Source organism: Corylus avellana, chromosome 7 (genome assembly GCF_965113065.1).
Source record: "Corylus avellana chromosome 7, dhCorAvel1.hap1.2, whole genome shotgun sequence".
In the NCBI taxonomy this organism is placed as follows: Eukaryota; Viridiplantae; Streptophyta; class Magnoliopsida; order Fagales; family Betulaceae; genus Corylus; species Corylus avellana.
Window position 1 is genome coordinate 14,531,265 of NC_142496.1, and position 72,089 is coordinate 14,603,353.

At 36.9% G+C, this 72,089-nt stretch overlaps 2 protein-coding genes and 1 pseudogene across 5 annotated transcripts; 1 reads left to right on the plus strand and 2 right to left on the minus strand.

Moving 5' to 3' along the window:
* The first annotated feature begins 13,136 nt into the window (after window positions 1–13,136).
* EMB1135 (RING/FYVE/PHD zinc finger superfamily protein) lies at window positions 13,137–41,294 on the plus strand. Of its 4 annotated transcripts, XM_059597822.2 has the most exons (32): window positions 13,137–13,758; window positions 19,649–19,714; window positions 19,856–20,029; window positions 20,111–20,241; window positions 20,442–20,518; window positions 21,395–21,576; window positions 21,732–21,809; window positions 22,276–22,408; window positions 24,506–24,566; window positions 24,637–24,718; window positions 25,829–25,957; window positions 26,088–26,231; window positions 26,342–26,441; window positions 26,521–26,652; window positions 27,158–27,222; window positions 27,294–27,466; window positions 27,571–27,664; window positions 29,071–29,168; window positions 29,250–29,385; window positions 29,567–29,673; window positions 34,827–34,922; window positions 35,028–35,121; window positions 35,240–35,360; window positions 35,563–35,674; window positions 35,760–35,883; window positions 35,953–36,030; window positions 36,116–36,234; window positions 37,456–37,509; window positions 37,593–37,695; window positions 38,210–38,338; window positions 40,419–40,530; window positions 40,854–41,294. In XM_059597822.2, exons 1-32 carry the CDS (start codon window positions 13,345–13,347, stop codon window positions 40,883–40,885), a joined length of 3,750 nt encoding a protein of 1,249 aa, XP_059453805.1. In that variant the 5' UTR covers window positions 13,137–13,344; the 3' UTR covers window positions 40,886–41,294. The 4 variants fall into 4 exon arrangements, 3 of the variants coding, with proteins under 3 accessions (XP_059453805.1, XP_059453806.1, XP_059453807.1); XM_059597823.2 differs by lacking the exon at window positions 38,210–38,338; XR_009440547.2 differs by lacking the exons at window positions 37,456–37,509; window positions 37,593–37,695; window positions 40,854–41,294 and having other exon boundaries at window positions 40,419–40,508.
* A 46-nt stretch (window positions 41,295–41,340) lies between these two features.
* On the minus strand, window positions 41,341–43,455 carry LOC132184263 (metacaspase-5). Its single transcript, XM_059597826.2, has 2 exons — window positions 42,896–43,455; window positions 41,341–42,322 (listed from the first exon to the last, which is right to left on the minus strand). Exons 1-2 carry the CDS (start codon window positions 43,239–43,241, stop codon window positions 41,412–41,414), a joined length of 1,257 nt encoding a protein of 418 aa, XP_059453809.1. The 5' UTR covers window positions 43,242–43,455; the 3' UTR covers window positions 41,341–41,411.
* Window positions 43,456–52,135: 8,680 nt separating this feature from the next.
* On the minus strand, window positions 52,136–53,634 carry LOC132183732 (peroxidase 7-like; annotated as a pseudogene).
* Window positions 53,635–72,089: the final 18,455 nt, after the last annotated feature.

Genomic DNA, 72,089 nt, shown 5'->3' on the forward strand with positions numbered 1-72,089 from the left:
CGGCGACTCAAAATACACTATATAAAAACATGAGACAACACAAAAAGGAATTTATTTAAGAGATAAAGATTCATGCAGAGGATAATTTTTTTTTTCGTTGTTTGTTTAATGAAAGCTCACTTTTGTGAGATAACTTCTTCACATGCTAGCTTGGAAAACAATTTGAAATGATTGCACTCACATGCTAGTTAGAACTTGGAACACTTTGAAATGCTCTGACTTGATGGCCTGCAAACATTTGTGAGAAGTCTTCTTTTTTGCTCCTTTATACTAAATGAAGCGTGAGTGTGCTGTGAGTGAGACAAAAATAAACAAAGGAAAAAAAAAAGAAAAAAAAAAGTGAAAGTGATTGGAGGGAAGGAAAAAATAAAGTGGGAGGAGCATGCACTAACTATGAACAGTGGGAGGAGCTACATTGTTTGTTAAACTACACCACATTCCCCCACAATATTTACATCTTTTTTTTTTTTTTTTCAAAAGAATCAACATCAAAACATTTTCACTTTTATATCACATCATTCACTTTTTATATCACATAATTTACTTTTTATTACTATTAAAATAAAACAAAATTACTATAAAACAAAATTTTTTCACTTTTCAATACCACTTTTTCATTTTCCTATATCAATCATTATTTTCTGTTTTAGTATTTTTAACTATGAACAGTATCGTGGGGGTTGATGTTGTTTGCCAAACACCCTCTAAAAGTCAAGTGGAAAGGAACTAAAAGGAAAGAAAAGAGAGGAGAAAAATGTTCAATAGTTAAAAAAAATTTCTAAAAGTTAAGTGAGACTTTTATGATGGTGTATGATTGAGTGTGTGACTAATGAAGGATGAGATTAAGTATCTTTAATTTCTTATTAAATAAACTCATCCCTCTTTCAATGACCATAGTATACCAATTTCGTTGTTATACTTTTATTGGATGGGGATGAATGTTTAACAGTAATGTAGTATTGACAATTGCGTACTTAGACTTGACTTTTGTGTTGAGAATTCCCTTTATAATGGATGTATGCTATGTATGTTTGATATGAGCTAGAACCAAAAGAAATCCAAGAGCTTATCTTTTATTTTCAATAACATGGCTCTACTCGTAGGAGGAGGTAAGGCTAGAGGTGTAGAAGTCTCTGCCTTAAAGACCGCCATATTTGCTAATGCTCGAGCCATAAAGATGTCTGGGAAAGAAAGTCGTAAAGCAGGGAGGGTGCTCGATGTAATGACCTAGATTTTAAAACTCTTATTTAAATAATATTAAATAGATTAAAAATATAATCGATAAATTAGAACAATGATATGTGGATTAATGATATTAAATAACTATTTAGTGTTAAAGGTATATTACATTGATTTTTGACCTCTTATGTATATTACTTCAATTCTAAAAGTTTAGCTTCACTAATATGTTTATGGGCATAATCAAACCCAATCTAGTGAATAAATTATTTATATTGGTGTTTAGCAAAGTCATAAATTAATTTGAAGCTTTTCAGTTTTTTAGCCTAAAAAGCAGTGTCTTAATTTTCATACTGTCTAAATGAGATTAAAACTGCTAAAGAAAGATACCAAGGCTAGCCACCTTTGTTGAAAGCTTAAAGTCTTCTAATAATGATGGTTATAGTAAATATCATGATTATAATGATTTAATAAGACAAGTGGCCAAGTGGGAATGCAAATAGTTAAAGCCTAAGTTGAATTGGAAACTTTGTATAGGCCAAAAATAGACTCAAACGAACTCAGATGAAGTCGAACCAAAAATATAAAATGTTTGTCTCGGAGTCCTCTATCTACTCTCAAAATTTCATGTCAATCGGAGTATGTTTGGACATTGAAAAATGGATAGGGATACACTGCCCTCATTTTGGACGAAAATTCTAATTGGTATAGAGCATGAAATATGGACTAGGTTCATTCTTTTGGTTAAATACATCTCAACCCTTAGATCAAGTGTGTAAAAATAAATCCTAACCATTCATTCTCTTATAAATAGAGCCTTAGCTAAATTCACTTTTACTTAAGTTTTTACAATCTTAGAACAAGTAAAATTGTTTGCTCCTCCTTTCATTTTATTTTTTAGTTCTAGTCAAATACCATATAGCCTAGATCTTTCTTGTAGTGTTCAAGCGTTTTTTTAAAAACTAGCTACCTAGAGAAGATTTGGTGGAGTTTTACTTCTAAAGGATTATTGGGTAAGTGTTTCTTGTATAAATATCATGATTTATTGCTTTTATTACTTGTCCTCATTTAATTGTTTAAAGACCCAATAAGCGTATAATGTAAAATAAAGTAATGGATACAAGTGAATTAATAATAAAGAGTTAGTGGACAAAATCAATTAAGGACTTATAATATTATCTATATATTATTTACTTTACAGTATTTACATTAAGTCATTTCTTTTATATCATTTAAATTTATGTTCATATTTCTGGCGGTAAGGACCATTTGATGTCATCCCCGAAATATGCATTATTTACATTCAGTTATTTCTTTTATGTCATTTAAATTTCTGTTCATATTTCTGGCAGTAAGGACCATTTGATCTCATCCCCGAAATATGCATTATTTACATTCAGTTATTTCTTTTATGTCATTTAAATTTCTGTTCGTATTTCTGGCGGTAAGGACCATTTGATCTCATCCCCGAAATAATGCATTATTTACATTCAGTTATTTCTTTTATGTCATTTAAATTTTAATTCATATTTTTGGCGGTCATCCCCAAAATATGAATTCAGTATTTACATTCAGTCATTTCTTTTATTGTCATTTAAATTTTGATTCATACTTTGGTAGGTACGGACCATTGGTCTCATCTCCAAAATATGAGTCATGTTTTATATATATTATTTATAATACTTGTTTGTATTTAGTGATACTGGCCATTAGCCTCGTCACCAAAAATGAATTCAGGCATAAAGCTAGTTATAAGTAACTATCTTAGATTAATATAATAAAATGAGTAAGTAAAGATGAAGTGACGGATAATAAATAAATATAAAAAGATGAGGGTCTTTAAACAATGATATTATTGGAGAATGAACTAAGTATTGTTTGTATGTATATATTATATGCAGAAGTGGAGCAGAATACTACACTAAGGAGAGTAAGTATGGATATACTTACTGAGTACTAGCTTTGTTTTATTGTTATAGGAATTCTTATTTTGTCTTATTGATATAATTTTGCAATACAACTGCTGCATAATGTGTCTAATAAAATGGGCTGATAAGATAGCCACCTTAAGAACAAGCTGGGTGGATTGCCACGAGGAACTGTCGGTATCTCAGTGGATGGGGGTATATAACCGTCCAACAGGCCTAATATATAACTAAGCTGGGACGGTGTAGTTGCCAGCACCAAACAGGTAAACCTCTTAAAGTGTGAGGGACATAACGGACGTAAGCGGGCTGAGAGCTCATGAGAAGAGGTCTGAAGAAAGATTATCATAAAACACAAACTAATCTGTCATTACGCTGCATTCACAACTCATTCATTATTATATATTTTAGTCTTTAATCTTATTTGTTCAAACTAGTCTTTTAGTCTTTATATCTAGGAAAATAGATTACTCACTTGTTTGCCTATGTAAATATGATAACGTCATCTTTACATAGATCTTGATGCAGGGATAGAAAGTGAGGACGATGGTCCTTTTACTGGTTTTGATGGTTGATAGACCATCTGCTGCAGGATTTATGCTTACTCTATGGAGCAAGTCTCATTTATGTTAATCGCTTTTATTATGTATGGTGATGTGTGTAAACTTAATAGATATTACTATGTTAATTTAGGTGCCGTCTGTGGCATATATTTGGTACACCTAGTGTGTACATATATTGTAATGAAAACCATGTTTCTATTTTATTTAATAATATATCACCTTGAGGTATTTCAGTCAGCTCAACTGTGTTGTGTAAGTTATTCCTAGGTCATAGAAAAAGAAAAAAATATACATACTCCGCTGTAAGATTGTATTTTCTAAAGTTGCAGCGTCACGACTTCGATATTTGCTAGTTCAAATATTGGGGCGTTACACTTGAGAATTGCAAAGGCCATCATTCATTATTATTGTCAGACGACGTTTTAAGCAACCTTCTTTGTTTTTTTTCCCTGCAATTAAGTAAGCATCCTTTGATGAAGCTTTCTCAAATATGTGTTTAGCTTCTTTTTTCTGCACACTTTTATTTCTTTTTTTCTCTCCTTCTCTCATGCTTCAAAGTGTTTCTATGGAATACTGCCAAGTGTATCCTAGTGTCTTCATATAATTCTGATAAGTGTCTCCAAGTGTTCTTTTTTTTCCCTTCACTCCCCATCATATTTAACTCATCACGTGGGATGCAAAGCTGGTGCTCAAATCCAAAGCATTCAGAAATACAAATCATTCCAAAGCATTTAGAAATAAGTCAAGTTCTGAAAGAAAAATCTCTTAACTTCAGTAAATTACTTTTTAAAACTTTTTTTAAGAAAAATGTTGTAGGAAATGGAACTCTGTAAAAATTAATGTGCATAGGCCTGTTAGCTGGATTTCCGCACAGAAATCCGGTTTGTCCCTCATCTTTTATCTCTTTCAATTTCTTCCTTTCATTTTATCTACAAACTCTATCAACCTATTACCAAGATTGCTGGCGAAAAATGTGGTTTGTCCCTTATCTATCTTATCTCTTTCAATTTTTTTCTTCGATTTTGTCTACCAACTCTATTAGCCTATTAGCTGGATTTCCGGCTAAAAATCCGGTTTATCCCTCATCTCTTATCTCTTTCAATCTCTTTTCCACAAATTTCCCTTAATCAAACATATTGTGGATTCTATCTATGAAATCTAGTGATTGTAGTAGTGATATGGGGAAGTGGGGTGTTAGTATTTTTGTTGGCTTAATTCGGTTCCAAAATGCAGAGCCTACTGTCCATGGGCTCAAACACTAATATAGAATACTCATAATCCAATCTCCACCATTCATGCTGAGGATTCATGTGTCATGAACATTCCTGCAAAGTTTTAGCTCAATCGGACCACAAACGCTCATCAATCGGAGCTGTTGATCAAGGCCCTATAGAAGTTCCATAATACTGTTTTCACCCTTTGCAGACCCTGTCCGGACATGCCTTCCCCCCTGTCTGGACAATGGTTCCAAAAACTCTGTTTCTGCTCCGCAAGGCTCTGTACGAATAGCTCATTAACCTGTCCGGACACCCCGTAAGTTTTACACCCAAAAACGTGATTTTAAGTGTGTCAGGTCTAGGGTTTTGTTGTGGGTATATATACATCTTTATATAGAGAGAGAGATGTACGAAATTTGACCCCAGGTTTCGTCAAAGGCTGTACTGAGAGAGAATATTTGTCGAGAGCCAAAATGTTCCTCGTAGAGGATTTTAGTAGTTTGATTGTGAGCTTCATTGAGAAGTCTATCGGAAGGATCCGGTAAAGAAGAATCACGTTGAAGAAGATTGTGAGCGAGGAGACAAGTTCAAGGCTTGTCGATCTTATAGGATCAAGGTTTTGCATCGGTTTGTAAGTGTTCTTAGTGTCTGTAATCTCTGAACATCTTTTGATAGTGATTTCCTGGGTTTGGCTGCCCTGAAGAGGTTTTACTTTTATATTATTTTCTAAAAGGTTTCTTCTTCGTCACCAAAATCTTTGTGTCTGATTGAATATTTGTTTTGATTATTTTGGTGATTGATTGGTTTTAGATTGATATTTGTTAATTCCGTATAAACTGTGATAAATAAGTTTTTGAAGTCGGCATAGCATTTTTCATGGGGGAAAAGTATGAAAGAAAAGTAAGAAGGTGGAGAATTTGGAGATGGGTATGTTGTACATTGGAGGTGAGTTGAATTTTATAATAAAAAGAAAAGTCATTAGTCATGTGAAAGTGGGTACGTCGGAGATAAGGATCTGCACACTATCTGTATATATACAATTATTAATAATTGCCTATTATCTATCTAAATAATGTGCATAAACCACTAACTAATTTATATATATATATATATATATATATATATATATATATATATATATATATATTACAAACTATTAATTTTAACAGTAACATCGTGTAACGATTCATTCCAAATACAAAACTCTTTATATTGTCTTATCTCAAATCTCTATGTTAATACTGCAATCTCAATGGAAATCTTTTTGTACTACAACATGTCTACTTGATACATCATAAATGGTAAAAGAAACTCGTAATATATTTCAACTTAATCATTAAACATCTTATTACAGAAATGTAAGATCCTCATCCATTCTTGACTAATACATACTGTGCATTGATGTATTCTAAAGATGAAAGCAAAGCAGGATATGGGTAAGTTTCCAAGCTGGAATTTCCAAGATACCCATGCATGTTACAAGTTTACTCTCTTAGGTCTTGCAAGGTCAAGAAAAAGAAACAGAGAGACAAATAGTCGTGTTGTGCTGCAAATATAAGGGCTTGAAAAGCATTTCAGGACATGATATGTATGCAACTTCTTTCAAAGACATTTGGAGCATACATATCGAGTGCTCTCTATCTTTTGTCATGTAAGATCACTAAGGAAAAAGAGATACATTTAGCCTAAAAAGTATGATTAAGGATAATCTTGCTTCTACAGGACATGATTGAAGATAATCTTCCTTCAATGGTTTACTATGAGAGTATAGATAGTTGAGTTTCATGAATCAATTCATGATGTTGCATCTTTCTTTTGATAAGTGCAAAGAAACTCAAACTTGAAGAAAATTTGAATTTCAGTACATGAGAAAATATTATAGGAAGATCATAGGTAAAAACTTTGATAAAAAAACTTGTGTTTCAACTCAGAAGGGACATGAATTTATAGGAAGGATTTCAAAGTCGTTGATTGAACAATAGATTTGAAAAACGAGCGTCGAAAGATGTCGGTCAAATTTATAATGGGGAACAAATCTAAAATCAACGGGATTTTTTTGACAAAAAACTTTCGCTGACCGAGGTCTTTCGTCGTATGATATTTTAATGTAAAATTACCTCAGGTGAAAATTGTTCTTTAAAACAACAATCTTGTTTCTTCCTGAAGCACTGCCATACCTTGCGATTTCTGAGCTTTCTAACATTTATCCTCTTTGCACAATTCTCCCAAACTCTTCGTATTCTGAAATTATTTCCTTACTCTCATGAAAATGGCAGCATCAACCTCTTCTATAAACAATATCGACTTGAATATTGTGACTGATGCGCAACATGAAGTTTGGCATCCAACTTTTATCACAGAAAATCGTCCCCTTACAATTGATGACTCCGTCATGCTTCATGACCCAACTGTTGTGGCAATAGCGAAAGGTATGCTAACTCCTTGCGATAAAGGATTATTGGCACGTCGATCTAATGCCAAAGCCATAAATGATTCTTTAGCTTTTAGCATCCAATGTGCTTCTTCCATCTCAGATATGTCTCGACGTTTGTGGGTTAAAGATGCCGAAATTCAACATTTAAATAACCATATAAAAATTCATCAAGGCTTACTTAGAGATTCTTGGCAGAAAGGTATGAATCTCAACCAGGAGAATATACAAGGCTGAAAAATATGTTGGAGTCATACGCAAATAATCTGGAGATATGATTGATAGACATAGAGAAGACTACTAAACGTCTTTAGGAACAAACTAACAGCCTTCAGATTGATCTCCAAAAATATCGTGCAACTTCTAGTTCTAACCTTCGATAAGGTATTTCATATAAAGTTCTATATCTTGATGGTTATTCAGACTTGAGTTTCGTAAAAAGACAACTCAATGTTTAATTTTAATGTATATTTTACTTTAGGTTTTTTAAGTTTGGAAGAAAGAGTAAAAGAAGGAAAAAGAAAGGAAAGAAAAGAAAAAGAATGAGGGCAGGTGCATCATTGTAGGCAGTTAAAAAGAAAGGGAAAAGAAAAGAAAAGTGGTGGATATATGTATAATTTGGGTTCAGATTTTCCTAATTGGACTTCAGATAGAGGAAGTTACATGATCCTACTCAAGTAATATTACACGATGATGATCCACTGGCTTGTCATGCTCTCTCTGAGAAGTTATTAGCCATCTGAGGCTTGTACTTCGAACATTTTTCATTTTTTTTTTATAATCATTCTGTAATTATTCTATACTCATTATAACTTATAAAAAACAATATGTTTATCAAAAATAGATAATAAGTCTGATAATTGATTGCGTGAGTAGTGATTGATTAATTAATTAATTTTTTTTATATAAGTCAGTGGGTAATCATTTGGCTCCTTTAATTATTTTATTATTATTTATCTGTTTTGAGCTTCTTTTGTGCATAAATCATTTTCTTGGAGCAGCCTAATGTTCCGCTTCCGCTCTTTATTACTACAATTTCTTTTTATGTATAATTTTATTTTTATTTTTATTGTTGGACATCGTTCCCCTTTTCTTTTCCCCCACCTTCCACCACGCCACCCATTCTCTATTCTATATTATTTTCTTTCTTTTATCTTTCTTTTTCCCCACATGGACAGTAGACTCCACTCACTCCCTCTCACATGAGACGAGACCAAACGAAATCCAACTTGTCTTTCACATGCTTCTCTTTCAATTATGTAAATATGTAAATGATTGAGAAATTGATACTATAGACACCTTCAATGGTTCTCTTGCAAAATCTGAATAGCATTCATCACCATCAAAATTTCATACTATAACAAACACATGAAAATCTTTTAAAACTAAAACAAACGACTCTGTCACTATGACTAAATCATGTGCGTGCGAGGAATGAGAACTGCTATCTTGCGGAGATTGAGAACACCTTCACAAAAAATCTGAATAATACCCATTAGAAGCCAACAAAAATATATGGCAAATTCTTGCAAAATCTGAATAAAATTTACCAATCACTATGAAAATCTTCCAAAACTGAAGAACACAAAAGCAAACTAAAAAAAAAAAATACATACCATGGCAGTAACTCCCTTTCTTGATCTCTTTGATTCAGCCCTTCGGTCTCATCTCTCTCTTACATCTCTATTTCTCACTTTCGATTTATCCTTTAACCGTGGGTGTGTGTGAAAAATATCACCATGAAAACTTCAAACTACAACCAAACAGGAAAAATCCATTTGCTAAAACCCAAAAGAAAAGGAAACTAAAAAAAAAAAAAAAAAAAAAAATTCCATACCGTGGCAATAATTCTACAACAAATAACAAAAACCACCCCCTAAAAAATTAAAGAAAGCCCATCATTCTTTGCTGTTTTGAGGGAAAGCTCATGCCTTTCAGAGCAACCCCATCTATAAAATCCAAGAACCGCACCAAATCTCTGCTAAACATATCTTCCAAAACTGAAGAACACAAGCAAACTAACAAAGAAAAAAAAAATCAATACAAAACCCACAAAAAATAATAATAATGAAGCACATAAATAAACACTACCAAAAAAAAAGAAATCAATTTTTTTTTTTTGATGAATCCTTACCGCTTTCATACACCTGTTTCAAACAAAACCTACCAAAAAAATTGTCAAAATCCATACAAAACCCATGGGAGAAAAAAAAAAATCATGAAGCTCATAAATAAACACAAAAAAAAAAAAAAAAAAAAAAATCAATTTTTTTGATGAATGATTACCTCTTTTGATACACTTGTTTCAAACAAAACCTACCAAAAAAATTGTCAAAAATCCATACAAACCCCACCAAGAAAATCATCAAGCACATAAATAAACATTATAAAAAAATAATCAATTTTTTTTTTTTTTTAATATATGAATCCTTACACAGAGTGCCACTTCTCCTCTTTCTCTTTCTTTCACCGTGGGTGTGCAACAAAACCCACCAAAACAATTGTCAAAAACTCATACAAAACCCACCAAGAAAATCATCTAGCACTGATACCCTTCGATCGATGAGCGTTTGTGGTCCGATTGAGCTGAAAATTGGCAGGGATGTTAATAACACGTGAATCTCCATTGTCAACGGTTGAGATTGGATTCTGAGCATTCTGTATCGGAGAGGAGGAGAGGAAGAAAAGGAAGAAGAAAAACGAAGGAAAGATGAGAAGAAAAGGACGAAGAAAAGAGAAGGGGGAAAGAAAAATGAGGAGAGAGAGGAGATGATTCGATATTTTATGGATTTGATGGTCATAGACCAAATAGTAGAATAGAAATAGGGGTGAAATACCCAAAAGCCCTGTCAAACAAATTCGACTCTTTACAAATGTAATGGGCAAAAAAGTAATCATAGTAAAAAGACAACAATGCCCATCAAATTTCTTAGCAAGTGAAGAGTAGACAAGGGTAAAATAGTAATATAAAAATCTTAAAGACATAAATAACCTCTCATAATTTAACTATGATGAACAAAGATAAAGGCAAAAATTGTAATTTAACATTGTCAAACAAAAATCACTGCTCCTGACCAACTCGCTCTTTTTATATATCTACTAAGTAAAGATAAGGCTAACATAACATCTAAGAAAACGCTTAGAGATAGGATGGTTACCTCAACACAGCAAGAGTCTCAACAAGTTCCTTCTCTTCTTCAAGAACACCAATGAAATCTCTGTCAAGGTCACAACAACTCTCAAGCAAGGTTTCTCTAGGACTAAAAGGGCAGAGTGGATTGGTATGGGCATGGGAGGGCGTATTTATAGGGTGGAAAAAACTGTGAGTTCTGCAGGAAAGGGCCTGCAGGGCAGCGAATGTTCGGTATCATTGTGCCAAATGTTCGCATATTGTTTACCCAACGATTTTAGGGCTGCAGTTGTATGCTCGAACAATATCTAATGGTCAAACAAAAGTCAATGTATGTTCAGGTTGGTCCCTACACGAGCGCACGTGTACTATTTACAAGTGTACGTTCGTGTGGTCCCCACACGAGCATTCGCCAGTAGGTCCAAAATCCCAAAACTGACCCTACAGCTACTCCTAGTGACCCAAATGTCCAATTAACTCTCTAACCAAGCTATCTTAGCTTAGTTAATTATTTGAGTCATTACACCTCTTACTCTCAAACTCACCAATCACTCAAGCAGAGTTTCTCTATGGTTCAAAAGACAGAATGATGTTTAGAAGGGCGCGGGATAGGGTATTTATAGGTTTAGAAAAGTTGATGGTGCTATTGTGACAGTCTACAGTGCATTGAATGTTCAGTGGTCCATGGCCAAACATTCAGTATACTATGTGTACAGTGTTTCAAAGTTGTAGGTGTATGTTCGGTCATTACTCAACGGGTCAAAGTTTGGTCAATGAACATTCGGTGTGGTCCCCTCGCGAACGTTCGATGTACTATTTACCTAGCAGTTTCTTGGTTTTGGTCCCGAATGTTTGGTGGTGTTTCTGCCGAACGTTCAGTCAGTGCTAAAAACCCCAAAACTTCTCCAAACGGCTCTTAATGAACCACGAACCCTTGCTAGCTAATCATAGCCTAGTAATTACCCGGGGCACTACAACATGGTCCATAGATTATTTCCCTTGCCTCATGCGTCTCCCCTAGGGAGTTGGGCCCGCCCAATCCCTTTAGCTTCCAATGCATAGGGTTCCTGGCCTTATGGATTCCCATAAGTTATCCATTGGGCTTCTAGGTTTTATCCTAAGCTCAATTTCTCCATACATGCATCTCTAAACTATATATCTCTAGCCCATGTTTTAAATACATAAAACAACCAGCCCAATAAATAAGAAAACCTAACTTTTGTTAAATTACATCAGCTTGGTGAGAGACCTAAAGGGAAAAATAATCAGTGGCTTAAATATTTCTGTAATTATATCTCCCTGACATTTGTTGTGCAAAAATATTTTAATCTGAATTAGTTTCACTAAATAATTGTGACTATACTCCAATAAATATTTTTTATTAAACAATTAATCCCTTTGATTTACTTAATGTTGACTTATGATCCTTTCATGAAATTTTTCGTAGCAGAATTAAGGCTAAGAATACTGCCACTTAATTATCTACGTCTTCATCCTTGAGTCACTGATTTTACACTATTCTCATACTTGTGAAAACACATGTATATATTTTCATATGCCAACTAAAATGCCCCGGCTGGAGACTGTGAGAATAATATATATAAAATCTAGCTCAAGGAAAAATTTTTTGTATCTTTGTTCTCCGACAAAGAATTTAGATTTTTTCTAGGAAAAAGATTTATAATGATGCTACATGTGATTACCCAACGTATCAAGGTTATTTCGACCAATGATACATCTCACTCTTTTGATACATCAAAGTAAACTGCATGCAATATTTGAGTCCACAATTCTCTCTGGATTTTGAATCAAAGTTGTAAGTAGTCTTTAAAGAGTTATTATCTTTCTTAATAGACAATTTTTTTGTTCAGTGCCTTAGGGTCTTAATACCTACACATCAATTTGAAGTTAGCACTTCATTTGATCAAAGTAGATCACCAAGATTCAATGTGTAATAGTCTTTTTCAAAATAGAATGCGTCAGTTCCATTTACTGACTCGAACTTTATATGTTTAAGGAACATAGATATAAAATTATTAGGATTTATGGCACAATCTCCAACAAAGTTTGCTCTGAACAATATATAGCTTATCTCCTTTATGCTCCCTACCTCCCCAAACAGAGGCAACCTGCCGCACCACAACTGGGCAGGCAACATTGACCATCAAGCTTACTTCAAATTTAAGATTTTGATTCATCCTTCTGTCTTCTTCCAAACTACACATAGTTTATGAGCGATCAGAGCTCCTAGTTGCCAATACAAAAACATCAATCTCACCGAAAAATTCACACCAATTGGAGTTAGCCACTACACGATCAAGCCTTTCCTTCATAAAATATTCATCCTCCCTATTATTATACCAAGTAAATTTTGTATAACATATTAGTGTGTAACACATAAGTGTCGCACATGTGGAGTGTATTATATATTTATTGTACTAGTATCAAGTTAAGGATTAAGTATATGTATTTTCACATAAATTGAGCAACAAATCATGTCTATGTTTGGTTATCTAATTTTGAGTATTAAAGGAACCACTCTTTAAACATGATTGCATATAAATAGAACTAAACAGTTATTATCACGTGCCAATTGCACGTGCGCCCATTCTGAGCATTTAGTGTTGAGCTTGGTACTCTCTCCCCGTTACGCCTTATACATGATTCATTTCAAACGTATCATGCCTTATTTCTCGCCCTCATCAAAAATTAATCCAAGGAAAATCTAAAAGCGAGAGAGCGAGAGAGAGAGAGAGAGAGAGAAAGCGAGGGAGACGAAGCGCCAAGGAAGAAACCCCTCAAACCCTCTTCGCGCCCTAACCTATACATACACTCCCACACATATATCTATTTGTCTGTCTAGCGAGCATTAGTGAGCGAGCAAGTGATCGAGAAAGTAATGAGTCAGCCATCGGTGCCTCCGCCGACGCAGGCCGCGAGCGGTGGTGGAGGGGTTCAGGTGCGGTGCGCCGGTTGCAAACTGATCTTGACAGTGGCGGGGGGTTTGACGGAGTTCGTGTGCCCCACCTGCCAATTGCCCCAGATGCTGCCGCCGGAGCTTATGAGAGTGCAATTGAAGGTGGCTACCCCTCCGCCACCGCCTTCGCTAGCGTCGTCGCAGCAGAACGTGCCTGCCCACGGAATCGATCCCACGAAGATCCAGGTCCCCTGCGCGCACTGCAAGGCCATCCTCAATGTGCCCCATGGTCTGGCAAGGTTCGCCTGTCCTCAGTGCGGCGTTGACCTTGCCGTCGATTTATCCAAGCTAAAGCAGTTGTTCCCTCCCCGCCCGCCTCCCGAGGAAGAAAACGAGGTTTGCTTTTCGATCCATTTCCCAACCGTGCCTTTTCTTTCTCATTCGTTTTAATGTAATTTAATTTGATTTTATTGCTTGGGAATTGGGTTTTTTATTTGGAGACTGACTTTAGTTACTAACAAACCACAAGTATAATTGTGGAGCCACTGCGCCTAGTGCCATCAATGGTATTGCTAAATGATTGGTATTACATTCATGGTTGTCGGGCACTTCCTTGGAGTGTTGATAATGCTGAGTCATATTGATGGATATGAGGCAGCTGCAGCGTGGAATCGTTTAGATTTTTATTTGATATGCAAATGAATTGTAATTGATATGTTATATATATGCTTTGCAATTTATTCATCTATGGTCACCACTTGAAAAAAAATGAGCGGCAATACAAATTCGACTGAGGGAATGTTTGGTATGCGGAATAGACTCTTGAAATAGAATGACTATTCCTATCTTTGTTTGGATGCACACTGTTTCTGATAATAGCCATTTCCATGGGAATGTCTAATCTCCTAAATAGAGGAATATGTATTCATCTAAAAAATTAAAGGAGTAGCTATTCCTAGAGCAACATAATGTGTTTTTCGAAAAACCCACATTTTTTTTTTTTTTTTCAAACCCAAAATTTATATAATATTCTATGGAACACTATGGGTGGCCAAGAGAACCCCTGATGCTCGGGGGTGGTTGCGGCCACCTCCAAAGCATTGTCAGGGGTGGACCCATTCCTAGTAATATCCATTCCTATTCCTAAAGGAGTAACCATTCCGTGTACCAAACTTGCTCTTAGTATATGAATGGCTTTCAAGGCACTCTTCCAATCATGACCGCTGTTCATATACGTCTTCGTTGATAAGCTGGATACCCTTACGAGTAAATACAAGTAATCTCCCCAAAAATAGAAAGCTATTAGCAGTTTGGTGGCTCTCTTAACAATTTATTTTTTTCTCGAATAGTAATCAAGAAATTATTAAAAGCGTAAGGTGCCCCTTGGTACACATGAAGTAGACATGAGAAAACACCTAGATAGAAGAAGAAAATCATGATAACTAATCCCTACAGGAGAAAAAAAAGAAACTATCCAAAGATACAAAGTATAGAAAAATGAAGCTTTAATCTCCTTCAAAGGCCTGTCATAGTCCTCAAAACTTCGGTCATTTCTTTCCCTCTATAGATATCACAACAGACATGAAGGTACCATCTTCCGCACATAAGCACTCCGAGCCCTACCGGAAGTTCAGCAACATGCGTATAAGTTGACTACTCGTCTAGGTATAACCTAAGACAGCCCGAATCGACTGAAGAAAACATCCCATAAAGCCCCGATAACCTCACAATGGAGAAGAAGATGGTTCACAAACTCTCCATTCATTTTACACATACAATACCTATCAACCACGATGGCATGCCGTTTCCTCAAGTTGTCTATGGTAAGGATCTTACCTAGGGTCGCTGATCAAGCAAAAAAAGCCACCTTCAAAGGAACTTTCGTCCGCCAAACACTATTCCAAGGGAAATGAGAGCCATCTATGCAAATCAAGACATTGTAAAAGGATCTAACAACAAATGAACCTCTTTTGGAGGGAACCCACCAAAACTTGTCTTCACATTCCCGTCTCACTTTAGCTGAATACCCCACCCTGAAGAAATTACTCTTTGAACAATTGATCCTCTCTTTTGTTTAGAAATTTTAAAACTCCTTCCCATGCACTTCTCTTAATATGTTTTTCTATTTATACCATTTTTTTATACTAATCTTCACCGCCCCAGGCTTGCTTATGGGACATTACAAAATTAAAGAAATTGATTATCAATGAAGTCCCACTCTCCTTAGGGTACTTTTGGTTGCTTTATGGTACAAAATAGGGTGTTGTTACCAATTGTGAAATGTAGGAAGTAAAAGTTGCTCGGGCGTAGTATAAAGGCACTAGGGAGCTGCTCAACTTGAAGAGCTCAGTTAACTATGGCGATGATATTACTTCCAATCGGCGAGGGAAAGGCAAAGCGCAAGGGCGGCAACGCTGAGCCTCCTTTTGGGTATCGGGTGGGAGGCCTATTGTCTCAGTGTTTATGGTGTCGTGAGGGATTTTTTGTTGGGCTTTCTTTCTCTGTTGGGTCTCGGGTGGGAGGGCTTTCTTTCTTCTTTAGTTTTTTTGACTTTCTTATTTTCTTCTCTTCTCCCTCTTTTCTTCACCTTTTAAGGCGTTCTCTTGTATACTTCCTGTGTACTAGGGTTGCACCCCTCTGCACTTTTGATATATGAAACATTACTTATCAAAAAAGGAAAGGGGATGTCTATCAAAGGATGTTATTTGCTAGGATAGGGCACTCATGCTATTTATATATTTGGGGAAACTTCGCTTAATTCCCTTGAACTTCCATCACTTTTACAATGTCTCTTCCGAAGTTCAAAAAATCTCAATGTCAAGAGGGCTAGGGGGAAACTTCGCTTAATTCCCTTGAACTTCCATCACTTTTACAATGTCTCTTCCGAAGTTCAAAAAATCTCAATGTCAAGAGGGCTAGGGGGAAACTTCGCTTAATTCCCTTGAACTTCCATCACTTTTACAATGTCTCTTCCGAAGTTCAAAAAATCTCAATGTCAAGAGGGCTAGGGGTTTTGGTTCTAGCCGGGGCAAAGGCAAGAGGGCTTGTGTTGTGATGTAGTATAGCCTAGGGTTTTGAGGGCTGGTTTTTGTTGGGGCATCGGGGGTTCCTTCTGTTTTTGGGTTTTTCCTCCTTTCTTTTGTTTTTTCCTATTTTGGTGTCCTTGTTGTATACTTTCTGTATGCTTAGGGACGCCTTACATTTTAAAAAGACTAGTTATTACTCGTCAATTTTTGTTTTTTGTTTTTGCAATGTCACCCATCTATTAGGGTCTGGTGTTAAATCAAATGGAAAAAGGGGTGAAATGACCTTTTATACCCTAAAAAAATTTTATAAAATTTCAAATTTACCCTTAATTAAATTTTTAAAAAAGTGATTCGTGTTGGGTCACCTTGTGATCCATGGGTCACAAGACCATTCTTTTTATTTTATTTTTTTAATTTAATTTAATTTTTTTTAAATGAGAGTATTTTGGAAATTTTACACCTCCCATGTTAGGATTTTGTGTAAAATCGTGATAGAGGGTGACATTGCAAAAAATTAAAAGTTCAATACATTAAATTGAGAGTTTTTGAACCTTGAGGGACATTGCAAAAGTGATAAAAGTTTAAGGGGGTTAAGTAAAGTTTTTTCTATATATTTTCTTGTTTATTTATTCGTATTCAAAACTCAACATAGTGTGAGGCAAAGAGAAGAACCAAGATTAATAATTGAGGTGATATTGCAAAAAATTAAAAGTTTGATACACTAAATTGAGAGTTTTTGAATTTTGGGGGGACATTGCAAAAGTGATAAAAGTTCAGAGGGGTTAAGTGAAATTTTTTCTATATATTTTATTGTTTATTTATTCGTATTCAAAACTCAACATTGTGTGAGGCAAAGAGAAGAACCAAGATTAATAATAAAGGGCGAAGGAAAAATAATAGGTTTGATACCTTGTGAATTTTTGTCTCTCTCCAAACCACTAGCATCTAATCGAGAGGTGCAGAAGAATAAATGTGGGTTCAGAAACCTAGCTCTGGATGCAAACATCCCAAATCTTGAGGTGTTCGTGAATAAAATTCTTCTTTATTGAGGAAATCATTAGCAAATCGTTTTTGGGATTTGGTTAAGTTAGAAGTCATGACTAAAGTTTGGGGAGCACTTTGTAGATCACCATAATGGTGTATCCATAAACTTGTTCTTATATGCGGGTTATAGTTAAGTGATTTATGTATCCTACAAAGTTAACAATGTGATCATGCACCTTAAGTGATTTATGTGTCCTACAAAGTTAACAATATGCACCTTAATATTTTAGTAATAAATTCCACATACCAGCCTAACCCATATGTTATTGGATATGTCCTCAATGTACAGATTAACACTATGAGTGGACATTCTTGCCAGAAATACAAGTGCAAGATGTATTAGGACATTGAGATATGGCTGAAAACTTTTCTTTTGAACTGTACCTTTACTTCTTGTTCTGTGCTTTCGGCAGGCTAGAATGTAAAGTAAAATACATATATGATGGATGCTTTACTCCTTTGAAATACTTCTCAATAAGGGAATGTATCAAGAAAGTATTCTAAGGAACATCATCTTTTGAGAATATGTTCCTCTCTTTCCTTTATGAACTAATGTATCTGACGGTAGGCTTGCCCTTCTTGTGGAATATCTTTTGGCATCAAAATAAAGAATATATTAAATTTCATTTTTACAAATTGCATCTTTCATGGCTTCGGGCTATTTATTTGGGGCCCTTGTCTTTGCTGACCTCTAAACCCGTGCAGCGCTACAATTGTAAGATTTTTGAAAATGAATGACAGCATGATCACCGAATAGTGTCATTGTTCCGTGCCCCACCTGGCTTCTGGTGCGATGACAGGTTTGGTTAGTTCCTTCGGAGTTGGGGGATAGCGAAGAGGAGGACGGAGACTTTTGGGGTGGGGAAGACAGAGATTGTTGGGGTGGGGAAGACAAAGATTGTTGGGGCGAGGAAGATGGAGTTTTTCCTTACTCTTTGGGTGATTTTCCCCTGCCACCTGTTTGGATTGGGCTTTGATGGGGAATCCGTGTGAGGGGATCGATACCTTTTTAGAGATTACTCCTAGGAAGGTGAAGGGTAGAAGGGAGTTTCTAAATCTAGAATGCTCCATCAACTATGATGCTAAGGGAGCATCCTCTAAGCAGGGGAAAAGGCAAGACACCTTTCTAGTGTTGAGTGCCTTGGGGGGTTTTGTTGTTTTGTGGGTTTTGGGTATGGGTTTGAGGGCTCCGAGTTAAGGGTTTGGGTTTCTTGCTCGTTTGGAGCCTCTTGTGTATACTGCCTGTGTACTTATGGGTGCCTTACGCTTTTTAATAAAATGCATTACTTATCAAAAAAAAAAAAAAAAAAAAATTGTGTCTTCTTTGAAAAGTGTGCATGGGAACTTTTTGGGGAAGATTTTTTTTGGTGGATTTTAGTGTTGGTTATTATTTGTTGCCTAGATTAACAAATGGATAGGAATGATGTGGCTTTAAGTTTGTCTGATAAATAGCATTGATCATTTTCAGGATATATATATATATAATTTTTCTTTTTTTTTTTGGTCTGTCTTTGATCTGCGACAGGGGATGGAGAGAATGGTGAGGTGGGGGTTGAGGGTTTTTCAGAGTTTGTGCTTAGTGCGATGGGAGCCGTTCCCGTTAGGGGGTTGTCTTTTGGGGGCGACGAGAAAAGACGTGCGGATCTTTTTTCTGTCATTGAAGAGGGTTGGTTTCTTGAAGATGGGGTCTCTGCTTCTAAACCTAAGGGCAAGAGGGAGCTTAAAAATTTGGAATGCTCCCTTACTTTTGATGCTAGAGGCAGTGGCTCTAGTCGGTGTAAAGGGGGGACTGCTTTGCGGGTTTAGGACTTCTTTGGGGTGTAGGGGTTTGTTTTGTGGGTTTAGGGCTTCGTTGGGTTTAAGGGTTCTTTATTGGGGGTCTTTTTTCTCTTTCTTTTTTCCTACGTTCTCTTCTATACTTCCTGTGTACTATGGTTGCGCCCCTTTGCGCTTTTGATATGCAACTTTACTTGTTAGAAAAAGAGAAATAGAGTCCATCTGATAGGTGCTTTCATCACTTGCCTTTTCTGTTGTTCATGAGGAGTCTTTAAAGTTTCATGTTTGCAGTGGACACTTCTGCTGATTTCTGTTTTTTTTGTGAAACTCAAGTACATTGCTTGGCTGACATATTTTTTCTGATTGTATTTTAGTCTAAATTCCTATTAGTTTCCTCACATCTATACTTCTGTGCTCCAAAAAACATTGTATTTTTTCAGGTAGCTATTGAAGTAGAGCGAGAAGAAGATGAAGGTGGCATGGTGGGAGAGACATTTACAGACTATGTGAGTGTTTTGCTTTTCTAGACTTCATAATTTGAAGTGCTATTTTGGGATTTTCTCTCTTTTCTCGTGGTGCCTTATGAATTTTTATTTTAAGCTTTGGAACCAGGATTTCAGATGATTTTTTTGTGGTTCTTTTTGCAGCGCCCTCCAAAACTATCTATTGGACCTCTCCATCCAGATCCCATTGTGGAGACATCCTCCTTATCTGCAGTGCAGCCACCTGAACCAACTTATGATCTAAAAATTAAGGATGACTTGGAAAGTTCCAATGCTTTGTCATGTTTGCAAATTGAGACATTGGTTTATGCCTGTCAGGTTGCTTTTATGACCAAACTTGTGGTTGATAATTCTTCCTCTGCTCCTTTTCTTGTAAGATAATGTGAATTTCCATGACAGAGACACCTCCATCACCTTCCCAGTGGTGCTAGGGCAGGATTCTTTGTTGGAGATGGAGCCGGTGTGGGTAAAGGTCGAACAATTGCAGGATTGATATGGGAGAATTGGCACCATGGTAGGAGGAAAGCCTTGTAAGTTTTCAGTTACAATCTCTGTGTGCATGTATTTTTGCTTATCAACTTTTATTTTGATTGTTTTGGGGGAATGTCTACTTGATTTTAATTGTTCCTTTTAAACTATGATAACTGCATATACTGCTGGCAGTACTTGTTATGTATTTTAACTCGTGTTTTGTAATTCTTTTTCTTCCATTTTTAATGATCTTACACAGGTGGATTTCTGTTGGTTCAGACTTAAAGTTTGATGCAAGAAGAGACTTGGATGATGTGGGAGCAACTTGTATTGAAGGTTAAAAAGCCTTAAATTATAGTTATCTTAGAAAATAAATTATATGAAAATAATTTGGTTATTTTCGACGGTAAAATATTCTCGCTGGAGTATTATAATTCTGAAAAATGCTTTACTCTAGACTTGCGTTACACTATGTAATTTTGGAGGATGGAGGGTGGGGATTGAAAGGATTAGAAAAGATAGAGATGTGATGTGACGTTCGCAAATCAGTTGTAACAATCATCAGTTATCTCAAAAGCTTAAACTGATAAGAATGAGTAAATTTAATCATATAATCAATATTTTTCACTTCTCCTCATGTGTGGGCTCAAACTTTCCCTGTAATAAGTGAGACATAACATGTAAAATATTTAATTGAAATGAGAGGTAAACTGTGGAGTCAGGGTTCGAACTCAAGACCCTTGGCTTTGATACCATGTTAAATCACTACTTATCCCAATAGTTTAAGTTGATAAGAATGGGTAAATCTAATCATTTAATCAATATTTTAACAGTTAGAATATTTATCTATTTGTTTTACAAAAAAAAAAAAAAGAAAAGAAAAAAAAAGAGAGCCCCTTGCTTGCATGATTTCTTGGTATTTTTCAGGATTTTAAGTTTTTCCCTTATTTACTTTGTATATGGTTACCTCCTTATTTGTAGATGTGACGTTGCATGGTTTAACTCTTCATGTGTATGTATGGTTCAATTTGTTAAAACAACACGAAGAAGAATATTAGAGAAGCACTTGTAGGGCACAATGCCATGCTAGCTGCTTAAATATAGCTTTGGGTTGCCAGTTGTGTGGATTTTAGAAATGTCAATGGGATTGTTGCCGTTATTCCTTGCCTGGTGTGCTATATGTTTCTAAAATGTATATATTATTGTGTACAGTGCATGCTTTGAACAAGCTGCCTTATTCTAAGCTTGATTCAAAGTCCGTTGGGGTCAGGGAGGGAGTTGTGTTCTTAACATACAGCAGCCTAATAGCATCTTCTGAGAAAGGTCGGTCTCGTCTGCAGCAGCTTGTGCAGTGGTGTGGATCAGGATTTGATGCTCTTGTCATATTTGATGAGGTACTAGTCTTCAATTCAGAAGGGTTTTCTAATGGGACTCGATACTTCTAGCGTAATTTTTTTTTTTTTTTTGTATAACTGATGCAATTAATTGTTCCAAGGTTTCAATATTTTCTTCTATCTTTCATTGCTAAGGGTCAATGGCTTCATTGTAGTGCCACAAAGCCAAGAATTTGGTACCTGAAGCTGGAAGTCAGCCAACACGAACGGGTGAAGCTGTTCTTGAGATACAGGTTTGTCCTTAAAAACTGGACATAGTAAACACTTGTTTGCCTAGAAGGTTCCTCTCTCTCTCTCTCTCTCTGAGTCATCTTTCTGAGATTGTCAACTTTTATTTTAGAGCCTTTGGTATTCTTATACTTATCTCGTATGGTATTTGCCATGGGTGTTGCAGTGGAGTGATTTTAAAGATATATACACACACATAGACGTGTATATATATATATATATATTTTAAGTTTGGGGAGTTTCTTCTCTTTTCTTAAGTTAGCTATTATCTTTCGTTGGCTCAAGCTACTGGCACACAGAAAAAGTAACAATTAAAAAAATTAAAAAACCTTAGCTTGTGTTAGATGATGCTCCATAGAAAAGATATTAACCGAAGATGATAGAATATGCTACTATTGTTGTAGAAGGGAAGATAATTGTTTAATTAGGTTTTCCCTAACTCTTAATGTTCAAACTTTTTGAAAATCACAGGCTCGACTTCCTGAAGCTCGTGTTGTTTATTGCTCAGCAACTGGTGCATCTGAACCACGCAATATGGGTTATATGGTCCGCCTTGGTCTTTGGGGAGCTGGTACCTGTTTCCTAGATTTTCGTGATTTTCTAGGTGAGTTTTTTTTTTGGGGGGGTTTCACTAAATGCTATTTTTTCCTTGTTACAGTTGTGCAATTTATTTTTATTTTATTTTTTTCTCTAATATATCTTATGTCAATGAAACAAGTTTTTTTTGATAAGTATTTGACAAATATCATTAAAAGCGTAAGGCGCCCCTGAATACATAGGAAGTATACAAAAGGAAAAACCTAACTAGAAGTAGCAAAAACAACAAGGAAATCACTATAACTATTCGTCAAAGGAGAATTTAGTTGATTACTTATATTAAAAGTGAACAGGAAAAATAAAGAGTTTACTAGATTATGATGCTGCTTTAGTTCAGTTATCTTACATCCATAGTTAATTGTTGACATATTGCATCTCTTATCTTGTTTTGAATGATTGAGCCTGTTGCCACTCACAGTTTGGTCCTCTTTGCATATTCCCTCGCCATTTTAAAAAATTCAGGAAAATCTGCATTGAGGCTTTTATTCCCTCACCATTTTATGCCTCTCCGGGCATAAAATTAAATTGATTCCTTTTATAATATGTAATGATGATTTGTATAGAGATTAGTGCATGTACTTTAATCCACAATGCAGACATGGACTCCGTTTGTTAAAAAATTCTTGTCTTCTATCTTTTGCTTTCTATTCTCAAAACAAAAACATTAACAAACTACCAAAACATAAAACACTTCTAAAAACTCAAAAACGGTTCACCTTTATGTCACATTAAAACACTTTTTCAAATCAAAAACAAAAAATACCCCTCCCAAAACACATTCACAATAAGAGCCATGGTGCCCTGTCCTTCTTAAGTTGTCTTTTCCATAGGCCTCCTTGATTTTGCATCAATGCTATTTGAGTCTTGAACTCTCTTTTATTGTTTTCCTCTTCACAATGCCCATTGATGTTTGCCAAGGAGAAAGGCTATAAATTTCAGGCATCAATTTGAGCTTCCACAAATCAACCACTACTTGTGTGGCCTACTGATTGCTTCACCAGTTTACCTTATGAAGCATTTGATAGGTTATCACCATTATCAGAGCTACTTGTAAGGATATGTGCCTAAAGTGCTATGTGTAATTGCCCTTCCTATTTGTCCTATCATTTCTCTTTATACTGCCCCCCCCCCCCCCTCCCCCAACTCTCTCTCTCCCCTTTTATTTTCTTTTGTTTCCCTATGCACCTTCTTTCTTTAGGTTTCTCGACCAAATTGAATTCTCAACTTGTTCCAAGCTCCTAGGCATGCTTTGAGCTTGAAGCTTAGTGAGGCTCAGATATAGAATTTAATGGTGTCAGCGACGGACCTTCACATGGCCAACTCTTAAAGCGTGAATAAGGATAAAGCATATGGCTAGAATATGATGGTGATATGACATATTTGGAATACTAAAAGATGATCTGAAATATGCTTACTTCATGCTTGTGGGTTAAATTATCAAATATGCTGTAGTTTTTGCTAATGCTATATATATATTTTTTTGATAAGTAATGTTAATTCTATTTAATCATGCAATCTTCTTGAATTTCCACTTTGTCTCATCTCTTGTGCTAACTGCAGCGACACTCTTTCCTTTTCTATAGTTTCATATTTTTAATTGCCAGAAAATTAACTGCTCAAGTGAAAATTGTGATTGCAGTGTAATTTTCAAATTCGTGGCTTTAGTTGAAAGAGCTGTTCATTGCATGTAGATAAATGTATGCATGCATGCAGAACCATAAACTCACAAACACTCATGCATTAATTCATTTAATTTTTTTTAATGTTGAAGGTAAATCATATTTCATTCTTGGTAAATGGTTGCTATTCATACAATTTGCTTACTCACTTATCAAAAAATTTGCTTACTCTCTTTGCCCCATTCCCCCCTCATGTTATTTTTACATCACTTTGTTAATTTTACTTACTCTCTTTGCCCCATTCCCCCCTCATGTTATTTTTACATCACTTTGTTAATTTTACTTACTCTTTTTGCCCCATTCCCCCCTCATGTTATTTTTACATCACTTTGTTAATTTCCTTTTTAAATTGCTTATCAAAAAACTTTCCTTCCTAAATTATTAAAATTTTAGCTGAGCAATTTCTAACAAAAAATTATTTGCAGGTGCTCTTGAAAAAGGGGGTGTTGGAGCGCTGGAACTTGTTGCCATGGACATGAAAGCAAGGTTAATATTTGTGTAAAATTGATTTAAGTAAAATATTTTATTTTTCTAAATCATATTCTCCACATGCCAGGGGAATGTATGTATGTCGTACACTTAGCTACAAAGGTGCAGAATTTGAAGTTGTTGAAGCACCATTAGAAGCTGAAATGATGGTATGAGGCACTTGCTTTGCTATATTGACACTGCATTAAAACCAAATCCTTTCTAGTTATTATAGTTGGTATGTATGTATTGCCACTACAAGCAATGGTAATAATTTGACGCACGCATGCTTCATAATCTCTGTTTTCTGCTTTTTCTTAATGAAAATTAAGTTGGTCATTCTCAGTAAAATTGCTTAGATCGTTCTGTTGCTCCTGGGTGGGGTTTAATTTGGTGATTGTCCATGACGTTGTTCCCCGCACCCCCACACACTCCCCCCCTCCCCCTCCTCTCTTCAAATAATTGAGGACATTGTTTATTGGTTAGACCATACCTGGAAGTTGCACTCTATTTAAATAAATGCTGGAGGATCAGAGAGTTCACCAGCCGAACTTATGAGGCAAAATTCATGCAGATACAAGTTTATATAACACATGCTCACACTATTTGTATGTGTGTGTGTGTATATATATATATATATATATTTGTTAGCAATCAATATATATATATATATATATATATATATATATATATATATATATTTTGGACATTGTTTATTGGTTAGACCATACCTGGAAGTTGCACTCTATTTAAATAAATGCTGGAGGATCAGAAAGTTGGCCAGCCGAACTTATGAGGCAGAATTCATGCAGATACAAGTTTATATAACACATGCTCACACTGTTTGTGTGTGTGTGTGTATATATATATGTATATCTGTTAGCAATCAATATATATATAGAGAGAGAGAGAGAGAGATTATTACTGTGTAACAGAGATTGTGCTAATTGTCCTGTTTTAGCTTAAGGGCTGAGAACTACTGGCTCCTATTTGGATGTGCCTGTGTTATATGAATGCTTTTTTGCGGCTTAGCGGCTGGCTTTGCTTCATCTTTAGTGAATGATCATTGTTAACGACTACATTCAATATCTCCTAGAAATGTACTTTAAACTCCATAAAGCATCATCTCTCATTTTTTTTTTTTTTTTTTTTTTCAAATTTGCAGTTATTATTATTATTATTATTTTTTCTTTTCAAATTTGCAGTTAATTTTTTTTTTTTTACTATTGATTTTTCTGAAGATCTCTTGTGGTATCTTATCCTAAATTATTTTTCCTTAGGAAATGTACAAAAAAGCTGCAGAGTTTTGGGCAGAGTTACGTGTGGAGTTGCTGTCAGCAAGTGCATTTCTATCAAATGAGAAACCTAATAGCAGTCAGCTGTGGCGATTATATTGGGCAAGCCATCAGGTATATGGGCCTCTATGTCATTGGTACCGGTTTAACATGGTTAACATTTTTGGCATTCATTTTTTTTTTTTTTAAGTTTTCTTTCTTCAATCATTTAGTTGCTATTTCTTTTCTCCATGTGCTGTTGTAGCGTTTCTTTAGACATATGTGTATGTCAGCTAAGGTGCCTGCTACTGTAAGACTAGCTAAGCAAGCATTGATGAAAGATAAGTGTGTGGTGATTGGCCTTCAGAGTACTGGAGAGGCCAGGACTGAGGAAGCTGTGACAAAATATGTGCGTTTCTATGGTTTTGTATTTGGTCTATGCATATACTATATTTTCTATGGTGTTTGGATGGTTTAATATTCATTTTTGAATTCTTTTTAATTCCTTATCTTGAATAGGGTCTTGAACTTGATGATTTTATTTCTGGGCCTCGAGAACTCTTGCTAAAGTTTGTGGAGGAAAATTATCCTCTGCCAGAAAAGCCTGAACCACTGCCAGGCATGTAGTCTGTTTATATACTGGATTGTTTGTTCCTTTATCATACACCTATAACTGAGGTTCACTTCTGATTTTAAAGGAGAGGAAAGTGTTAAGGAGCTTCAACGGAAAAGGCACTCAGCAACTCCTGGTGTCTCTTTAAAAGGGAGGGTTAGGAAAGTTGCAAAATGGAAACCTGCAAGTGATGGTGAAAGTGATGAAGAATCTGAAAGTGAGTTTCTTCAAACTGGACACTGAAGGATCTGGTGCATTTATCTTTTTCAACTACCTTCTCTTCTGTGGTATAAGGGCTTTGCATAATCAGATTTTATTTACTTCTATTTTATATGAAAATTCAGTGCATCATTACCTTATCTTCACCTTAATAAATGTCTGATGTCTTTTTTTTTTTTTTTTTTTTGCCTTGTTATGAGTGCAGCTTCCTCTATAGTCTTCATAGCCTCATAGGGTGCATCACTTTTAGACTATTTACTAGCAATTGTTGGCTTTATCAATATTATCGTTCATAATATGTTTACATGACTTTTTGATATTTTTTCCATTTTTGGTTAAGTATTTCTTTTGTATTCTTTTTGTTAGTTATATATATAAAAAAAAAAAAAGTTTTCTTTAGGCGTTTCTGCTTTTGATGATGCATATTATCCAATGAGACAAAAGTTCTGAGCTTGTTAAACTACCTGCTTTCTTATCACTAAGTTTCTGTTTTATTAATGCAGCTGATTCTGCTCATACTGAATCTGATGATGAGTTTCAGATCTGCGAGATTTGCAATACTGAAGAGGTAATTTTGTTTGGAGTGTGCAGCTGGTTTGTCTGCAATATGTGACTAAATGATCATATTCTTCTGTGCAGGAAAGTAAGAAATTGCTCCGATGTTCCTGTTGTGGCCAACTGTTCCATCCTGCTTGTTTAGTCCCACCTGTCATAGACATAGTAACCGGAGATTGGTCATGTCATTCTTGCAAGGAAAAAACAGATGAATATCTTCAAGCAAGAGATGCCTATCTAGCTGAGCTTCTGAAGAGGTTTTCCTATTCCAACAGTTCATCTTTGGGGGATTTAGGGGGGTCTGGGGTGGTGGTGGTAGTTTTTTAAGTTACTACTTACTAAAAGCAATTGTACGTGTTAGGTATGAAGCGGCTCTGGAGCGTAAGACCAAAATTTTGGAGATAATTCGTTCTTTGGATCTTCCAAACAATCCTTTAGATGACATTATCGATCAGGTGGTGTTCATTTGCTATGTTATCATTTTCATGACTTGTTTATAGTGTATGGTATGTATTTACATACCTCGGGGCTTTTCAAGAGTTTCCCAATATTTTGCTGGAGGGTAGATCCAAGAACTTTTTGCATTTGAGTTGAACACATGGTGATGAATAGTTGTAGGCTTAACATAAAGACCTATTGGCTCATGACCTCTGCAGTGAACCTTAATGTTTGCGGTTTGGAAACCTGTGAAAACTGAAGATAGTTACTTGCTTCTGTCTGTCAGATGTAGTTAGTTATTTGACTTCCATCAGTAGCACTAGAACTGTTATCAGCTGGAGTTACTGAATATGCAGAATGACCTACTGTTTAGAAATCAAAATAAGACTTTGCTAACAAGAGTATTGTGTCTCTTAAGTTGATGGCCTATGAAGTGGGATTTGAATCGGCAAACCTAGTAACAATAAATAAGTGAATGCAGCAACATTAGGGGTGAACATCTTCCAATTTTATGCTCTTGAGCATCATATTTGTCATGGGAGAGATTAATAGAATTAATAGTGTATGTCCTTTACAGACATGTGCTATAGCTTGTAGTTGGCTGATGGGATTTAGCTTTTCTAGGTGATGACGTTGTGTAACTAGCCCCTCTTTTTTTTTTTTCTCAATACCAACACTAGAATAGTTTAAGCCTATTATTTAATATAGATTATCACATTTGCTATATAGTGTTAGAATATAAATTAAATGATTAAATTCATCTCTTCTTATAAGCTTAAGCTTTTGAGATAAGTTGTGATTTAGCATATAGGTCCTTAAATTCCCTATAACTTCAACATCATGGCAACACAATAGCAGGTCCACAATCCAAGCATGACCATGAGCACCAGCTGGGTGACAATAACTGCCTAGAAATCCCCACCTATGCTCTTGAAGTGGTGGAAAGTAAAGCTATGTTTTCCTACATGTGGTTGCTGACTAGGACAGAACTCAGAATACTGTGGCTCTGAGCAAATGAGAGCATGCATGCTGAGTGAAAGTGTTTCTGATCACTTTCTAGGATCTTTTTTTTTTTTGGTTGACTGGATTCAGTTCAGAAAGACTAAGAAGCCTTGAACTTTCTATGTGGGTTTTCTGAATCTAATTCACAAATTGAGTGACGATGCTGTCACAACTCATATCTGAGTCTTTTTTTTCATGACAGACGCCAGTCTTTTAAAAGCTCAAATTTAGTTTTTATGTTACTGCAATTTGTTGCCTCTCATTGTTTTTGTCGCCTCTCATTCTTATATGCACTGTTCAACTTATCTGGTTTTTATTCTGGTACATTGGGTATCTGGTTAGTTTACAGTCAAAAGATGGCTGCCTCCTACTGCATCTGATGTTATTGTCCTTGTTGACCACGCATGTAATTTTAATGCAGCTTGGAGGGCCTGATAAAGTGGCAGAAATGACAGGGAGGCGAGGGATGCTTGTAAGGGCCTCTAGTGGAAAAGGTGTTACTTATCAGGCACGGAACACGTGAGTTTGGGTATCTTTCATGCTGTCATGGTTGATTTCTTTTTTATGCTTGCTAAATTGCTATTTTGAATATTGCTTTAGAAAAGATGTTACCATGGAGATGGTCAACATGCATGAGAAACAGCTCTTTATGGATGGTAAGAAGTTTGTTGCCATCATCTCTGAAGCAGGGTCAGCTGGCGTTTCTTTGCAGGCAGATAGAAGAGCTGTAAATCAGGTATGTTTAGTTTTGTGAAACTTTTCTCATATGCAGGTCGTGGTTCTTTTCATGGCATACTGTCTTCTTTCTGAGAACTGAATATATTATCCCAGTAGGCTTTCAGATATGTAATTTTATTTACTGTTTTCTTTTCAAGTTCCCTTTTCTCATTGTTTTCATTTGACATATTTTGTGACAGAAAAGAAGGGTTCATTTAACACTAGAGCTTCCATGGAGTGCTGACCGAGCAATTCAACAGTTTGGAAGAACTCATCGGTCAAATCAAGCTTCTGCACCTGAATACAGGTTGAAAAGTATTATATGTTTAACGGGCTCTAATATAAGTTTTGTAGTTGCATTGTTTTAATTGTTGTTTGATAAATGGGTCAACTGATAGCTACGATAGCTTGGTCCAGGAAAGGGGAGAGAAAGGGGGGGTGGGTTGTATAACAACAGCAACAGAGCCTTGTTTGGGCAAAGGACTAGCAGCAACACCTTACACAGCTACTACTACCACCTGCTATAGCAGCTGCTCTAGAGAATATATACATCATAGCACCATAGCACCATATCTATACAATCAAACTAGCATAGTCTAGCAGTACATGGACATCAACCTAGTCAACCCTGATTTCAGTAGAGAAGCCAGGCTCTTTGCAACGAAATGTTCTGTTGAGTCTTCTTCACTCTTCTTCATAGGTTCAATCTGCTTCTGGCACAAAGGCTCACTCATGCAGAAGTATACTAGCATCTTTGCTCGTCTTTTGGAAGGCTTGATCTTCAGTAAACCAACTACCTGTTCCTTTACGTAGATGACATTGGAATGGACCTGTAGCTTGATTCTGGGGCTTACATGGTTGTTACTGTTTTTTAGTACACCATCATGTATGATAGAGGTTGGAGTTATTGGAACAACTGGGGGCAATTTAGAACGTAGGGCTAAGATTAAAAAATGAAGTTTGTGCATCGATGCAATGTATGGCTGCTGATAGAATGAGGAAATAAGATTATACACCTTGTATTATCAAAAAAATAATAATATAGTTTGTAGAATGCTTTGTTGACTTTGAGTTGATTGTAAATTGAACATGGTACCCCAAATCATTATTTTTCCCATGGAAATCAAGGAAATTTTATGCTTATGTTGGAAACTCTTTGGATTGCTCTCTAGTTTCTTATTCTTTGAGCTAGATGATTTTTTTTTTTTGACAAATAATTTCATATCATTAATAAGCGTAGAGGGTCACAACCCTAGTACACATGGAGTATATAAAGATGAACCCTTAATAGGAAGAAGAAAACAAATTCATGAAATCTGCTAAAGTAGGAACATCCAAGCTATGATGAGCTGGTATTGAAATATGCAACCTGTTAAGCATAGACTTCCGCAACTCTACCGTCGAAATCTCGACATCCTCAAAAAGCCATGCATTTTCTTTTTTGGATAAGTAATGTTTTATATATTAAAAAGTGTAAGGCGCCCCTAAGTACATAAGAAAACCAACGTTGCCCACAAAAAGACCCCATTAAGAGAGCCCTAATCCCCAAAAAAACCATAGGCTTGCAAAACAGACTCCTGAAACCCAAAAAAAGCCCTAAACTCGCAAGGCAACCCTAAACCCTCAAGCTACCTTGCCTTTGCGACTTTGCCCCGACTAGAGCCACTACCTCGAGCCTCAAAATTAATGGAGCATTTCAAATTTTTGATTTCCCTCTCTCCCTTAGTATTTGAGGTAGAAACCCTATCTTCACGATACCAATCCTCTTCAATGTCTGAAAAAAGATCCTTAAATCTTTTCTTGTCATCCCCAAAAGACAACCTCATTGTGGGAGCAACTCCCATCACATTGAGCACCACCTCGGAATAGTCCTCCACCCCCACCAACGAAGAGGCCACCATAGCCTTGGTCAGCAACTTCTTATTCATCTTCTTATTAAGCTTCACACCTATATTGTTCTTCACTCTTCGAGAATACCCATGCTATGACTTGGAAACAGAAATATAAATAGGTGCCCAACCCTCCGACAATACAAGACGAGAGAGACTAAGTCTCATACCTAGTTCAGCCACCCCTGAGGAAGAACCACCAGAGAACTCTAGAGAAATTGTCGTTGAGATGAGATGAGAGTCTTGTAACTCTGTTATCGGAGGACCCAACTTCTGAGAAGAAGAGCAGTAGAGTCTTCCTTAGTTGCCAATGTCGATAGGGACGTCTCCTTCACTTCAGGTAGAGATGAAGAAACGGTTCTCGACCCAAAAAACCCCCGTCGGAGCAAGCCTTTGAGAAGGTATCCGATCAGCCTTGTTGGGAGCTTCCTCCACCATCGGAGATACAGAAACCACTGCAGCCTCGATTTTCTCTGGATACATACTCATCAAAGTCTAAAGACTAGTTGGACACTCCACTGCAACGGCGAGACCTTCACTGGGTTTGTCGGAAAAGCCATTTGAAACCATTGAAAACAGCGCAGCTAACACCAATGACTCGGGGACAAGCTCCACACCTGAGAAGATCACCCTATACCACTGCCGTCACCCTCTCCATAGATGCGTCCCCATGACCCGCTACAAAACCCGGATCCAACTCCTCACCCGAAAGAGAACTAAGGCCCGACAAGGACCTAGATAAGGGCTCCCGGCTTTGGATCCAAACCCAAATAAGGGCTCTAGATACGGACTCAGAATAAGAGGCCTAACCTTCTTCAGTGAGACCTTAAGCCCAACCCTCATCTTTAAGCCGCGAGATGATTTGGGCTTTAGGCCCAGCCCGGTAGAAAGAAGCCGGTCCACATTAGCTCTAATATTTTCGAGAACCCTTTTCAACGAACGCGACAGCCTCATCGTCTTTAACACTGGAGCGCCGCCTCCTTGTAAAAATCTCCTACCCAGCATTGAGCCAACCTTCTCCTTCTGAGAGGGCGCACCACACTCAAGCTCAAAGCAATTTACCGATGATCTCGCCTCCTCACCACCATTCACTAACCTAGAACAACCCGCCACCGGAACTAGATCTAAGTGATTCACGGACAACGGCTTCAACTCACCAGGTGTTGTTGAGAGCATTGCCACATAGGAATGAGTAGACGAAAAACCACCACCGCCGGAGATAACTCCAGAGACCAGCGGCCGATCCTTTGCGACGGTGAGCACTAGCAAGTGCCGTAGCTCGCCAACAAAACGACGCCAACCCCATCCTCCATGGCCCTCAGGGAGCCAGATAACCCCTTTCCGTCCTCCCTGAGCAAAAACAGCCGCCTTTAAGAAACGATTGGCCTTATTGCTACCCTTATGAACCATCAGAACCTCCACCTCCTCACGAAAAGATTTAACAAAATCTTCCTTCCCCTGATACAACTGCCCCTCCTCCACTGTGTCTGCCAACCAATCAAAGCACCGAATCCCCAGAGAAATCGATCCACCTAACCTTTTTCTCCTTTCCTCCAAACAAATCCTTGACTTGCTTGTTTTCGCCGAGAGATAAAAGGATGTAGCTTCCACCGTAAAACAACGTTCCATCTCAACCTCACTGATCGCATCTCAAGGACCAGAAACTGAAACTCTAGCGGGTCGCGTCTGCACGCGCCGCTGCTAGAGGAGAGGGAGGGAGATAGAGAGTTTTATCGCCGAGAGAGAGAGAGAGAGTTGTAGGGTTTAGTTTTATCGCCGAGAGAGACAGTGTGTTGTAGGGTTCACAAAAATCAAAACAATGGTCAAGCTGTGCATTTCTCTACGCCAAATGCACCACATTACACACAACGAAACTAGCCTCCATATTTCCTTAACTAGACCGCACCCAATCGAACCACCCCAGCTTGTCAATGAATCCGCTACTTGTCTCAGCATAACCCGCTCTACCCTAAACAATGTATGAATGTAACTCCATAGTTCACTTGCAACTTTGCAATGAAGCAAAAGGTGATCAATGGACTCCCCATTCTTCTTACACATACAACATTACTCAACCACCACAATATTCCTCTTTCAGAGATTATCATGCATCAATATTTTCCCTAAGGCTGCTGTCCGCCCAAAAAAGGCCACCCTCGAAGGAGCTTTTACTCGCCAAATGCTCTTCCATGGAAATACAAGACGAGCCTGACCAGATAACACCTTATAGAACGACTTCACCTCGAACTTACCCCTCTTGGATGGGCTCCATCCTAATTGGTCCCCCTCTCCATGAGGTAACTTGAAAGAATACATGTGCCCAAAGAATGATAGTACCAACTCCATCTCCCAATCTTGGACTCGTTACATGAAAAAGGACATTCCACTCAATAACCCCATCATGACATTGAAAGTTTTCCACAAAGTCGGAAAAACATGCCTCAACGGTCTATCACTACACCAAATATCATGCCAAAAACTTACTTTAGACCCAACCTCCACTTCAAAACGAACGAAGTTGGAAAAATTGTCCCACCCCCTTCTAATATGTCCACCCCAATAACCTCCTTCGAACACCAACCACCCCTCATACTCTCATATTTAGCTGCGATCACCATTCACCACAAGGCCTCGCTCTCCATAGCATACCGACACAACCACTTCCACAATAAGGCTCTTTTAAATTGAAGCAGATTCCGAACACCTAGCATTCCCGCTTTTATCAGCGTGCAGATCTTCTCTCAATTTACCAAGTGGAATTTTACCTCATCCCCAATGCCACCCCAAAGGAAATCCCTTTGGAGCCTCTTGAGCCTATTAGCCACTCCCACTGGAATAGGAAATAATGATAAGTAATACTTAGGAAGATTAGAAAGGGTAGTTTTAAGTAGAGTCAACCGACCACCCTTAGACAAATATAATTTCTTTCAACCGGCCAACCGACGTTCCATTTGCTCAATAATGCCATTCCAAATAGACGTGGCCCTTATAAGAAGCACCCAGCGGCAAACCCAAATACTTCATAGGCAAAGAGGCAACTTGACACCCAAGAATATTAGCCAAGTCTTCGACATCTTAAACCGCTCCCTATAGAAACAAGTTCGGATTTACCCAAATTGATTCTCAAACCTGACACTGCTTCAAAACACAAGAAAATAAACCGCAAATGTTGAATTTGCTCAAACTGTGCACACAGAAAATCAGTGTGTTATCAGCAAATAGTAAATGAGACACTACCAAAGCTTCATTGTCCCTTGACTCCACTGAAATCCCTGTCAATAGGCCCTGCTCTATTATCGCAGTCAACATTCGGCTCGAAGCCTCCCTCACCACCACAAACAAAAGTGGCGAAAGTGGATCCCCCTGCCATATCCCACTAGAGCTATTAAAAACCTGAAGGAGTTCCATTCACAAGAATGGAAAATCTCACCGTAGAAAGACAACAATATCCAAGCGCCATTTCTCCCCAAAACTGAGGCCTGGATGCTACATTTAAAGTTGACATCTTTGATGCTTTATAAAGTTGTTGGATTTGTTTGACAAAATTAATTTCTAATCCTATGTTTTGCAGGCTACTCTTCACTAATCTTGGTGGAGAACGCCGATTTGCATCAATTGTTGCCAAGAGATTAGAATCTCTTGGTGCCTTAACACAGGGAGACCGCAGGCAAGTTGGACTTTGTTTTTGGTTATAAGATCTGGGAGAAATGGATTGCAACCTTATGCTTGAATGAATCCTGTGTCTTAGTGTATGTGGTTGAATGCATTGCAGGGCAGGGCCAGGGCCGTCTTTCAGTGCTTATAATTACGATAGTGCTTATGGAAAGAGGGCCCTTGTGGTGATGTATAAAGGGATCATGGAGCAGGTTCTTTTTATCTTAATTTATAAGATTTACTGGAAAATAATATATTCTCTTCTATTGATGTGTAGTGGAAAAAGATAAACTGAATATTGTTGGAAATAACTAAGTTTCATTTTTTCAGGATTCTCTGCCAGTTGTACCTCCTGGATGTTCATCAGAAAAACCAGATACCGTCCAAGATTTTATTGTGAAGGCAAAAGCTGCACTTGTGTCAGTAGGAATAGTTAGGGACACAGTTATTGGTAATTTTTACTAAAATTATCTTCTCACATTGAGTGGAATAGAATTGTCACAATTTAATAGTTATAAAAAAAAAAAAAAAAAAACAATTTTGTTCTTGCTATATAATTAGTTTTGGATTATACTATAGGCACAGTGCACAATCTTGTAACATCACTTTTTACTTGGTTTGTTTGTAATTTTTGAGTTTTATTCTTGATGTAGCTAATGGAAAAGATTCTGGAAAGTTGTCTGGCCGTATTGTTGATTCGGACATGCATGACGTTGGACGTTTCCTCAATCGGATTTTAGGACTGCCGCCTGATATTCAGAATAGGTCTGTGGTTTCTTGATTAAAAAAGTGATATGTTCATCGCAGTTAGATTTGGGCTTGTTATCTGAACACGTCCATCAAAACACAGGCTGTTTGAGTTATTTATCAGCATCTTGGATCTCCTTATTCAGAATGCACGCATTGAAGGAAATCTTGACTCAGGCATTGTTGATATGAAAGCTAATGTCATTGAATTACAAGGAACTCCGAAGGTTGATACTTCTGCTGGATCTCTTGCTGGCTTTACAAATTTGATTGTACTAATTTCTTTTTTCTTGCAGACTGTTCATATGGATCAAATGTCTGGGGCATCAACAGTGCTGTTTACTTTCACTCTTGATCGTGGAATCACATGGGAGGTAAGTTTTCCATTTCAAATTACTAGCTGAATGGTATATTGGCTTTGGGCAAAAACAACAATTGTGCAATTCATTTGCCTGTCAGTCTGCAAGTACCATGCTTGATGAGAAGCGAAAGGATGGGCTTAGTTCAGCGTATGATGGATTCTATGAATCTAAAAGGGAGTGGTTGGGTAGACGTCACTTCACTTTAGCATTTGAAAGGTATCATACTTGGATCTTCCATCCATGTTTTTCTTGCTTGTATATCTGTGCAATCACACACTTATCAAAAAAAAAAAAAAAAAAAAAATCTGTGCAATCACAATTTTACATGCATAAATCAAAGAAGAAAGCTATAGCAAACTATTAATGTCCTGACTTCCTTAATTGCATATGTATATATTTATTTTTATATTTTTTGGGTTCAACTTGCTAACTTGTTGGCTCGTCTTCATAAGTATTATACTATTTCTTAAAATCCTAAGTTGATCAATAATAACATTAATTTCTTATCTTGAAAACAATCAAGGAATATTGCATGTAGTTTTTTTTTGTTGCAAATTCCATGTATATTGCTTGTATGTTGGTTTGTCTTCGTAAGTATTATACTATTTCTTAAATTTTAAGTTGATCAATAATAACATTAATTTCATATCTTGAAAACAATCAAGGAATATTGCATGTAGTTTTTTTATGCGAATTCCATGTGTATTGCTTTTATGTATAGCTTTCCTCTGGTTCTATAAAATTTTAATTACTTATCAGAAAGAAAAAGCAAGGCATGTTCCACCACCTTGATTATATACTGGGTTATGATTCTAAAGTTATCCTAAGTTATACATATTGTATTTTAGAGTAGAGGTCCCAGATGTTTGGCAGTGTTAGGATGAAGAGGAACTGATCTTGAATATTATAATATCTTAATTGAGCATATTATTTAATTCAGTTCAATAAATATTATTTCATTACAACAAAACTGGACTGTGTTTTGATCATTTTAAGTGATTACCTGATTTTCTCATTCATTTGGTCTATTTTTGTTTTGTTTTCCGTTGCTTATCTTGCCATTGTACTAACAAGTAGTTACCTACTTTGGTTGCTCATCACTAGAGTGAAAGTATTCGGCATCTTCCTTTTAAAGGGATAAAATATCAAGTTAGTTACAGAATAAGAATATGTAGTTTGATGTTCAGGTTTTTCAAATGCATCTAAATCAAACCCTTACCTTCTTATCTCTGTTGCTTATAGTCTGGAATAAGATGCAAATGGACTAGTATTATCGCATTTTTTGAATGTTGCATTTAGAGATTCTGTGATATGTACTTTCACCGACACGCATTCATGTATGCATATTTACTTATATATAATTCAAATCAGTAAAACCATGTGCCTGATTTTTTTTTTCTTTCTTTCTTTATTGTTTTGCTTTGAGTTGTGATTCAGTTCTGCATCTGGAATGTTTAAGATAGTCCGTCCAGCTGTTGGGGAGTCACTAAGGTATAAAAAATGACAGTTAAAAGATTCATTTAACTTTGCACTTAATGTCTAATGTTTGACCACCTCATTTTTACCTTCTCCAGGGAAATGGCTCTGGCAGAGCTTAAAAACAAGTACCGTAAAATGTCATCTTTAGAGAAGGCTCGTAGTGGTTGGGAAGATGAATATGAAGTATCATCTAAACAGGTTGTGATTGTTGATGAAGCTATTCTTTTGTGGTTGTAGCGATTTCTGTTTAGAATAAAATCTGATATTCTTAAATCACCACTTCTCCTAAAAACTTAAGCTCATAGGAAATAGTGATTTTTATCATTTAATTAATGCAATGGTAAAAGTTTCTCATTGTCATCCTTTAAGTGCTTGGTTCAATTCTTTGGAACAGCCACTTAACGGAAAAATGCTTAAGGTGGCGGTGTATTTGTGTATTTATGTGTATGAGAATACTGGAGTAAGATGTGTCATTTTTGTTAGTTGTTTTATTCGTTGTATTCATTGTATTACCTGCTTGACTTCTTGAATCTTTTTCACAAAATTTAAGATGTTTGTAGCATCAATTAAACTCAGTCCATCTATCCTGTGCTAACCCTAGTAGATTCTAATCTTCTTCTTCTTCTTCTTCTTCTTCTTCTTCTTCTTCTTCTTATTATTATTATTATTATCATTATTATTCAGCATAGCTTATTATTATCTTTACCTGCAGTGCATGCATGGCCCCAATTGTAAGCTTGGCAACTTCTGTACAGTTGGCAGAAGAATACAGGAAGTAAATGTATTGGGTGGGCTTATCCTTCCTGTTTGGGGCACCATTGAGAAGGCCCTTTCTAAGCAGGTAACCTGGCCTCACCTGTTGCTTAATTGATAGAGTAGAGCCATGTGATTTTGTAATTTACAAAAACACATAGGTATAAGATGGAAGCCTTGTTTTCCAATTTGGGATTTTCTTTGATTTTTTATTTTGGAATGTGAAATAAGTATTCAAGATTCTTGTTAGTGTTGTATTTATTTACTGGCACCTTCGGTGTGCCAGTAGATGTACAAACCAAAGGGGAAAAAAGGAAGACGAGACATTTTTATGTCGGGCAAAGCGGAGCAACATCTAGAGTTGGATTATGAACATGCAACAAGTGTTGTGCAGCTGACATTAGAATGTAAACTATCTCCTTGCTTTAGGGGGTCCTCTGTTTCAGTTAGTTAGTCAATCTTCATTTTTTTTTGAAAAAAAAAAACAATTCAATGGATATTTTTAATTCCCTTGTACTTCCTCTTTCCAAGGATCACCCTTTGGAACTGCTTCCTTGGGCCTTTCATTTCTCCTAATCACTCCTATGGTTTCAAGTGAAGTAGCAGTAACTGAATGCTAGCTATTTTCATTTTATGATTACTATATTTTTTGGACAGAAATTAGCTACAATTCATACAAATTAGTCTTAAAGTGACATGTGTTCTTCTCACATGCTTTCTTATTAATGCTATTAAAAAAATATGTGAGAAGCACAAACTATTAAAAAAAACATGTGCTTCTTACATACTAAGGGACACATGTTACTTTTTTACACTGCTTTGTAAATTTTTTATTATTCTTGCCTTGTCAAAGCTACAGCTTCCAACTGATCCTATCCAGAAAGGGTAGTTGAAAATAAGGTGATGATTTACCCCAATTGCTGAGTCATTAACCAAGTTTTTGAAGGTGATCGAGTTTATGGTGGACTAATGGACTAGTAAATCTTTTAGGATAAAATTTGGTACGAAGTAAAATTATCAAAGTTCAATTCTCAGCCTCCAAGCCATTTCTGACCATTGAAGAGGGCACCAGTTGGGGGCCTCCAAGAGTAGTGTTTGATAAGTAGGATATTAATATTGGATTGCTTTTTGTTCCAACTATATGTGATATAAGTTTGAGGTGGGATAGGCTAGGTTCCTATCTTTTAGTGCAAGGAAGGAGGGGATATTTTTGTTTACGGGTTCCTTGACTGCCAAGTATTCTTTTTTAAAAATAAAAATAAAAAATCCCACTGGCTAAGTTTTCTTATTCCTACCATAGGGAATTTGGGGAGCTTGAGTTTCATAAAAGATTGCTTTATGGCAATTTGTCCTGTTATAGAATAATATGGGTCTTTTCAAGGTCAATGAAGAGGCGTATTGAACTTTTGCTACATGAATTCCATTCTGCCCTGTTTAAAGCCATACTCTCTATTAACTTCTTGGCCCTTCTTTGTCCGTTCACCTCCTCATCTTTAATCTTCTGCACTCTTGCATCTCTAGGTCTCCAAAGTGGGCCTACCATCCTTTACACGACTTTCTGCATCCTTTTTTAAAGATTTCATATTTCTTATGTACATGCACCCATCTTACCATAATCATATAGGTGGCACACTTTCTTAACTTGCTATATTGGTGATTTGTGATACTACAATATAGCCTTATATACTGCTTGGGGATCATGCGAATTTTGGATGAGTTCTAGTGCTCTTAGTATTTGCACCTTTTTGCAATATCTGGTGTCTTCCTTCTGTTCCTCTCTCTCTCTCTCTCTCTCTCTCACACACACACACACACACACACTTCGTTTATTGTTAGGCATTTTTGTTCCATTAGTTAATTTTTGTCAACAATAAGAATTGATCCCTAATGACACCCTAGTTCTTAAAGTCTGTAGCCCTCTCTCCATTCCAGGACATCAATAGCTTTCTCAGGTGTCTTTGGAAGGAAGAAATAGCAGAACTTTTGAGGAGAAGTTGTGCATGCTTTCGGATGATCCACATACTTAATTATTGTCATGTAGTGATGTATATTTTGGCTTGCTAAAGACTGATAACTTTTTTGCTTTGGTCCTCCAAGTGGGGGCCACTCATGTATATCTTGTTCTATATAAGTAATTACTGATCAATGACAACTGAAATGTTATGTAGGCCCGCCATAGCCACAAGCGGCTCCGTGTGGTGCGTATAGAAACTACTACAGACAATCGGCGAATAGTTGGGCTTCTTGTCCCTAATGCAGCAGTTGAATCTGTGCTTCAAGGTTGCCCCCTCTTTCATGGGTGCTTGCATGCACACAAACACGCACACAAACTCTATGTTTGGTTATTTTTTCTTTCTTCTTGTTGCATTACTTGCACAGATAGTTTTATTTGCACACAGCATTCATTTGTGTAATCTGGTAATTGAGGGGTCGCAAAAATTTCTGGCACTATTGTTAATGCAATTACAATCCCCAAACTCAAAACTTCAGAGAGCTCATGAATGATATTCTTCGATTACATGTTTATTGGTTCTGATCTCAAATCATTTCGTGGAAGTTATGCATATGGAAACTAATATAGTTGACTTTTACACTGGTTGCAGATCTAGCATGGGTACAAGATATCGACGATTGAGATGTGCCGGTCTTTCTGCTCAAACAGATAGCTGTTTGTATCTGTTAGCTCTCCTGCCAAGATGCAACAGTTTTGAAGCGAGGAACATAGTTTACGTTTCAAGGAGCCCGTCCGGGCCGCACACTGGAGAAGAGAAGAGGGAGAGAGAGAGAGAGGAAGAAATAGAAAAGAGGATATCTCTGCACCATCTAACAGCATTGTGCAGTCTCATTCATTTTGATTTTTTTGATTCAGGCTTCAATTTTTTTCGTCATAATTTTGTATATTATCAACATTGTCACGAAAGGTGAAAGGCACAGTTCAGTAGGCTGTAATGATAATAGTTCTGCTTGAACTAATTTGTATCAGTGAACATGCTGTTTTATTCAAAGAACAGATCAAATGGAAATTCCTCTTGTTAAAGATTTTATTTACCAAATCCCAAAAGCAAAGCAGTACAAGGAAACACTCTCACCTCATCAAAAATCCCACACAGTTATTTATTCCCATTATAATAGATAAATATTTGTATCAAAGGGCTTGTAGATCAGCACACAAAAGGAGCATCAACATGATGGTCACTGCAATAGAGGCCAGGTCGCTGAGTAAAACCCTGGCTCTTCAGCAACTCTCTGGCCTTCAAAACAAGCTCCTGATTAGTTATTTGACCATCTGTCTCGGCGATGATGGTCTGAATTGCATTGCTGAGAGCTCCATAAGCTTCATGAGAACCGCCACCCGGAGGACTCGCATCAGCCGACGTTTGGTCGGTCTGGCAGCCACTGATGAGGATTCCACTGTCAGGAAGGGCACGCTTGGCTGATCCTGCGTAGACCTCTTCCTTGCTCCCTACTTGTGTATCCATGGCTGGTTTTGCATACCCCTCATCATTCTCCTCCAGCTTATGTTTGAGAAACTCTTGAGCCAGATTTCCAACCATCCCCAACAACCCACTGCCTCCTCCTTCACCTTCACCTTCCCCATGTTGAAGCTTGTTGAACACAACCTTCATGAACTTCTTCACCTTGGGGCTCGCATCTTCCCCAAAGACGTCGAAAAGCGTCGGCCTCAGCTTCCCGACATCAATATCGTCCTTGCCGGTTTTCTGCTTGAGTATTTCGATGAGGGTCGAGAGAGGCAAGGACCTACTCTTAACATACCCTCGCTCGCCATATGCAATTTCAACATCTCTGTTAGCATCCTCATCATCTTCTCCCCGGTGACGACGGTGATGTGGGATTTGAATTCCACGAGACTCCAAAGCATCTCCCACCGTCTGTTTCAAAAAGCTTTTAAATCCAAAGCCGGAGGAGCCTGAGCTGTCTTCTTCACGCTTTGTACTCTCCCCAATCTGCTCCTTGCTCTCATCAATGAGGCCGCCGCTGTGACACGAATCGGATACAATGGTGATCCGGCAACCTTCTGGGACACGGTCGACAAACTCCCTGAAATCATCATCTGTTTACAACAACATTATGTCCCCACTCACTGTTAGCATGATGACATCCCTTTTTTTCTTTTACGATCAGGAAACATGAGATTCACCCATTCAAATAGCTATGATCTATTTATAATAAATCCTCTGAAATTCCAAAATGCAATGCATGAATTTGGGTAAAACAACTTTTTTGGGAAAATTTCACCCAAGAAACAAAGGGAATGTTCAGGAGATCCATCTATCCATTTTCATGTTGGGCTTTGGAAAAATAAAAAATAAAAAAAATCAGATATTCGATAAAAATGAAAAAGTAAGGATCAGATCCAGATATTCGAGAAAATCAAGAAAGATTCTTTCCACGGAGAAGCTATGGATCGCTCAAGAATATACCCAATAAAGAAATGCTTTTTTTGCTTTTTTCTAGAATTCCACAAACAGGCACGCGAAGATCTGAAATCACAGTCATGACAATGATAAAAAAAAAAAAAAAAACCCATCAAGAATAACAACAAACAGGAAATGAAAAATAGAAAAAGAAGAAAAAAGAAAATCCCATTGGAGTAAAGGAATAAAAAAGGGGAAGAAAGAACAACCAGTGATGAGATTCATATCAGCGGGAACAATGCACTCATCATATCCAGTGTCATCATCTTCACCGGTCTCGGCGGGGAGACGAGTGCCGTGGCCGCTGTAGTGCACAAAGAGAAAGTCCCCCGGCTCAGCGGATCGCAGCAGATCCACAAGAGCCCTGCGGATGTTCTTGCCCGTGGGCTGGGTGTAAGAATCATCGGTGTCGATCAGCACCGTGATGTCGTCTTCGGAGAATCCGTAACGGTCTACGAGGCACTGGTAAGCCTTCTTGACATCGTTAATGCAACCCTTGAGCTCCGCCTTCGTTCCTGGGTAGTTGCATCCTATCAGCACCGCCTTCTTTGCCATGATTTGATCGAAAACACAAATGACTTTTTCTTCTTCCTTTTGTTTTTGATGGCCTTTAACGACAAAGCACAAACTGATCACACGGTGGCAGGCGAATACTCTCTCTTATTTATCCCTTCGCTGAGGTGCACCGATCAGTTTTTTAGTTATTTATTTATTATTTTTTTTTAAAAAATAAGAGTTTTTGATATTGGGTCTCAAGCAATGATTATTGATTCACGTTACCACGTTAACAAAATAAAATAAAAGGAAGAAAAATGATAAAAATACTTTGGAATTTAAGGCCTCGGGATCCAACTGCTATTCAAACCATTTTATGAAATTATGATGGATTCGGTTTGAGATATCGCTTTACTTTTTCGGTGAGTGGTGGTGGGGTGCAAAGTAATTTGTCATTGCCTCCCCTCCCTACGTGTCGGCAAAAGGAGTTTTTTTTGTTTTTATTGGAGAAAAAAGAGTACTTTATTTTTTGTGTTTTTTTTTTTTTTTTAATAAAAAAAAATCGCCTACAAAAAGGACCTAATATTAAACATCTACCCAACCAAGTAATTTAAACGATAGTAATAATACTTTCTTTTTTTTTCTTTTTCTTTTTCTTTTTTTAACAAAGATTGATGTGCAGTGTCACGTTAGCTTAGTATAATATGATTAAGAATTAAGATAGGGTGTAGTATGTATAATTTCAAATGAGTAATGCTATACTAATATTCCACTACTATCCTACTATCTTCACTTGGCATTCGATTCATCATTGGAATTCTTTTTTCTTTTAATAAGGATTGATTTAACGGTGAATTATGAAAAAAAAAAAAAAAAAAAAAATCAAATGAAAAATAAATACAATAATGGAAATAAAATAAACAAGATGACTTTCTTTTTTGTTTTCTTTTTCCCCTTTTTTTTAAAAAAAATTAATAAAATATGGCCTACAAAATACATTTTTAAAATGACCTTACTATATCGTGGGTAAACATCTACCCAATCAAGTAATTTGATGGAAGCAATAATACATACTACATTCTCTTTGTTAATGCTAGAGCATCTATTAATTTTTGAAATTTTTTTTAACAAGGATTTGCTTAGTAGAATGATTACGATAGAGTGTAGTATATATATAGAATTTCGAATGACTAATGCTACACTAATATTCGGCTACTATCCCACTGTGTTCACTTGGCCTTCAATTCACCATTAGAAGAAAAAAAAAAAAAAAAAAAAAGACAATAAAGACAATAATGGAAATATTTAAAACAAAATGAATTTTACGTGGTTTGCTAATATAACCTACGTTCATATGATAAAGCCGTAAGGGTTACATTTTTCTCTTATTTACTTGAAATGGCCTATATATATAGTTGAATAAGACAATGAATACAATAATTACACAATTAATATGTAACATATGAGAATTATGAGAGTAATATATGAGAGTTACATAATCGATATATAACATATAAAAATTATGAGAATAATGTATGAAAGTTACATAATCAAAATGTAACGTATGAGAATTATGAGAGTAAATAATATATTAACAAATTAGAAGTGCAATGTCATAGTGGGATAATGGTGGAGTATATAATAGTACTCAATTTGAATTATATTTTCTGATGCTACATACAACTTTTTTTTTTTTTTTTTTTTTTCACAATTATTTCACAATGCTCGAGTACCAATCAATTGTTTTATATATATATATATATATATATATATATATATAATTTTTAACAAATACTAATCTAAAAGTCGGTTAGACTATCACTTCAACATTATAAAATAGTTGAAGTTTCTAGCATTACTCTAGGTGGTTTTTAAGTGTAAATGTTAGGGGTGGAAATGCGGTTATGGTTAGTAGTTATTGGCTAAAACCGCTGACTGTAACCACCTAGGAGGTTAGTAAATTCACTAACCTTTTCCGCGAAAAAAAAAAAAAAAAAATGTCATTTTTATGGTAATATGATAGTATCATACGATATCATTTCTAGATTTTTATCTACATTTAAAATTTTAAACACAAAAACACATCGTTTCATGTATTTTTATATATTTGTATATATACTATATAATATATTTTTATATTATATAATATATATAGGCAGTTAGCAATTTTTTCCAATCGTCTTCAAAAGCGATTAGCAGTTAGTGTGGTTAATAATTTAATCGCCCACCTTTTCACCCTAGTAAATGTAACATCAAACTCCTCACCAGACTTTGGAACTTCGCGGTCAATTGGCTGTCAGCCGATCAAGCTTGTTCAAGCACAGCTCATTAGTGTTTAGTTTAACTTGGGGTTACTGGGTGGATAAAGACAAGGTTCAGAATATCCAAATGAAATAGCAACATGACACGAACATCACAAATATGCCATAATTGTATTTAATCTTTATTCCTCTCCAGAATAGAAGAAGCTTAGAAAACGACTTATTCATAAAAATCATCACAAATAAATAAAGTTTAATGAAGATCTCACCATTTTCTAAGGTGTGGTAAACATATGGGTTTCAATATTATTGGTAGTTAACAATTTTGGCAGGCTCTATTAGCTAATCTGAAAAAGAAAAATATATCAATTTATAATAGGAGGTCTCACATGATTAAGCTGATTCGTCCTACCACTACAGAAAGGTCTTTTCTTAACATTAAATTAATGCTAGAAAGTATGATTAAATGCCATGAAGTATAATTTGTTGATGGCTACCTGACACTGTTTTAGTTGCATAAAGGAGTACCGTTATGTAAATACGGAGTATACCCTTACCAATCCAAGCGGGATGTTGGCTCATCACCGTTTCGTGGTTTCACGCATGCATGTGGAGTTTCCTTTGATACATTGGTGTGCCTTCTTTCTTTTGAAGATGGAGAGAGAGACAGTGAGACCGTTGAGTGGTCCGCCAGGAGTTATTCTAGGGATAGCATCCCTGGGTTAGCAGGGACTCCCCAATGTTTAAGTTAGTATGCTTTGAACAAAGTGTGGAGCCGAAAACATCATACATGATTGATGGCTAATAGGTCCATATGGTTACCGTATTGAGGGCAACTATATGAGGTGCACAATTCAATGGAGCAACAAAAAAGAGATTGTAGCTCTTTTGACAATAGGAAGCAGGGGCACACATATAAAAATAATAAATCGGAGAAAAACAAGAGGCTAAATATATATACAGAAAAGAGGGAGAAACATTCAACATATCTTTTAGATTGATCAAACGTGAGTGTAGATCTGCTGTTGCTGGAGCAAGAATCCAATGAAAGGGTAGAGACCATGAAGTCTTTGTCCGAATCACGAGCTCATGGGGCTATTGCGTATTAGATCATTATTTTATTGGTGAGGAACAACCCTTCAGGTTCGTTGGTGAGGAACGACCCTTCAGGTCCGTCGGTGAGGGACAACCCTTCAGGTCTGTCGGTGAGGTATGACCCTTCAGGTCCATCGGTGAGGGACGACCCTTCAGGTCCGTCGGGTTCATCATGATGATTTTTTGCGTTTGACGAATTCTTTTACTTGTGTTGATTCCTGAAGCTTCGTTGCAACATGAGCTCGATTGGTTCTGACGTCCCTTGTTGTCTGTTGGTTGGCAGGTGTCCGTTGGACTTAGTAGTTGTTCGACGACCTTAGCGGTCTGCTAGACTTACTAGTTGTCCGACGATCTTCCCTGATAAGAACTAAGCTAGTGGTTGCGGCTGAAGACGTTAGATAGACAGATAGTGGCTCGCCTGGTTTTGCTCTACAAAGGAGCGAGGTATGCAACGAAACAATTTTCTACTCTGCAGGTCCGTACATCCCTCTCGGATTGTCGGCTGTCCTTCCTTCTTTCAAGAGACTTCTCTGTTCGGGCTTGTTCTGCAAATGCCTTTATGGTTTCTTTGACGTTGATAAATTTTTCGGCTTTCGCCATGAGCCATTCTAGATTTCTTGGTGGATCGCTTACCACGTCGGCCATAAATGGACTATGAGGCCATATTCCTCCCACTAGGGCGGGGAGGACCACTCTTTCATCTTGGTCGCCGATCATGAGTTTCTCTCAGTTGAATCGAGCCATGTAGCTTTGCAATGACTCATTGTACTCCTGCTTCACTGTTAGCAAATATGTCATCGGCTTGCGGCGCCAGCGATTTCCAATGAAATGGGAAAGAAAGTTCTTACCAAGTTCAGCGAAGTTTCCTATGGATCGCAATTGCAGATTGCTAAACTAGCGATTGGCCACTCCCTTGAGGGTAAGGGGGAATGCTCGGCAAAGGATCGTGTTAGACGAGGCTTGCAACGCCATGTGAGCTCTGTATGTTTCAAGATGGTTCGCTAGGTCTCGGCTTCCTTCGTAGCGATCCATGTGTGGCAATTTGAACTTGTCAGGCAAATTAGCGTCCGCTACCTTCTTGGTGAATGGCAGGTCCGTCTCCAATCGCTATCGCCCGCAGTGTGGGAGCCATTTAGTTGATAGACTAGGTTGTCCAGCGTGTCTTGGAACTGTGCCTGGAAAGCATCCATAGGAGTATCAATGGAGTCGTCCTTTGTTGTTGTGGGTGGCCTCTTAGGTCCATTGGCTGTTTCAGGCTGTGGTTCGACAACTGATGAGTCATTCTCTTGGTGCCAGTGCTTGTAACTCCTTTGTAGCAGTAACTCTAGGGTTTCCAATATATGCCTCATTTTGGAACTCCAACGTTTCTAGGCGCCTGCTGGTTGGCAAGTGCGGCCCAAAGACGGGAGGTGCCATGTAACGACCCAGGGAAAAGTGCTAGCCACATCTGCGCTATTACCCCAAAAAGACTAGTCAATTTGGAGCTTCCGTAAAATTTATTATAAAGCCCAATTTCACATAGTAACTAGGCAATGTGAGATTTAGCACCCATGATTATCTTTATAAACCACCCACTCTATGTGGGCTTCTTCTCATCTTCCCAATATGGGACCGAGGTGTTACAAACTCCCCCTCTTAAATTACTGACGTCCTCGTCAGGGCCACGTCATGCAGTGCTACAGTACCACATGACCTGACGTTACTAGGTGGCTCCGATACTATTTGTAATGATACAGGGAAAAGTGCTAGCCACATCTGCGCTATTACTCCAAAAGGACTAGTCAATTTGGAGCTTCACTACAATTCATTATAAAGCCTAGTTTCACATAGTGACTAGGCAATGTAGGACTTAGCATACATGACTCTCTTTATAAACCACCCATTCTATGTGGACTTCTTCTCATCTTCCCAATATGGGATCGGGGTGTTACACGCCGTTGGAGTTTCTTCAGTTTTGAGATTGCCGATATCATGTTGATTGATGTTTTTCGGCTTGGAAGGGAGAACGTCTTTCATGTTGGGATCTTCGGTTTGGCCTTGAGATCTCGTGGCTACCATTCGTGACTTTTGTCCTGTTTGAACTTTGAATCGTCTAGATGATCCTTGTTTCCCATAGACGGTGCCAACTGTTAAGACAATTATCAACTCTGATAGCAACTGGATTCAAAGTCTGCTAAGAGCAAAAATGGATCAGTAGTGGAAGGCCATGAAGTGGAGGGTGTGGTGGCCATTCCACCTCTGATGCCTAAGTTAGAATGTGAGTAAAAATGAGAGTAGATAATAATAGAGGGATAATGAATTGAGAGTAGTTGAGTATAGAATTCACCGTGTTTGTATTATTTGTTGACTCCTACTTTTATAGAAGTTGTGAGTGAGTGAGTCCTTGTAGGACTCTTACTCGACTCCATTGATTTGTGGGAGTGGTTTTAACTGAAGATTATCCTTCAAGATAATCTTGGAGATTGCAGGGAGAGTATATCATGTATCTGGATTCCTTTTGGGAGAGATCTAATTTGTTATACTCTAATTTGAGTTGTTGAGTGATAGATAGGCTCCCTTGATCATTGGGCTAGCATAATATGGTGCAAAGCTACACGATTTGGAGCAGACTAGGCGATGACTAGGCAATCGTGCCAAGATTGTAAGGGCTTGGGCTTAATGACTTAGTGACTTACTGAGCTGTGGGCCTTTTATTTGGAGTAGGCACCTTATTTGGGCCTTGGAAAATATTTTGTATCAACAATATATATGCACCATCAATTGAAAGCCACGTTCGCCCACCAACTGACTATTGGATTTTACTGCTTTTATTCAACGAAACCATTGGCTTTGGGGGTGCATTAACTCCATTTTAGAAGACAAATAAGTCTAATTAATTTGTGCACATGTAGAAGGCAGAAGTGCAACCAATGACAGGCTGACAGCCTAGCTAGAAGGAATTTCTATTTCTATTTTTGTAATAAAATAATTCAATAAAATTCAGATCAAAATTAAAATAAAATGCAAACAATATTGAAGTTACAAGTTATTTGAACTATTTTTTATTACCTTGTATTTATTATTTAAGCCCATCGTAGCAATCCTCTTTTTATCCCTTTTCTAAAATGGAGTTATGACACTACATGATCCCTAGAACCATATATACTTTGATCTCTTTCAATGTCATTCCCTTCCCACAATAATTAAATATTTTCAAAAATTTATCCTTGTGACAAATAAGGATTTGGATTTTTAATTTTGCCAATTAAGTCATTCCGTCGTATTTTCCATCCAACTTTTAACTGAAGACTTATCATCTGTCATTTGTACTTAGATCTATATATGTATGCTACATACACAATTATGCCCGAATTATTAGAAAAAGGAAAAAATATAAAAAAGTTTCCCAAACTACTAGCCGTTTTTTATTTAGCCACTTAATGTTTCAAAAGTGATAAAGTAGCCTCCCAAACTACCAAACTATTGCATTTTGGCCACTCCGTTAGTCAAAACCATAAGTTTGGACGAAAACTGCAAAACGACGTCGTTTTGTTATGGGTAAGTTACTACAATGCCCTTTTATGAAGAAAATTTTTTTTGGAAAAAATATAAAAAAGCCCCTCAAACTACCAGCCGTTTTCATTTTAACCTCCTAATGTTCAGAAAGTGATAAAGTAACCTCTAACAAAACAACATCGTTTTTCAGTTTCCGTTTAAACTGACGATTTTGACTAACGGAGTGGCCAAAATGTAATAGTTTGGTAGTTTAGGAGGCTACTTTATCACTTTTGAAACATTAGGAGACTAAATCGAAAACGGCTAGTAGTTTGAGGAATTTTTTATATTTTTCCCTTAAAAAAATGGGAAAAAAAGGCCGGTGAAGATGGAGCGGAGATGGGTAGATCCACCCTACCCCTCTACCTTCTACACCCTCCACCCCTGCAAAGAAAGGTGGTGGAGACGGAGCTCCACCATGGCAGCTCCGGGACAGTAGGGGTGACGACATGCGAGCTCGAGAGTGAAGGGTTGGGGTAGAGATCTAGACTTCTAGTCTCTACTATCCTCTGTACGAGAGTGAAGGGTGTAGAGGGTCCACTCTCATTGCCCATCTCCACCTTTTTCAGTTATAATTGTTGTGTAAATATTTCGAACAATTCATCTTCCGTTAGTTTAGTACTTTTTTAAAATATTATGTGTTCTTTTTGTTTTGTTTTATGTAGATTAATAAGTTATTTATATAATTAATAGCAAAAAATTAAAACAGTAATTGGCACTTCTTTTTATTATTATTATTTTTTTTATCATTAGTTGCTAGTTAATATGTTGGGAAAAGTATAAAAAAAATTCCAAACTACCAGTTGTTTACAATATATCCCTTTAAAGTAACCCACAAACTATCAAAATGTATAAAAAATGCCACATATTTTTTTTTATATTCCTATAATACTCATATTCTTTTAACAAATAAAATGATTATAAAAAAAATCCAAAAAATTAGTGAAAAATACAAAAAAGCCAATGGGTGAATAAATACAAAAAAAAAAAAAAAAAAAAAAAATTAGTCATTGTAGTTGGCTTAAATTATAAATTGCTTCATGTCGTATTAAAGTAAAATCAATGGGCGAATAAAAATAATTTTTTAACAGAATTTGACTCCAGAGACTAAATTGTTGTTTTTTTGAAATATCTCAAGAACCGTACATTTGATTTTACTTTAATATGACATGAATAGTCACTTTAGTTGGCCTAAATTATTTATTTATTCCAAAAATTTTTTTTTTTTTTAAAAAAAAATTGTTTGGTTTTTTTTTTTTTTTTTTTTTTTTTTACAATTATTTTATTATTTTATTTGTTAAAAGAATAGGGGTATTATAAGAATATAAAAAATAAGTGACATTTTTTATACATTTTGATAGTTTGAGGAGTTACTTTAGTACATTTTGAACATTGAGATGCTATATTGTAAACAAAGGGTAATTTAGGAGACTTTTTTATATTTTTTCCAAATATTTTTTATATAATTAGCGATGACATTGTCGTCTCTGATGAACAAATAATCAGTGACAACACTAGTCGTCGTTGATAACATGATATTAGCAAATAGCAATGACAAATTATCTCATGAGAGGTAATTTTTAACGCTATCTATAGCAACTACTAATATTAATTATTAATTAGTGACGACTTTTGAAAGTAATTAATAATCCGTCTTTAGCGACCTCGCTAATAGTCATTAGCGCGACAGGTGATTTTGAGTCCAAGACAGCAAATACTGCCACTTGTGCTCAGCGTACGTGTTAATGAGATAAAGTTCAAGGCAGGAGGTGCTGCCACATATGCTCAAGATGATCAACAATGTACTCAATACACTGGTACAGCAAGATTCCAGCAATCAGGCAATCAATATGTGATTGCACAGCTGCTTCGATCCATTGCCAAGAAAGGAAGGGAAAGACCACCAGTTTATAAGAAACAAAACCTTGATTGAAATACATCATGCATGGAGTCATGCATGCAATCCACGTACTCCTAATTACATTTTGGGACGCACAAGGCCAAGCGTCCAATTTTATTGAATGCCAAAATAACACAATTAAGGACCTCTATACCACTCTTCAACTAACTATTGACGAGATTGCAATTCACTCGAACTTCACCTTCATTCCCAGTAAGAACTCCGACGTTCCCAAGCTTTACCATAGCCTCCGAAAAGCGCCTCTCAAAGAAACGGGGGTGAGACGCCATTTTATCTACCAAGAGAGTCGTTCTTGGATCTGAAGAGAGTTCTTGATCTGTCGTTAACAATCCTTTCCTTGTTTGAAGATTTTTGTAGTAAACAGTGTCAAACGTCTTCGGAGTTGTTACATCGAGATTTACAAGGTCCGTTCCCTGGCTACATCTTTCCTTCAAAAGATTCATGTAAGTGGCATCGAGTGAGGGATCGGGCTTTCCGGTTCCATTGAAATCGCTGACCCTGTTTAGAAATGTACTGCAGGAAGCTCTTCCGATGGTGTGTGCTCCAGAGAGAGTGACTAAATCATGCATATCTAGACCTTTAGATTTGAAAAAATTGATCAAGGTGGTGACATTTTCATGCCTGTGAGGGACCTTTTTGGCTTCTGTGTCTATAGAAACTGTCCCATCTTTGCGCCCGAACGGGACTGGCCAAAAGGGGCCTTCGATAAAAAGGCTAGCCTCTCTCGCAGCGCCGACGAAAATGTCGGCGCAAGAGACGGTTCTGGGGCAACTCTCCTCAAGAGCTGCCTTGATTTCGTCAATCACTTGGAAACCTCTCAGAGTACTGCTGACAGATGCTGTCCTCTCGCTTGCTGTAGAGTTTAGCAAAATGGATCCGTCGCATCCCTGCAATAATGCACGACCTTTTCTTCTAAGAAATTTAAGAAGATAGACGAACATATGTTTTGATTGATTAGAGGAAATTAATATCATCTGCAAACTTGCTCCACTCTAGTTGAACTATGGAATCCTTCTCTTTTTTTTTTTTTTTTTTGTGTGTGTGTGTGGGGTATTTTTCATGTATAGCTCAAAAGTCAAAATTTTACACGTATAGGTTTCATTGAATGAAGATTTTCTACGTAACCCATTAAAATTACATTTGTATTACATAATTGATAATTCTAATATAGTAGTCCTAATAAACTTTTTATTTATTTATTTATTTTAACAATGAAATTGACATGTTAGTATTGTGAGATAAAAATATAGTATATTAGTATCTAGTTTATTATGATTGGACATGATTTCTTTCAGTTCAAAAAAAAAAAATAAATAAAAAAAAAAAAGCAAGGAAATGATTTAGTTTCACCAATGAGTTTGATTTAATTTATAGAAACTGTCTATATATATATATATATAAATTGTATCTAATTACCCTAACAGCACAGTCGTGGAATTGCAAACGAATGAGGCTTGCAGCCAAGGTGAAATCCTTCTCAATCCAGGCGTCCACTTAATTTTTGGCCGATGATGTCCACAACATCCGGACATGTCTCATCGTAGTATGCCTCAGAGTAATTAGCAGTCGCAGTAACAGGTTCAATAACCGATAACTCCAAATTAACAAGGAGGACGAAGAGAGCCAAATACCCAAATTTCATGTTTCTTTGAGTGCTTTCTATCACTGCTAGCAAGAGTAGTAGGAGAGATTTACTGATTAATGCAGAGAATAAATGTTCATTTATATGATCGGTTGAGCATAGAAAATAGCAGGAACTAAATCCAATGACCCACGAGTCATGGGCGGATTAAACCATCAATCTTGTTTCCTGTTCTTGTAAAGCTCAACTAAAACAGAAATCGCCAAAGTTTAGAGCTTTGTTAATATCGTTTTAGTACATGCATGGAAGAGGGCATGCTGGCTTCTTGTTAAGAACGTTTGGATATGCTTTAGATGCTAATAAAACTCACCTCTCGATAGTCACAAAAATCTATGTACAAGTAAAGGACATAAATCTTCTCTATATTAGATCGAAGGAAATTTCATTAAACCCGGTCTAATAATTGATGTGTCTCTCTAACATATATGTGAGAGGCACATTTTTTTTTTTAATGCTTAATTAAAAGAGTTTCTACTGTCAATTCCTCTGTTCTTCCTCTAGGTTCCATATGAAAAACACACAAAAAAAGTCCTTGAGTCTCTGTTTTAACATTCATCTCCCTTCTTGCTTCCATAAGTGTTCTCAAAATTTGTAAGGCTATTGAGTGTTAACATATGTAATGACTCTGCAGATAAAGCCACCATGTCACAAGTGAATGCAAGCCAATCTCACAAGCGTCCAAGTCCATCTACATCTCTATCAATAGATTTGAAGTTCATTTCTCAGAGATTATCAAGAGAAGTTATAGCTCACACATCTAATAAGGACTCTCATTCTAAGTCACAAGGATTAGATAATGATTGATGCTTTCTTCGATTTAAATTCAAATGTATATTGTTACTATACTTTATCCTAGGTAACTAAATTACTTTATAAATGAAAAACTAAGCATACGGGTTTGGTTTCTTGCCAAAACCCTTCGCATCACTTAAACTTTCATGGTATCAAAGCCTGTTTAGGCATACGCCAATTTCATCCTAGTTCTTGGTTCAATGGCAATTTCTAGCAACACTTCCGCCAACATCTCACTACCCAACTTCAACCAAAATCCCACAAAACTTGAAAACAACAACAACTATTTGAGGTGGCAGACACAAGTCCACCCAGCATTGCGCAATAGCGAATTAATGGGCATTGTTGATGGTACTGATCCATGCCCTCCGAAATTTATCACTAATAATGAGGGAAAGGAGATTCCTAAGCCAGAATTCAGTATCTGGACCCGTAAGGACCAATATGTCCTTACGTTGGCTCACTACAACTCTGTCTGACTCGGTATTATCTGCAGTCTATGGACTAAACCTCTCAACAGGTTTGGGCTATTCTTTCAAGCAGGTTTGCATCACAATCTCGCTCCAGGATCACTAACCTGAAGAAGAACCTGTAGAACTTGAAACAAGGGTCAACGTCATGCTCAGAGTACTTGCAAATTGCCAAGTCCTCAGCAGACCAACTTGCTGCCGTTGGTCAGTCTATTAAATATGATGAATGGTCTCAATCCTTCAGTCACCAACTTATATCACCTCATACTCGATTGCTACGAGGGAGAAGCAACTCAACTTTGATGACTTTCATGATGAACTCTTAAACCATGAAATGCTACTAAATCAGCAACGTACAATTGCTCTTGATTCTTCCACTTTTGCGTTGTTCTCAGAGAGACCAGGCAGTGGAAATTGCAATTTTCAGAAGAACAGAGGATACCCACAGCCACGTTTTCCATCACAGCAAAGGTTCTCTCCACAGCAAAAGTTTCCTCCTAGAAACTTTCCTCAGAACATGTTCAGTTCTCCTAGAAACTTTACTCAGAACCAGTTTAGCCCAAAACTGCATGCATCAAATACACAAGGTAACTCAGATTCCTTTTCTACCTCTAATCATGTTCCCTGTCAGGTTTGTGGCAAACTCAATCACCAAGCACTAGATTGCTACCACCGTATGGATTACTCCTTTTAAGGACGTCATCCTCGCTAGTTGCCAAGGTGTTCCAACAAAAATACTACTCAAAGGGCACGTTCCTTAGTTCTCAGCTGGGACGGAATCCATTTTACGCATGGCACATTATTTGGAATGCTAGAGCACTCCTTAATGAGGGCCTAATATGGAGAATAGGTAATGGACAATCAGTGAGCATTTGGGGTGACCGGTGGATCCCAACCCCTCTTTCCTTTGCTATCCAATCTCCAAACCAATTCTGAGCACCTGAGGCCAAGGTCTGCTCCCTTATTGACAGGAATACCAATTAGTGGAATTTTTAGCTCATACACAACATTTTTAGTAGAGAGGAGGCCACTATCATATGCAACATTCCTGTTTGCCCACAAAGGCAACTAGATAAGCTGGTTTGGGTGGGGACAAAACATGGGGAATTCTCTGTAAGAAGTGCCTACCACTTAGCAAGGGACAGAAAAGAACAAAGCCGGAAACTGTGGAAGGCAGTATGGAAGATTCAGGTGCCGGCAGTAGTAAAATTTTTCTTGTGGAAGGCGTGCAGCAACATTCTCCCAACCAAACTCAATCGATTTACGAAGGGCATTACTTCGGATGCTTTCTGCCCTATTTGTGGACTGGTTGAGGAAACAGTGGAGCACGTTCTCTAGACGTGTGAAGCCGCTAGGGATGTGTGGGATATGGGTAGTGCTAGTCTCCAAAAGTGTGCAACGATAGAGGTTGATTTTGTCACCTTATTTTTGAATTTGCTAGAAAAACTGGAGGAAGCCGAGATGCAGAAGATGGTGATCGTGGCCAGGCTACTGTGGTTGAGAAGAAATAAGATAGTTTTTGGAGGGGAATTCTAGCCACTGGCTATTATCATGGAACTAGCAATGTCTCAAATCGAGCAGCATAACAAGGCCGAACAGGGGAGAAGGGGAGGAGTGTTGAAACAACCAGACACTGGGAGTTTAACCTGGAGGCCGCCTGAAGCATGAGTTATTAAACTTAACTAGGATGCTGTACTGGATGAGAGAACTCAAACTATGGGATTCGGAATTGTTGCAAGGGATCATGTAGGAAGGGTGATAGCAGCCATGAGTGGGTCTAGACCAAATATCACATACCCCTCTGTTGCGGAAGCAATGGGGGCGTGGAAGACAGTCGAATTGTGCCATACTCTGGGTTTTTCCAAGATCGTTCTCGAAGGTGATGCACTGGAGGTGATAAATGCTCTGAATAAAGATGGTCTGAGTTGGTGTACCTTTGGGATGGTGATGAACGACACCAAGGCACTGTTATCTACTCTTACGGAATGGCATGTGTGTCATATTAAAAGAACAGGCAATGTGGTGGCTCATGAGCTTGCCAAGTTGGGGTTAGGTAGTAATGCAGACCACGTTTGGAGGGAGGCTTATCCTCATTGCATTCATGATGCTGTAATAGCTGAACTTTGTTTATTTTGATCTATAATATTGGAATATCAATTCAAAAAAGAAAAAAAATCCTACGGTTGAGAGAAAAGCAAAAAAAATTCAAAAAAAAGAAAAAAGAGAGAGAGTTGATTCAATTAATATCTATCTATGCAAATTAATGTCCCGAAAACTAGGTTCAATTAACCTGTCTAAATTTTCGAAAATTCTGCAAATCAACACTCCTAAATCAAACCAATATCTTGCTCTGATCTTCTTCAACAATATCATATATGATTTAATTAATTATATGACTAACATATTATATATGTAAGTTCTTACTGTTGTGATTAACAATTTAACATAATATTAATTCTCAATTAAGAGAAAAAAAAATGAATTCAAAAAAAAAAAAAAAAAAGAGAGTTGATTCAATTAATATCTATCTATGCAAATTAATGTTCTGGAAACTAGGTTCAACTAAACAGTCTAAATTTTTGAAAATCTTTGCAATTCAACACTTCCAAGTTAAATCAATATCTTACTCTCATCTTCTTGAGCAATATCATATATGATTTAGTTAATTATATGACTAACATATTATATGTGTAAGTTCCTACAGTTGTGCTTAACAATTTAACATAATATTAATTCTCACTTAAAAGAAAAGAAAAAAGAATTCAAAAAAATAAAATAAAAGAGAGCCAATTCAACTAATATCTATCTATGCAAATCAACATCCCGAAAACTAGGTTCAACTAAACCGTCTAAATTTTCGAAAATCTTTGCAAATCAACACTCCTAAATTAAATCAATATTTTGCTATAATCTTCTTCAAGAATATCATATATGATTTAATTAATTATATGACTAATATATTATATATGTAAGGTCCTACGGTTCTGATTAACAATTTAGCATAATATTAATTCTCACTTAAGAGAAAAGAAAAAAGAATTCAAAAAATAATAATAATAATAATAATAAAAGAGTTGATTCAATTGATATCTATCTTTGCAAATTAACGTCCCGAAAACTAGGTTCAACTAAAAAATCTAAATTTTTGAAAATCTCTGCAATGCAACACTTCTAAATCAAATCAATATCTTGCTCTGATCTTCTTCAGCAATATCATATATGATTTAATTAATTATATGGCTTAACATATTATATATGTAAATTCCTACTATAGTGATTAGCAATTTAACATAAGATTAATTCTTACTGAAGAGAAGAAAAAAGAATTTCAAAGAATAAAATAAAAGAGAGCCAATTCAATTAATATCTATCTATGCAAATCAACGTCTCGAAAACTAGGTTCAAATAAACCGTCTAAATTTTCGAAAATCTCTACAAATCAACAATCCTAAATCAAATCTATATCTTGCTTTTATCTTCTTCAACAATATCATATATGATTTAATTAATTATATGACTAACATATTATATTTGTAGGTTGTTGTGAATCTTGTGATTAACAATTGAACATAATATTAATTCTCACTCAAGAGAAAAGAAAAAAAATAATTCAAAAAAAAAAAGAAAAAAAAAAAGAGAAGAGATTGGATTCAACTAATATCTATCTATGCAAATCAACGGCCCGAAAACTAGGTTCAAGTAAACTGTCTAAATTTTCGAAAATCTCTATGCAAATCAACACTCATAAATCAAATCAATATCTTGCTCTGATCTTCTTCAACAATATCATATATGATTTAATTAATTATATGACTAACATATTATATATGTAGGTTTTCCTACCGTTGTGATTAACAATTGAACATAATATTAATTCTCACTTAAGAGAAAAGAAAAAAAGAATTAAAAAATAAAAAATAAAATAGAAGAGATTGGATTCAACTACCACTACAAAAAAAAGAATTTTTTGCAGACATGTTTTTTCTGACGTGTTAGGTGGTCTGAAAAATTTTCCTGACGTGGCGTTTTTTATGTGTCAGAAACGAAAAATTTCTGACGTGTCAAAATTGGCACGTCAGAAAAATTTTCTGACGTGTCACTTTCTGAAACGTCAGGAAATTTACTAACGTGTCAACACGTTAGTAAATTTCCTGACGTGTCAAAATTGACACGTCAGTAATTTAAAAATTATTAAAAAAATAATTTTTCTTTTTTTAAATTTTTTCTGGATTTTGTTTTTTCAATTAAAGAATTTATTAATTTAAATTATTTTTCAAGTAAAATAATTTTTTTTATTTTTAATTCTTTTCACCGCCATACGTCGTTTCTCCCCCCAGCTCTCTCCCTGATCTCTTCTTTTCTCCATTTTCTCCATTTTCTCACTCTCTCTCTGTAAAGAATTTTATATCCTCGTAATGGATTCTGTGAGATATTTGTTATGAAGTGAATGAAATATAATAGATGATGAATAATGGTTGGGAACAGAAGTGGAAGAAGAAAGGAAGTAGATTGATAATTGGGTAATTCGAGAAACCCAGGTCTCCAAAAGAGAATTACAAACAACTCAAATCTTTTCACCTCTAAAAAACTCCCAACAGATTATTTATACAATCCAAACCCAAAACTAACGACCCAACTGCCCAGCGAGCTGGCCCAAAAATTGCGTAACAACCCAGCCTTTAAAGTGACGCACGTCTTCTGCACAACAGAAACGTGCGTCCCTTCCTACAAGCCACTGCACCACACTTCTACAAGCCATTCTTACAAGCCTTAGTTGTTTACAGCTGTACCACACAACTCCACATGCTTGGCTCACAAGTTGCCACGTAGCTCTTCTAGAAACTCCCTTTAAAGCCTCACCTAAGCTTATTAGCCTGTCGCCTCCCTTCTTCTTCTTCATGACCGTTGGTCATGAAGGATATTACAGATGATCCCCCTTTTTAAAACACCTTGCCCACAAGGTGTGGGTAGGTGTCACGAAGACGATAGAGAAACTCCCAACTACTGTCTTCCATCGGAGCGCCTCGCCACTGTACCAGAACCTCGGTGACTGCTTTCGGGCCAAGCTGCTTCATCCGCCGCTCCAAAATTGCTTCGGGTTCTGGTTTGATCTCGCCATTGCTGTCCACAGGAGGCAACGTCGGTAAAGGTAAGATCTGTTCTCCAAGTTTCTTCTTAAGACATGAGACATGGAAAACTGGATGGATTCTCGAATCCTGGGGCAAATCCAATTTATAAGCCACTGACCCAATTTTCTGTAGTATTTGATAAGGACCAAAAAATCGAGGGGAGAGTTTTAAATTCCTCCTTAAAGCCATAGATTTTTGGCGATAAGGTTGTAATCTAAGATACACCCAGTCACCCACTTGGAAAGTCCTCTCTGTCCGGAGCTTGTCAACATAAAACTTCATTCGCTGTTGTGACTTCTGTAGATTATCTTTCAATAACTGGAGAATTTGTGCTCTGCTCTTCAACTGTACATCCACTGCTGCATTGGCGGTAGTGCCTGAGACATAGGACAAAAGGCGAGGAGGGGGATAGCCATAGAGTGCCTCAAAGGGTGAGATACCCGTGGAAGAGTGGTGATTTGTATTATACCACCACTCAGCCATAAGCAACCAAGAAACCCAAACTTTAGGTTTCATGCCCACATAGCACCGTAGATACCCTTCTAGACACTTGTTTAAAGCCTCTGTTTGTCCATCAGATTGAGGGTGGTAAGCTGAGCTAAAAGCCAAAGTAGTTCCCTGGAGCCGAAATAATTCCTTCCAAAATGAGCTGGTAAACACTGAGTCTCTGTCTGAAACTATGGTTTGAGGAAAACCATGCAACTTGAAAACTTGAGTGAAAAAAATGTTAGCCACAGTGATAGCTGTAAAAGGATGGGCGAGAGATAGGAAATGACCATACTTAGTGAAGCGGTCAACAACCACTAGAATCACACTATGACCATTTGATATAGGCAAGCCCTCAATGAAATCCATTGAGATGTCAGTCCAGCTTTGAAGAGGAATGGGTAAGGGTTGTAGTAATCCAGGAGTAGGAATATTCTCCACTTTAGAAGCTTGGCAAATAGGGCATTCCCGAATTAGCTTCCTAATATCCTTTCTCATCCCTGACCAAAAAAAATCAGCCTTAGCTCTCTGTACAGTCTTCAAATAGCCAGAGTGACCTGCTTGAGGATTAGAGTGTATGTACTGAAGTATTTTATCCTTAAAGGAGGAAGAGGGAACAATAAAAATTCTACCCTTCTTTAGGATCAATCCGTGCTGTAAAGTATACCCTTTAGGCACCTCTGTCCCAGCTTGTAGTTTCTGTAGCAATACCATGGCTTCTGGATCTATGGTGTAGCTCAGCTTGAGTTCTTCAAACTAAGTTGGAGTAGGAAAAGAGAGCATAGAACATGTAGCTTCATCAGGAAGGCCGGGATCCTCAAAAACCCTGGATAACGCATCAGCTACCTTATTCTCCTTACCTTTCTTATACTCAATAGTAAAGTCATACCCCAACAGTTTAGACATCCATCTTTGCTGAGTCACTGTACCCACCTTTTGCTCCAATAAGAATTTCAAAGACTGTTGATCAGTTCTTATCTTAAAAGATTGACCAAGAAGATAGGGTCTCCACTTTTGAACTGCAGACACTAAGGATAATAGTTCATTCTCATAAGTAGAAAAAAAACAAGGCTTTTCCTTTTAAGGCTTGACTCATGTAAGCAATTGGTTGGCCCTCCTGCATCAAAACAGCTCCAATCCCAACTCCACTAGCATCACACTCAATAGTAAAAGGTTTAGTGAAATCAGGCAACCTCAACACCGGTGGGTGTGTAACCGCATGCTTAAGAGCTTGGAAAGCTGTAGTAGCATCTTCACTCCACTTAAAAGCATTTTTTTTGAATAAGGCAGTTAAGGGGGCAGCAATAACTCCATAGCCCCTTATGAATTTCCGATAGTAGCCTGTGAGACCTAAAAAACCTCGAAGAGACTTGATAGTAGAGGGTGTTGGCCACTTAGACATAGCCTCAATCTTAGAAGGGTCAGTCCGAACCCCTTGCTCAGAAATGAAGTGTCCCAAATAATCAATCTCATTAACCCCAAAACGACATTTAGACTGTTTGGCATATAATTGATGTTTTCTGAACAATAACAACACCATTTTCAAATGATCCCCATGCTCCTCCACGGTTTTACTATACACCAAGATGTCATCAAAGAAAACCAACACAAACTTCCTTAGAAAAGGCTTAAAAATCTCATTCATAAGGCCTTGAAAAGTGGAAGGTGCATTAGTAAGCCCAAAAGGCATTACTAAGAACTCATAATGCCCCTCATGAGTTCTAAAGGCTGTTTTAGGAATATCTTCTTCTTGCACTCTAATTTGATGATAGCCTGATCTAAGGTCCAATTTAGAAAAAAATTTAGCCCCAAACAACTCATCCAATAGCTCATCTATGACTGGAATTGGAAATTTGTCCTTAATAGTCTCTTGATTTAGGGCTCGGTAATCCATACACATCCGCCAACTACCATCGGCCTTCCTAACCAGCAACACAAGTGAGGAAAAAGGGCTTTGACTGGATTGAATGACCCCTGATTCTAACAACTCCCGAACAATTTTTTCAATTTCAGTTTTCTGGTAATAAGGGTATCGATAGGGTCTAACACACACAGGTTTCGATCCCTCTTTTAGCACAATTCTATGGTCATGTGACCTAATGGGAGGTAATCCTCGTGGTTCCTCAAAAACTTCTTTAAACTCATTAAGTAGGCCTTCAAATTGGGTAGAAACTGGTACATCAGGAGGCTGGTTTTCACATTCAATCAACTGTAAAACCATTCCCTTATCAGAAGTCCTCAAAAACTTAGGACCCTCCTCCATAGTCCAATTAGTGGGTTTTAAGCCTTGTAATAAAATTGCATTTCCCCTCCAAGTGAAAGCCATAGTTAACTGTAAGAAATCCCAAATGATAGGACCCAACATTCTCAACCACTGGACTCCCAAAACAATATCACATCCCCCCAAAGTAAGGACATAAAATTCAGTAGAAAAAATGTTACCTTGAATCTTCATAGCCACTGCAGGACATTTTCCCTCACTAGTAATGACTTCACCATTTGCAACCTTCACAGGAATGACCTCCTTCACCACACGGTGCAGCCGTGCCTTTTTAGCAATATATGGGTCCACAAAATTGTGAGTGCTGCCCGAATCCGCCAAAATGATGACCCTTTGATGATGAATAGACCCCACCAGCCGCATAGTATTAGGACTAGGAGACCCAGAAATGGCATGCAGTGAAATTGCTGGATGGTCTGAATTTTCAGCAAGCAAGGGTGCCTCTTCCCCACCTTCTCCTTCCTCAGAATCAAAATATAGTTCTTTAGAATTTTCTGTTTTGTTAACATCAAGACCCTGCATCAAGTACAACTTTGGGGTCTTGCAAACATGGGAAGGATTCCATTTTTCATCACACGTGTAACATAAACCTTTAGATCTTCTTTCCTTCATGTGGGCAGCAGAGACCCTTTGAATGGGTAAACCACTAGGGTTCTTTTTACTCATGGACATAGAATGCTCATCATTCCCAGGCAAAGAAGAATGTTCCCTAGAAAAACCTTCCTGCCCATATGCAGCTGGTTTGCTGTAGGGAGAGAAAGAAGTTCTATCCCCACCTAGGCCAAACTACTTAGAAACTTTCCTTGAAGAAGTCACATACTCCTCTTGAATTTTTGCTAACCCAAAGGCTTGACTCAAAATTAGAAGGATTGAACATGCGTATAGGAAGCCGTATTTCATCTTTTAATCCACTCAAAAAACAACTAAGTTTATACTGTTCAGATAAGCCCCTCAATCTATTAGAAAGACCCTCAAATTGAGCTTTATAGGCTGCCACAGTGGTGGTTTGCCTTAAGCGGGTCAAGGCTTCCATGGGATCATCATAGGCTGTAGGACCAAACCTAATTAAGCATGCTTTCACAAATAATTCCCAAGTATTGACTAGCCCACTATACTCAGCATCCTGAATCCAAATTAGGGCTTCTCCCTCCATATGAAAAGATGCAATAGGGATTTTATCCATACCTTGAGTCTCATGAAATGCAAAATACTGGTTGGCCTTATATATCCAATTGGCTGGATCATCCCCATCAAATCGTGGGAAATCCATCTTCATGGCCCGAGTATGAAAATTCCTTGAATGTCCAGAACTTTCTCCTACATGTATCTCCTGAATTTGTCTTCTCTCATCAGAAACTAACCCTGAATTCTTCTCCTTTAACAGGACACTGATGGAGTGCATGCTGGCCGTGAGATCCTGCAACTGCTTCTTTAAGTCTGAAATTTCTGCAATTGGGGCAAGTTGAGACTGAATTGCATCAATCTCTCTCTGCATCTGAGTCAACCGTGTTCCATCCGCCATTGTTGTAGAATCTGCAAAGTTAGGACCGTCTGGAAATTGATACCACTTGTAAAGAATTTTATATCCTCGTAATGGATTCTGTGAGATATTTGTTATGAAGTGAATGAAATATAATAGATGATGAATAATGGTTGGGAACAGAAGTGGAAGAAGAAAGGAAGTAGATTGATAATTGGGTAATTCGAGAAACCCAGGTCTCCAAAAGAGAATTACAAACAACTCAAATCTTTTTACATAAGCCTCTAAAAAACTCCCAAGAAATTATTTATACAATCCAAGCCCAAAACTAACTGCCCAACTACCCAGCCAGCTGGCCCAAAAATTGCGTAACAACCCAGCCTTTAAAGTGACGCACGTCTTCTGCACAACAGAAACGTGCGTCCCTTCCTACAAGCCACTGCACTACACTTCTACAAGCCATTCTTACAAGCCTTAGTTGTTTACAGCTGTACCACACAACTCCACATGCTTGGCTCACAAGTTGCCACGTAGCTCTTCTAGAAACTCCCTTTAAAGCCTCACCTAAGCTTATCTGCCTGTCGCCTCCCTTCTTCTTCTTCATGACCGTTGATATTACACTCTCTCTCTTCTTTCGTCCATTTTCTGACTCTTTCCTCCATTTTCAAAAACCCAAACCCAAAAAATCTTCAAAAAATCAAAAATCCAAATCAAAAAATCAACCTAAAAAATCAAAAACTCAAACGTCAAACCCAACAAATCTTCAAAAACCCAAAAAATCTTCTTATCTTCGCTTCTCTTTTTTTTTTTTTTTTTTTTTTTTTCCTTCTTCTCTTCTCCTTTCCTTTTTCTTCTTCTTCTTCTTCTTCTTCTTCTTCTTCTTCTGCTTTTCTTCTAGCTCTGCTGCCGTGCAGAGAGATTGAGAGAGAAGAGGGAGATTGAAAGAGGGAAAGAAGATATGGTGGAAAGAATAAATAATAAAAGAGGGAAAGAAGAAGGAAAATTAAAGTTGAATGTTCTGTTATTTTTTTTTTATTATTATTATTTTTTTCTGATGCGCTAGTTTAGCACGTCGGAAATTTCATTTCATGTTTCTTTGTTTTATCTGCAAATAAATAGTGTTTTTGCTTAAAAAAAAAAATAGAGCAAAAAACATACATATATATATATATATATATATATATATATATATATATATATATATATATATATATATTTTAATTTCTATATTACTGCATGGAGAATAATAAATTAAAGAAATCCGGATCGAAAGGCTAAGAGCAGCAATAGAGTTATTTAATAAAGATCTGGAAAGATTTTGAGTCTCATTTTCATTTAAAATCCTTCCTAATATAAAACAAAAATTAGATGAAATATATATAATATAAGTAAACCTGAGATAAAAATAAATAAAAAATAAAAAATTTATTGACGTGTCAAAATGACACGTCAATATTTCTTGACGTGTCTAATTTTAGCACGTCAATAAATATTTAAATATTAAGTTATTTAAAGAAAAATTTTAAAAATTAAATTGAATTTAAATTTCCTGACGTGTCAAATATTGACACGTCAGGAAATCCTGACGTGTCAAATATTGACACGTCAGGAAATCCTGACGTGTTGAATGTAATACGTAAGTAATATTGATGTGGCATATTCAACACGTCAAAAAAAAATTTGTTGGCATGCCACTTTTGGCACGTTAATAATTACTGAAGCATGTTTTCTTTGGAGAAGTAATTTCAACAACTTTACACCCATGCAATGTTCAAAGAAGTGCAAGAGGAGATTAGGGAGGTGTTGTATTGTAATGGTTCGCTTCAAAAAAGTGAATGTAAAATTAGTACTTATCTAGTGACTGAACGGGTAGAAATCAATGATGCCTACACGAAAAAAGTATGCTTTACAACAAAGTTTCATGTGAAGTGAACCGCAGTTGTTGCTATTTTGAATCAAGAGGAATTTTGTGTACACATGCCATACATATATTGACCACACTTGATGTTACAGTATTGCGAGAAAAAATACATTCTCAACTGATGGAGGAAGGACTTGAAGCGAAAACATCAATTTATCAAAAGTAGTTATGATCCCTTGATTGGCAACCCTACTGCAGAACGTTATTCCGACCTATGCAAAGATATGTTTGAGTTAGCATCAATTGGAGCGACAACTATGGACAATTACACGATAGTAAAAAATCATGTTTCGAACTGTTATAAGAAATTAAGTGGACCAAGGAAGCAAATTCCACCTTCACAATCACTCCTAGATGCATCTACTACCGGTAATGTGTCTAGTGGCATGGCAGTGGAAAGTCAAAATGTACTTAGTCTTTATGTGGTTTGTACTAAAGGGAAGCGAGCATCAAAAAGGAAAGTGTCTGAAGTTGAAAAAGTGGTGGTGAGGAAGTCCAAAGGAATAAAGAATCAACCGGGTGACACAAAGCCTAAACCAAACAAGAAGAAAAAACAGATTGCTAATTTTGATCTATTACATTTGTTAAATTATTCATATTAGCAGTTTTTTCTAACATACTTTAATTCTTTATTAATTGAAGACTTGCCAAAGATCGCTACAAGATGAATTAGACACAAATGAAACTATTGGCCCTAAGTGATTATAGATTTTTAGAAGTGAAAAAAGTTTTTTAGAAGATTTTTTTAGCATTTGAGAAGTGAAAAAAGTTTTGTAAATATTTTTACTAAATGGGCCCTAAGAGATTATAGATTTTTCAAGAATAATAATGTTATAAATATGTATTTTGGAAAATGTTTGGAGTCAATTTTTATTATAATTTCCTTACAAATTAAGGGACTAGGATCCTCTATATTAACGTGATCGTCTTTAATTAACCAGTAAAATAATTAAGAGTGTTTGACTATAATAATTAAGCATGCTCATTTTTTAAATATAAAAAGAAACACATTTGACTATATATATACATCAAGTGGGTTGTAAATCCGAAATCTAAATTTCATTACAGAGAAGTTTCATTTAAAGCTTAAAGAAAATGACAAAATTGTTCAACTACTTGCTACCTATAAATAGACAAGAACTCCTGTAGTGAAAGAAACAATGGTCTTTCACTTAGGCTTGTTTGTTTCGTTTAAAACAAGTTAACATTTACATTTGGAAAAAATACACATATCTCTCTCAAATTATTACTGCATTCTTAGTGTCCCTTTCAAACTACTAATTGTATCAATGTTCTCCCTAAACTACCGATAAATGTCAATATTTCTTTTAAGGTTAGCAAAAATGACAAAAATGACTCTAAAAAATTTCAATAAGACAAAAATATCTTATAAATTAGAACAAAAATAAAAACAAAAAGTAAAAAAAAAAAAAAAAAAAAATTGTCTTCATTACAGCCTGTTTTGTCTTCTCTTGGTTTTACCAACTCCTTTAGAAGTTGGTTAGAAATTAAAAGTATGCTAGGATTTGTAGTTATAAAATGTCCGATTACAAGAAACGATTTTTAAAATATAATTAAGCGTTTGGTAAAATTGTAATTTAGTCTTTAAAATTGTAGTTTGGCCTTTTATATCATGCGTTTTAAAAAACACACCTGCTTACCTACGATGTGAAAATACAATTTTTTTTTTTTAAAAAAAAAATACTCCCAAACGATACACCTTTTTGTGATTTTGTTTAAAATCACACTCCTAACCTCAAATTACAAGGCCAAATGGACTATAAAACACATAAGAGTACCTTAAGATGCCCTCTGCAACATCTCACCATTGCCACCAGCTGCATGTGGAGACAACTTTTCCACTAATTCCCTCTAAAGTATGGAAATGACTGTTAGAGTAAGTGATCCAGATGCCTTATCTCCTGTTACAACAACCAGTGTTCTAGATGTTAAGACTTCTACAGCAACCAAAAGTGTTTCAAACTCCTCACCCTTATCCATGAGTTGATCTCTCCTAGTTTGACTCTGTAATTGTTATCTATGTTTTGAACCTTGTAATTGTAGATAATTAAGTTTGAATTATAGGTTGTATTTATCTAGTAGTTACAGCAAAACTCTTGTAAGCCTATTTATACCACCTAATACAATGATTCTATATTCCAGCCAATTCTTCTCTCATTTTTACATGGTATCAGAGCTTCTTAAAGGTTAACACCTATCGATCCTATGGCTGAATCAAATAACCCTTCCGCAAACTCTTCTTTCTCCATTCCCAACATTTCTCACCTAACTGGAGCCAAATTAGAAGGCCCCAATTATATTGTTTGGGTATATCGTTTTCTTCCCATTCTTCGTACTAATGGACTCATGAGCATTGTTGATGGCTCAGAGCCTGCACCACCTAAATACCTCCCCAAATCTGAATCTATGAGTACAGAGACGCTCAACCCAGAATTTGTTTTGTGGGAGAAGAAGGATCAATTTATCCTTAGTTGGCTTATTGCCTCTCTCTCAGAGAAGATTGTTGCTACGATTTATGGCTTAAACACTTCTCATGAGGTGTGGACAGCCCTAGCACACCGTTATGCATCTCCTTCCAAGTCACGCATCAACAATCTGAAGCGTCAGCTCCAGAACCTCAGACAAGGGACTCAAAATTGCTCTGACTTTGTTCACGGAGCAAAATCCATTGCGGATCAACTGGCTCTTGTTAAACAGCCGGTAGAAGATGAAGATCTCATCTCTTATATTGTTGGAGGTCTCTCTCCACAATACAATCCTCTCATTGCTTCATTGTGGGCTGGAAAGGATCGCACCTTGCGACTTGATGATTTTCAGTCTGAGTTGCTGAATTATGAGCAACTTTTGGAGCATCAAATGGCTTCAGTTGATACTGGGTCTTTTGCACTTTATTCTCAGAAGCCTAATGGCCCCAAGGGCAAACCCAAGTTCAACAATGGAAAGCCACAAAATGGTCTTTACAGACCATCAAATGGACGTCCCAGCTATGCTCAACAAAATGGTAAAAATAGATCATCAAATGGACCACGTCCTAGCTACAGTCAGATGAATCCACTTCCTCGTTCAGCCACCAACTCAACGCCAGGTAAACTGGGTTCTATTTCATATGTCAATGACAACTCTGCAACAATTTCATGTCAGATATGCGGCAAAAACAATCACCAAGCCTTGGATTGTTTTCACCGCATGGACTATGCCTATCAAGGGCGGCACCCACCTAGTGAACTTGCTGCAATGGTATCTGAATCCAATGCCTTGCGTGATGAAGATGACTGGCTAGCTGATAGTGGTGCTAACAACCACATTACTCCAGAACTTGAGAATCTCTCTCTGCAGCAGCCATACCAAGGAAAAGAGTCTGTTGCTGTAGGTAATGGTAATGGTCTTTCTATTTCTCACACTGGCTCTTCTAGTTTCCATACTCCTAAAACTACTCTCCACTTAAAAGAAATATTGCACTGTCCACAAGCCTCTGCTAATCTCCTCTCAATAAATAAATTTTGTAGAGACAATAATTGTTGGTTTAAACTTACTGACACTTATTTTCTTGTTAAGGACAACCTCACCGGGGAGATCCTCTTGCAGGGACCCAGTGAGAACGGTCTCTATCCAGTGCATTTGCAGACTTTCATCAAAAATAAAAGAGAGTGGGGCAGTGTTGCATTCCTTGGAGTCAAAACTTCTTCATCCATCTGGCATAAGAGACTTGGTCACCCAAATGACCAGATTCTAAGTCGTGTTCTGAAGTCCCAGCACCTTCCAGTTTCTCTTTCTCAACGTCAACTGTCTTTATGTTTACCATGTCAAGTAGCTAAGAGTAGGCAACTCCCTTTTCCACAATCCTCACATGTAACTACTTCCCCTCTAGAATTACTTCACAGCGACATATGGTGTTCCCCAGTGTCTTCTATTAGTGGTCGTAATTACTATGTTGTGTTTGTGGATGATTATTCAAGATATTCATGGATTTTTCCTTTAATCTATAAATCTGAAGTTCTTGATTGTTTCATTAAATTGAAATGCCTTCTTGAAAATCAATTTTCTTCCAAAATTAAGAAATTGCAAACAGATGGAGGTGGGGAATACACTTCTCATGCCTTTAAAAATTTTTTGTCCAAACATGGCATTTTTCATAGAATTAGCTGCCCACATACATCCCAACAAAATGGAATCGCAGAAAGAAAACATAGACATATTGTAGAAACAGGGCTGACACTTCTTGCTCAATCTCATCTTCCATCAAAATTTTGGGTTGAAGCATTTTATACAGCTGTCTATTTAATTAATAGACTTCCAACACCTATACTTCAACTTGATACTCCTTATCATAAAATCTTTCATTCTCATCCTAATTATAACTCTTTGAAAGTGTTTGGATGTGCTGCCTATCCATTACTTCGGCCATATACAAAACACAAGTTAGAATTTCGAAGTAAACAATGTATTTTCATTGGCTATAGTTCCAATCATAAGGGTTACCGTTGTCTTGATTCTTCCACTAATCGTGTTTACATTTCAAGGAATGTAGTTTTTGATGAAAGTTTGTTTCCTGCTCTTGATAAAGGACTGGTCTCTCATCCTGCAAGTGGCTCATCTTCAAATACAGGTAACCTTTTACCCTCTCATTTTTTTATTGCAAATGGCCTTGATAATACTCCTTTTAATATTGAAAATGGTGCCATGAATACTCTCAGACCACCTACCCCACATCTTGACCATGTGACTTCTCCTGCAACTAGTACATCTCTTAGAAATACCAACACTACACCCATGCCTTTTTCTACAGCAAATAGTACATCTCCTAGAAATACCAACACTACACCCATACCTTTTTCTACAGCACCCGTGACTCCTCCTACACAAGTGGCTTCTCCTACAACTAGTACCAATCCTATTGACCACATCTCAAACCTCACACCCTCTACATTAGATGCCGTGTCTGCAGAAAAATCTGATGTTATCTCTGATTCAGCTCTGAGTTCTGCAGATTTGACATCTACTATTTTACCCTCAAAGGAGATTGATGACACCTTACTCTCCTTACCACCTGTGCTAAGCCAATCCTCTTCATCTAGCGTTGTTACCCGGTCCAAAACTGGCAGTCTTCAACCCAAAGTGTTCCCTGATTATCATCTTTACTACTCTACTCGCCATCCCCTAAAGGCTATGACTGCCACTTCTTTCCCTAGTGAGCCCACTACCTTTGCCAAAGCATGTTCTGATTCTAATTGGATGGCTGCTATGGAGGTTGAATTTCAAGCTCTTATGGATAACAAAACTTGGTCTCTTTGTCCAAGACCCAACAATCGAAATGTTATTCATAACAAGTGGGTGTTTAAGCTAAAACAGAAACCGGATGGCTCTATAGAGCGGTTTAAAGCCAGACTTGTGGCCAAAGGTTTTGAGCAGAGAGATGGAGTAGATTATACAGAAACATTTAGTCCGGTGATTAAACCAGCTACTGTCAGATTATTACTTGCAATTGATGTGCATTATAATTGGCCTATCAAACAACTTGATGTTTCCAACGCCTTCTTGCATGGATATCTAAGTGAAGAGGTTTTTATGGAGCAACCTAAGGGATTTGTGGATAAGTCTCAACCTGATGCAGTGTGTCACCTACACAAGGCTTTGTATGGCCTTAAACAGGCTCCAAGAGCCTGGTTTCATCGTCTCACACATGCTCTTCTTAATCTTGGGTTTGTTGGATCTTTGGTGGATACTTCTTTGTTTATTTTACATAAACCTCCAGTTCACATCTTCATTCTTATATATGTTGATGATATTATCATAACTGGAACTCATTTGTCCAACATTAATGAGCTTATTTGCATACTGCAATCTGAATTTAAATTGAAGGATCTTGGCATTCTCT

Bases quoted from the DNA above. Each gene is read 5' to 3' on its own strand.
- EMB1135 (XM_059597822.2), top strand. From the start codon at position 13,345: ATGAGTCAGCCATCGGTGCCTCCGCCGACGCAGGCCGCGAGCGGTGGT. The intron at 29,169-29,249 runs GTGAGTTTGGGT...ATATTGCTTTAG, and splicing joins ACTTATCAGGCACGGAACAC to AAAAGATGTTACCATGGAGA. The intron at 36,235-37,455 runs GTATCATACTTG...GTTGTGATTCAG, and splicing joins TTCACTTTAGCATTTGAAAG to TTCTGCATCTGGAATGTTTA.
- LOC132184263 (XM_059597826.2), bottom strand. From the start codon at position 43,241: ATGGCAAAGAAGGCGGTGCTGATAGGATGCAACTACCCAGGAACGAAG. The intron at 42,323-42,895 runs GTTGTTCTTTCT...TGTTGTAAACAG, and splicing joins TGATATGAATCTCATCACTG to ATGATGATTTCAGGGAGTTT.